Source organism: Phalacrocorax carbo, chromosome 3, assembly GCF_963921805.1.
Source record: "Phalacrocorax carbo chromosome 3, bPhaCar2.1, whole genome shotgun sequence".
Taxonomy (NCBI): Eukaryota; Metazoa; Chordata; class Aves; order Suliformes; family Phalacrocoracidae; genus Phalacrocorax; species Phalacrocorax carbo.
Genome location: NC_087515.1, coordinates 123,927,737 through 123,998,858, shown reverse-complemented (window position 1 = coordinate 123,998,858; position 71,122 = coordinate 123,927,737). Strand labels below are relative to the sequence as shown.

General features: G+C 43.3%; 2 protein-coding genes across 2 annotated transcripts; both read left to right on the top strand.

Moving 5' to 3' along the window:
- The first annotated feature begins 14,234 nt into the window (after nucleotides 1-14,234).
- LOC104040901 (zinc finger protein 91) lies at nucleotides 14,235-21,012 on the top strand. The gene is made up of 3 exons (XM_064448214.1): nucleotides 14,235-14,380; nucleotides 14,620-15,246; nucleotides 16,111-21,012. Exons 1-3 carry the CDS (start codon nucleotides 14,326-14,328, stop codon nucleotides 18,765-18,767), a joined length of 3,339 nt encoding a protein of 1,112 aa, XP_064304284.1. The 5' UTR covers nucleotides 14,235-14,325; the 3' UTR covers nucleotides 18,768-21,012.
- Nucleotides 21,013-24,405: 3,393 nt separating this feature from the next.
- CDC5L (cell division cycle 5 like) lies at nucleotides 24,406-60,163 on the top strand. The gene is made up of 16 exons (XM_064448213.1): nucleotides 24,406-24,576; nucleotides 26,833-26,936; nucleotides 27,841-28,002; nucleotides 28,814-28,941; nucleotides 29,890-29,989; nucleotides 30,250-30,468; nucleotides 32,004-32,148; nucleotides 32,273-32,461; nucleotides 34,014-34,162; nucleotides 36,408-36,570; nucleotides 38,295-38,459; nucleotides 40,094-40,174; nucleotides 40,532-40,777; nucleotides 43,580-43,777; nucleotides 57,688-57,900; nucleotides 59,658-60,163. Exons 1-16 carry the CDS (start codon nucleotides 24,532-24,534, stop codon nucleotides 59,760-59,762), a joined length of 2,412 nt encoding a protein of 803 aa, XP_064304283.1. The 5' UTR covers nucleotides 24,406-24,531; the 3' UTR covers nucleotides 59,763-60,163.
- The last annotated feature ends 10,959 nt before the right edge of the window (nucleotides 60,164-71,122 follow it).

Genomic DNA, 71,122 nt, shown 5'->3' with positions numbered 1-71,122 from the left:
AGGAACTTGTTGTTACTCATGTTCAGCCAGCTGAATTGAGCCTGCAGTCAATGTTATCAATGCAGTCTGGAGAGAGATTAGCTGACCAAACATAGCAGGTAGATTGCGTTGCTTAAATAAAATGTCGAGCCATTTGAGATACCCCAATTTATCTTGCCTGGTCTGCAGATGCTTCTCCAGAAGGGGTCATTTTCCTATCATATCTGTCATATCTGCCAGCCCACACAGATGTGTCACATGCCCTACGGCACCTCAAATGCTTAGGCAACTGAACCATATCTGTAGTGGCTGATCAGCTTAATTACCCCCTAGGGTCTACTGCCTATAACGGGAGCTTAGACATCTGCTGCACCTGTAGGCACATGTGGTGCAGGTCTCTTCAGCTGTAGCTCAATCTCATTTTAAAGACTTGAGTCAGTTCATAGATGGACTTCCAGCACTGTTTTAAATGCTCTGTGATATGGGAGATATCCTCGCGGGGCTCACCAATATGACACAGCTAGGATACCTGCTCCTTCTAGACCATCAGTAGCAGAACCAGTAAGGTACCTTATGGCTTCTCAATCACCCCAAGGCATCTACCTGGGTGCAGGTAATTGGGCTGAGCCTCACGTCTTAATTATAACCTGAACTCCAGTGACAAAGCCGATGATTGCTTCTTTTCTGTCCAACACATATTTCAGTCTGACACGCTCCACTGAATAAAACTTCACACAGATGGTAAATCATTAAATTCCTTCCATTAAGAAAATATACTTTTCTTCAGCTGTGGGTTACCCAGCAACTGACAATTTGGCAGCGATACACTTACTTTTATGATTAACCTTGCGAATCTATAGGCACTTGCTTCCCTAAACAGCTGACCTTTTCCTACAATATTATTTTTGACAAGTAATGGCTCATTACTCTCTGTTAAACTGTCAGTATTTTAATGTTCAGTTTTCAAATGATTATCGAAGGCAGAGGCACCAATATCCTATATTAAGATTTCCTCATGCTTTCCACAATAAAGCCTTGCTATGATGGAACTTTGAAGCTGAAATTACCTTTGCTACATTTGTTTCACATTGGTATTTTTTCAGAAAGGTTCAATTAAAATATTCAGTCATTTCCAAGACCAATGTTAAAAAATATTTTGTGTATGTAAAATAATAAAAAAAATTGTGATCAGTCATACGCTATTGCTGAAAAGCTCTAGCACTTCTGTGCTTTGAAGCAGGAACTTGAAATTGAACCACACATGTAACCCTGGGGACAACGCCATGTCTTTGGTTGTTTTCATTATGTTCTCCCAAACGCGACACAGCTCTGAGCCCCTGGAAAAATAAGTTTATACATGCTCAGGAGAGACTTAGTTTGACAGCTATATTGTCCAGTGTGCTGGCATTGAGCTCCTTCTAGCACAGCTCCTTTTCCCACCATCCCTTGGATCATCAGGCACATCCACCCTGGGGTCACCAGGGCTGAGCAAGGCCTTCCCTGTAAAGATTTCTCCAAGGAGCTGCAGGCCACCAAAGTGCTGGTCAGTGATACAGAGAGCAGAAGGAATTGCTGGAGCCCCTACCATGTAAAGAAAGGTGCAAACTGAGTCAAATAAAATTTCTGAAAAATAAGGGTAAGACGGGGTGAAAAAGTTTAGGAGAGAAAGAACAGTGAAAGAGAGCAGAAAGAAAGATGGGCATCTGGGGAATGCAAAAAGAAAACTGGCAGGTAGGAAAAAGGGACAGAAAACTGTAAAAGAATAGAAGTAAGAGCAGAGAGAAGAGCAGGTTCTGCAATGTTTCTTGCAGAACAATGGAAAGAGATGAAGGGGACGGTTTATGCATTTTAGCATGTATTTCAGACACAGGACCTCCAGGACCCCCTCCCTTCTAGGGAAACAACTGCAATGAGGACTGCATGAGAGAAATATGTGGTATCACCTCTTGTTCCTCTCTCAAACTGCAACAAACAACACAAGCCAGAATTTTTGGCTAATTGTTCAGATCAAAACAGGAAACAAAATCTGGTTTTCAGTATGTTACTAGATCTTTCTGCACACCTTCAAGAACAGCAACGTCTGTATCAGACTGCTCTCTACGTGTGACTTTATAAAAAGCAATCCTTTGATTCTGGAGGCTCAGACTGGTGTGCTTGCTGGCAGAGATCCTCTGTCTTTCACATCAGAAAGGAACAAGAGAACTGCAAGGAGAGAGAAAGAGCAAATTCAGTAGAATGGACCACGCTCAATTTACCAGAGAAAAGGCTGTGTATTTCCAGGTTTTCCTAAGTTCCACCTTGGGTATATTTGCCTCCTGATTTAGGAAAATGCTGTGTATGGCAATAAATCAAACTCTGTTTCCAATTACCAAGAGCTGCAAACACATAATACCACTGCACTGTGGACATGGGAAGAGCTATGGGTGTCATCTCCCTGGACTTCTGTAAGGCCTTTCACACAGTCCCCCACAGCATCCTTCTCTCTGCACTGGGGAGATACTGATTTGTTGGGTAGACTGTTCAGTGGATAAGGAACTGGCTGGATGGTCGCGTCCAGGGAGTAGTGGTCAATGGCTCGATGTCCAGATGGAGACCAGTGATGAGTGGTGTCCCCCAGGGGTCCATACTGGGACCGGTACTGTTCAGTATTTTCATCAATGACATAGTGGGATCAAGTGCACCCTCAGCAAGCCTGCAGATGACACCAACCTGAGCAGTGCAGTTGGCACACCAGAAGGATGGGACATCATCCAGATAGACCTGGACAGGCTGGAGAGGTGGGCCTGTGAGAAACTCATGATGTGCAATAAGGCCAAGTGCAAGCCCCTGCACCTGGGTCAGGGCAACCCCCGGGATCAATACAGGCTGGGGGATGGAGGGATGGGGAGCAGCCCTGAGGACAAGAACTTGGGGGTACTGGGGGATGAAAAGCTGGACAGGAGCTGACAATGTGTGCTCACAGCCCAGAAGCCAACCGTGCCCTGGGCTGCATCCCCAGCAGCGTGGGCAGCCGGGCGAGGGAGGGGGTCTGCCCCTCTGCTCCGCTCTGGGGACACCCCCCTGCAGTGCTGCGTCCAGCTCTGGGGTCCTCAGCACAGGACAGACAGGGGGCTGTTGGAGCAGGGCCAGAGGGGGCCACCAAAATGCTCCGAGGCCTGGATCCCCTCTCCTAAGAAGACAGGCTGAGAGAGTTGGGGTTGTTCAGCCTGGAGAAGAGAAGGCTGCGGGGAGACCTTATTGTGGCCTTTCAGTACCTAAATGGGGACTATAGGAAAGATGGGGGCAACCTCTTTAGCAAGGCCTGTTGTGACAGGATAAGGGGTGATGGTTTTAAACTAAAGGATGGCAGATTTAGACTGGATATAAGGAAAATATTTTTACAATGAGGGTGGTGAAACCCTGGCCCAGGTTGCCCAGAGAGATGGTCGATGCCCCATCCCTGGAAACATTCAAGGTCAGGCTGGACGGGGCTCTGAGCAACCTGATCTGGTTGAAGATGTCCCTGCTCACTGCAGAGGGGTTGGACTAGATGGCCTCTAAAGGTCCCTTCCAGCCTAAACCATTCTATGATTCTATGATTCAATTTAAGCAATGTGAAGAACTTGAAGCACTTCGCAAACAATAGTGATCTACACAAACCTGCACAAAAGTCAGGAGTGAAAATCAAACTTCCTGGCTCCACTGCCCTAACCATAACACTTGATTTCTTCCCTAGTCATACAGTTTCAACAAGTTCAAGGTGAACTTAATGACAAGGTGATCAGCTTGGGGCAGAAAGTATTGAAAAGAAGAGTGTGCTGGGGACTTTGTGTGACTCTCTCAATCCCTAGCTGCAGCTCTCTGTGGGCCTTTGGTGTTAGAAGGTTCTGTCGTGAAGTGTTGCTCAGCTCGTTGTCAATGACTAGCTCCTCACGGATGTGTTTTCTTCTCTTCCCTCTGGAATAGACTTCAGTGAAGGCATTTGAAAAAATAAAAAATGGCAGTGGCAGTGTGAAAAAGATAAAAACAACAACCCAGCAGGCTTTACAATAAAAGAAGCCATTTAGTTACTATGTCTTGGTTTGTTATTGCAAAATCCTGGCTTTTAAAAATCTATCAGTCATTGTAGCTCACAGTCCTAAGACAGCTGATAGTGTGCTGACCTAGAGAGATTTTTCCTTTCTTTACATTAGCTGATAGATTAATGATTCAATTCCCAAGTCATCCAGCCTGTTTCCATGCTTTTCCAGCTAGATTTCTATTCAGCCACCACCTTTTGTGCTCTAATTTCCAGGCCATAACTGCTTTTACATTATTTTCCTAGGAACAATTCTCTGACTCTCCCTGGTCTAAAAGTGACATTGTATTTTGTCCTTGGGGTTTCAGGCTTTTTGCTCAATGAAGATATTTCCAGCTTGATTTTTTGCTACCTGCCAAACTCCCAAAGGTTTAAATTAAATTTATAGGAGCCGTGGATGTCTACGGCAAGAGGGCAATCTGAAAGCACCTACAGATGACCATATTTCTCTTGAGGTGTTAAACAACACATTGTAATGCCTAGTAAAGGACTCATATTGCCATCTGCCAGGGTTTACAAATTACAGGTTCTGCTGGTATCTGTGTGAGTAATAATGACACACAGCCACTAATAGCAACGGAATCAGGAGCATGAAATACGAAGTGGCATGTGCAACTGCTGCAATAATAGTATTTATACAGCAGCAGCACTTAGAGGCTGTAATCAGACTGTGCTCCACTAAGCACGGTACTATGCAAACTGAAACGCAGGCAGACGGCCACATGTACTCCACCTCATTTTACTCTTTTAGCCGAAGCTTGCATAGTAGGAGTGTAATTTCCGTAGGTTCTTCCATAGTCAGGAAAGACACACTCTAAAAGGTGATTCACTTTAGCTGATCTCTAGTAGGGTACATCACCTCTGCTTTCACTGCACGGCAATGGTTTTCAACCTTCTTCAGCTTGCAGAACCCTTAATGGTCCCTCTTGGAGGTACAGAGCCCTGTCTGGCAAACTGATATAAGAACTTACAAAATTACTGTTACAGGCACTTCCAACGTAGATCACTAGATTCAGGAGGATAAAAAACCACTGCTCTAGAAACTAGACTGTACTCTCAAGTTATGCATTTCATGTCAATACTTTATGTTAGCTGAGATAAATGTGGGCCACCATTCTGGCCCCAGAGATGTCAAAAATCCACACTTCAAATGATTACATTTTACTGGGGACGCTTGAGTTTCTCATAGTGTCTAATGTTTTCCATATTGTTTTTCAAAATTTCTTATCTTCCACAAATACAAGATACATATTTGACTGTTAATAAGAGCAGACAAAACTTCAGTACAAATCAATGTCTGATTTTCATATTGCAGATAAAAGCTGTAGGCTGCTGGGATGTTTTCTGTTGAAGTACATTTTTCAAAAATCATAATATTTCATAAAAAATCACAGATTAATAAAACTGTTTAGGTTGGAAAAGACCTTTAAGATCATCAGGTCCAACCGTAAACCTGTCACTGCCAAGTTCACCACTAAACCAGGTCCCTAAGCACCACATCTACACATCTTTTAAATACCTCCAGGGATGGTGACTCCACCACCTCTCTGGGCAGCCTCTTCCAATGCCTGACACCATTTTGGTAAAGAAATTTTTCCTAATATCCAATCTAAACCTTGCCTGGCAGGACTTCAGGCCATTCTCTCTCATCCTATCACTAGTAACTTGGGAGAAGAGACCAACACCCACCTCGCTACAACCTCCTTTCAGGCAGCTGCAGAGAGCAAGAAAGGCTCCCCTCAGCCCCCTCTTCTCCAGGCTAAACCCCCCCAGCTCCCTCAGCCGCCCCCCAGCACACTTGTGCTCCAGACCCTGCCCCAGCCCCGCTGCCCTTCTCTGGACACGCTCCAGCCCCTCAAGGCCCTTCTTGTCCCGAGGGGCCCAAACCTGAGCCCAGCACTCGAGGTGGGGCCTCCCCAGGGCCGAGCACAGGGGCCCCATCCCTGCCCGGCCCCTGCTGGCCACACCAGGGCTGACACAAGCCCGGGGGCTGGTGGCCTCCTTGGCCACCCGGGCACTGCTGGCTCATGCCCAGCCGGCTGTCAGCCAGCACCCCCAGGGCCTTCTCCGCCGGGCACTTCCCAGCCCCTCTGCCCCAGGCCTGGGGCGTTGCCTGGGGTTGGTGTGACCCAAGGGCAGGACCCGGCCCTGGGCCTTGTTACACCTCATACAGCTGGCCTCAGCCCATCCATCCAGCCTGTCCAGGTCCCTCTGCAGAGCCTTCCTGCCCTCGAGCAGATCGACACTCCCACCCAGCTTGGTGTCATCTGCAAACTTACTGAGGGTGCACTTGATCCCCTCATCCAGATCAGCAATAAGGATATTAAACACAACTGGCCCCAATACTGAGCCCTGTGGGACACTGCTCATGACAAGTTGCCAACTGGATTTAGCTCTGATCACCACAACTCTCTGGGCTCAGCCATCCAGTCAGTTTGTTATCCAGTGAAGAGTACACCCATCCAAGCCATGAGCAGCCAGTTTGTCCAGAAGAATGCTGTGGAAAGTGGTGTCAAAGGCTTTGCTAAGTCTATGTAGACAACATCAACAGCAGGTCACCTTGTCATAGAAGGAGATCAGATGAATCAAACAGAATCTGCATAAGCCCATGCTGACTGGGCCTGGCTGTCCTGAACATGCCACGTGATGGCACTCAAGAAGAACCACTCCATAACCTTCCCCGGCACCGAGGTCAGACTGACAGGCCTGTACTTTCCCGGATCCTCTTTCCGGCCCTTCTTGTAGATGGGTGTCACATTTGCTAACCTTCAGTCAACCTGGACATCCCCAGTTAGCTGGGACAGCTGATAAATGATGGAAAGTGGTTTGGTGAGCACTTCTGTCAGCTCCCTCAGTGCCCCTGGGTGGGTCCCATCTGGCTCCATACACCTGTGTGTGTCTAAGTGGTGTAGCAGGTCACTAACCTTTTCCTTTTGGATTGTGGGGGCTTCATTCTGCTCCCCATCCCTGTCTTCCAGCTCAGGGGGCTGGGTACCCTGAGAACAACTGGTCTTACTATTAAAGACTGAGGCAAAGAAGGTGTTAAGTACCTCAGCCTTTTCCTCATCTTTGGTCACTATATTTCCTCCCCCATCCAACACAGGCTAGAGATTCTCCTTAGCCCTCCTTTTGCTGCTAATATATTTATAGAAGTGTTTTTTATTGTCTTTTACAGCAGTGGCCAGATTAAGTTCTAGTTGGGCTTTGGTCCTTCTAAATTTCTCCCTGAGTAACCCCATGACATCCTTGTAGTCCTCCTGAGTTGCCTGCCCCGTCTTCTAAAGGTCAAAAGCTCTCAATTTTTTCCTGAGTGCCAGCATAAGCTCTCTGTTCAGCCAGACTGATCTTCTTCCCCGCCAGCTCATCTTTCGGAACAAAGCAATGGTCTGCTCCTGCATCTTGAAGATTTCCTTCCTGAAGAATGCCCAGCCTTCCTGGACTCCTTTGCCCATCAGGACTGCCTCCCAAGGGACTCTGTCAACCAGTCTCCTGATCAGGCCAAAGTCTGCCCTCTGGAAGTCCACGGTAGCCATGCTGCTGACCCCCTCCTTACTTCTCCAAGAATCAAAAACTCTTGTCATTTATAGCTTTGTAAAGTTTGTGCAAAGTTTTGTAGGTTTTTTTGTGGGGGAGATATTTTTCAAATAAGAATGTTTAAAAGTTTATGCTTTAAAAGAGGAAAGAATGGAAACAGATATTGAAGTCCTTCCATTGAGAATATGAAAGCAACTAAAACATTCCCAGTTAAGTTGTTCTTATCCTCATTTTCTGCATCTTCTCAGATGCAGACTCAGGTTACAAGAAACAGCAGCTGTCTGAGTTGTGACATCCTTTTCATCTGTTAAACCCTGCACTTTTAAAATGCAAATTTGGAACTAGCTCATGTTAAAAAAAGATTCAGCAAATGGCTGAGACACAAATCACTACAAGAAATCAGCATATACACCACTGGGAATTCAGACATGACTCGCAGCCAAAATGAAATCCTATTCACAAAGGATTTCTTGTAGTTTAGTCTCTTTAAAACAGCTGGGGTTTGTGCATTTTGAAAGTCGGCTATGAACTGGGAGTAACAAATGTGTGGGATATTAACTTTCCATTAGCTTTGATAATTACAACCGAGATTATATATTTTTCCTCCTTAATTTTACTTGAAATTCAGCTATTCTCTTCCCCCCTTTCCACAGGAGGTGTTCTGGACCAGCTGAACAGGAACAGGACTATTTGTGATCTCTCGTATATTTTCGGGACCTTTCATTGCAGACCCTTTCTCAGCACAGCCACGGAGAAAGCCTGTGGCCGCAGAGCCCTCTTGTGGAGAATCAGCCGCTTCTGGCGGGAGGAGACTTTTTGGGTTGGTTTGGTGTTTTGGTTTTTTGGGTTGGTTTTTTTTTTGCATAGAAGGAACAAGAAGGAGGACGTCCTAAGGATTTCTGTGGCAGGAAAAATCTAGGCAAGGCATCCTGCTCACCCCAGGATCTGCTTCTCCCAGCTTGGAGTATCAACAAGTCTTCTTACCCTTAAAGCTGAAACACAGAAGCCAATATTCCCCTCATCTTTGCCTAATCTAATACTCCCAATTAGGAGGGTTTTGACAATCCTCCCACCAAGAGGTTTTACCACTTCTATTTGAAAATATAACTATGCCATCTGCATTTCACAAACCGAACCAATGTTTCTACCTAAAAGGCAGAAGAAAGACCAGTATTTCAGTTATTCATTCTAACTGTCCTGGAGTTTCATGTTATCTTCTGTTAAAAGGGGGCTGCAATGCTGCATTTAGGAAAAGCCACCTTATTTTAAAAATAAAGGCTTCCAGAGTAAATGCTACCAGCGTACTTGTACGTACAGAAAAATTACTCCGCCTGGTATGCACCTGGGTAGCATTCATGGAAGGCAGAAAAAAGTCCAGTAGACAGAAGCAGGCACATAATTGGCTCTGGATGGTACCGCTTTTCTCTGTCCTCTTTCAGATTTCCAGCTGTAACATTTCTGTGCATACAAAACAAATATTTGCAAATGATGACTGGTTACATGCCAAAGCTAGCATGGATTTGGTTGAATTTTAACTGGATAGAGAAGGTCACACCTTGTCCTTGCCTTTATCTATGCATGATTTGATCAGTCCTAATAAAACAATGCTGCATGTTAAACATGTTACATTTTTATTTAAATACAACCCAAAGCAATACTGAAGTGACCTACATACAAAACACCTGCCTGTTGATACAAAAAACCAAATACATAGGTGCATCTGCATTTATGTCAGGAAGCAAGGCGCTGATGTTAAGACCTGTAATTAGGTCCTCACATGTTTTTTTTATGGGGGGAACAAAAAAGACAGGGAATTAGAAGAAATCCCTCTATCGGAATGGCTAAACATGGAGGCACCATTAAGATGCAGAGCCTGTAAAATGAGAACTGGAAATCCTCCAGCAGTGTAGGACTTGGGATCACAGCCTGAGGGTGGTGATAAAATACTGTCAGGTCACTGTGCAGCCTGGCTGCTCCCGCAGGACCAGGGCATTGAGAGCCAAGGGGATCCCTGGGCTGGCAGGACAACAACTGGCTGGATGGCTGAGCCCAGAGAGTTGTGGTGATCAGAGCTAAATCCAGTTGGCAACTTGTCATGAGCAGTGTCCCACAGGGCTCAGTATTGGGGCCAGTTGTGTTTAATATCCTTATTGCTGATCTGGATGAGGGGATCAAGTGCACCCTCAGTAAGTTTGCAGATGACACCGAGCTGGATGGGAGTGTCGATCTGCTCGAGGGCAGGGAGGCTCTGCAGAGGGACCTGGACAGGCTGGATGGATGGGCCAAGGCCAGCTGTATGAGGTGTAACAAGGCCCAGGGCCGGGTCCTGCCCTTGGGTCACACCAACCCCAGGCAACGCCGCAGGCCTGGGGCAGAGGGGCTGGGAAGTGCCCGGCGGAGAAGGCCCTGGGGGTGCTGGCTGACAGCCGGCTGGGCATGAGCCAGCAGTGCCCGGGTGGCCAAGGAGGCCACCGGCCCCCGGGCTTGTGTCAGCACTGGTGTGGCCAGCAGGGGCCGGGCAGGGATGGGGCCCCTGTGCTTGGCCCTGGGGAGGCCCCACCTCGAATGCTGGGCTCAGGTTTGGGCCCCTCGGGACAAGAAGGGCCTTGAGGGGCTGGAGCGTGTCCAGAGAAGGGCAGCGGGGCTGGGGCAGGGTCTGGAGCACAAGTGTGCTGGGGGGCGGCTGAGGGGGCTGGGGGGGTTTAGCCTGGAGAAGGGGAGGCTGAGGGGAGCCCTTCTTGCTCTCTGCAGCTGCCTGAAAGGAGGCTGTGGTGAGGGGGGGATTGGTCTCTTCTCCCAGGTCAGTAGCGATAGAATGAGAGGAAACAGCTTCAAGCTGCGCCATGGGAGGTTTAGATTGGATATTAGGAAAAATTTTTTTACCGAAATGGTGTCAGGCATTGGAAGAGGCTGCCCAGAGAGGTGGTGGAGTCACCATCCCTGGGGCTGTTCACAAAACATGTAGGTGTGGACTTCAGGGCATGGTTTAGGAGGCCTGGGGGTATTTGGTTAACAGTTGCACTTGATGATCGCAGAGGTCTTTTCCAACCTTAACGATTCTATGATTCTATGATAAGGACCCTGCCAGCCAGGGTCTCTCCCTCTACCCCAGCGGGGCAGCAGGGCAGGCCTGGGGTTGGCTGCCTGGATCAATGAAGAGCCTAGATCCCCAAACAGTGATGGGACAGGTCCGAGGTCAGGTTGGGAACACAAGTCAGGAAGTCACGGTCAGGGTCAAGCCCCATGAGAATAACCAGGGTCAGGCACAGCTCAGTGATAGATGGGCAAGTCCATGGTGCTGCAGCCAGGCCAGGCAGCCAGCCCACAGTAGGGGTCAGGGTCCATATTTGTGGGTCCATGGCCAGGCAGAGTCAGCACTGCAATGCTGCAGGGATAGAGCTCAGGCAGGAGCAAGCCTAATCATTGAGATCTACTTTTTCAGAAAAAGAAATAATAATTACTTAAAGTTGTTTTACACACACTTAGTTTCCCCCATTTTCCTGGTGGTGTGCTCACGTTTCCCCTGCTCCTCCTAAGACAGGTAATTTCATTCTAGGGTTATAGGGGGTGTTCCAGCAGACTGTCCTTTGCCCAGATGAAAGCTCCCTGCATATCTAAATTTGTGTGAGTTAAGTTTGGGAATATTTAACTTTTCTAGAGATATTACACCCATATTTACATAAATTTTAAACCTTTAACCAAGTATTAAAGAAAAAAAAAAAGGACTGGGAATCTGAACCAGACCTAGATCAAGCCCTGTCAGTTTTGAAAAGCAAGTTAGCATAGGTACTTTCATGATGATTTTCTGATCCAGCATAACCATTTTGTTTGCAGTTTGCAACCAGTAGAGATGTAGGGAGCCATGTTATCACAACATGCCCTCACTAATATTGAAAACAGTTCACTTGGTATGAAAAACTGTGTGGTGTCAATATGGACCTTAGAAGACTAGTCTTGTATCATAGAGGACAGTCCAATTAGAGTTCAGGTTAAACTTAGGCCCTTGAAGGACACTGTGTCAGGAAAAGTACCAAATAATCATGTTTCCAGGCTATGGCACACAAGGTGGATATTTGCCTTAATGAACTGGGGAATTGCCGTGAATGTAGGACAGATTCATCACTCACAGTTTCTGTCACTCACAGCTTACGGACTGTTAAGTACGGGGGGTGGACATGAATGTCCATTTCTGCAGGAAGAAGAAACCAGCAACATCAACATCATGTTCTTCCCAGTGAAGGACCTGAGGATGACAATTCAGATGTTATCCTCTTCACAGTCAAACACCTCTGACTTTAATACCCAGAGAAACAATGAAAGGGTGAGCATTACACCAAGAAAAAGGGATAGAAACTAAGCGCATATTTAGTTGCATTACTATTATTGAGGTTTCTTCTCCACAGAAGTATTCTAAGTGCAATCTTATTCTTTTTTTCCTAATAATTAGATCTAGACTAATAATAATTCTTGAATTAGACTGTTGAGATATCAGTTGTGCTAATAATAAATTCTTGGCTTGATATATACACATAAGGTGTGCTGCTTCTTTGCCCATAAACAAGACTTTAAGCACACCACCAGCTATTGCAATGATCCATACTACGTGTATTTACATACATATATAGTATGCACGGATATATATATGTACGTATACCCCTTCCATTAGCAGAATCCCATCGTGATCAGGCAGTGAGGAGGAACAGGATCAGGCCATCTGTACCATTCCTATTTGTGTGAGTGCTTTGTGTTTTCTGCCCAAGCTTATCTGTGTGGCTGACTGCATATGTATATGTATATTTAGATAGGTACATACACATATTTGTGTACTAGGTGTACGAAAACATGAGTGCCTTTTGGGATGACATGCTCAGCCGTGTTACTGGCTGGATCAGGGAGGATGGAGCTGCAGCAGCCTCCCATGTAGTGGACTGCTGGATTCAGCAAACCCCAGCACTTTTCTCTCAGGCCTTTGCATGAGCAATTCACTGCATAGTTACCTTGTTATAAGGGACTGCGAGTTTTTGGTAGCACACCAGAGCTCATCAGACCGCTTGAGAACAATCTCTTCAGGGCAAATATGACCAAAGTTACTCTAATTACTGGTTTACTTTTTATTTCAGTTTACCTTCCTTCGCTGCCTTTTCTCTCAACAGCCCCAGAGCATGGATAATCGAGCAGTAAGCAAAAAAGGAACAAATCCTCCTATCACTCTGTGAGATGGCCACCAGCACCTGCACTGGCTCTGGCTGGGATGGAGTTAACTTTCCTCAAAGCAGCTTGCAAGGTGCTGTGTTTTAGATTTGTAACTAAATTGTGTGTTAATAACACACATGAAAGTCATATGGTATGGAATGACCCTGTCGGTCATTTGATCAAACTCCTTTGCAGAGCTGGGGTTGGCTGTCCCGGCTGTGCCCCCTCCCAACCTCCTGCCCACTCCATGGGGAGCAAAGAGAGGAACAGTGAACGCCTTAGTGTGGTGCAAACACTGTTGAAACAAAATATTGGTGCATTATCAACGCTGTTTTGGTCACAAATAAAAAACACCGCACCATACTGGCTGCTATGAAGAAAATTATGGCAACCAGACCCAGTACAAAAATTTACTTCACTTTTCACAAAAGCCTTTGGGCCTAATGACAAAATTACTTTGTTTTTTTCCTCTGTTTATACACTGAGTTGGCAGGGACATGGCACAAAGGAGCAAGTAGGATGAGGGGAAATGGCCTCAAGCTGTGCCAGGTGAGGTTTAGATTGGATATTAGGAAAAATGTCTTCACTGACAGAGTGGTCAGGCACTGGCACAGGCTGCCCAGAATGGTGGGGAAGCCACCATCCCTGGAGGTGTTCAAAAAACGTGTAACTGTGGCACTTCAGGGCATATTTTAGGAGGCCTGGGGGTGTTGGGTTGATGGCAGTTGGACTTGATACTAGAGGTCTTTTCCAACCTTAATGATTCTATGATTCTAAGTAACAGTGGGGCAAAGCAGTCTTTAAGCCTGGAGAATTTATTCGCTAATCAGAAAACCCCTCCTTCTGTGTGTCCTTCAGGAAAGCAGTATGCTGATTTCTGAGCTCAGACCCTCACCAACACCCTCTGAAGTTCACTCCGGAAGCCATCTCTGAGGGATGGCCCACGGTATCTATGGAAACGGCAGCCTGGGTGAGCCGGAGACCTCGCAGCTCCCCACCCTCACCCGGCAAACACGTCCTCAGACCTGCCCTGCAAACGCCTCTCCCCTCCCCTGCGGGCTCTCAGACCTCCCCCTCCCGAGAAGCAGGATCCAAGGGAACACGGCTTTCCACTACCAAACCACCAAAGCACCCCTCGTATTTCGGCGTGATGGAGTAACGCTCGGGGGCACCGAGAGGTCCGAGCCCTCCACCGCCTGCTTCACAGGCTACCTTAACTTTTTGTTTTGCTTAAAATGGGAATAGGTTTTGCGGAGCTTTAAAAAATCCCTCCCTGCCCACGGCTGGGGTGCTTTGGTCCAGGCAACGGGTAGAAAACGCGTTTAAAACTGATTTTTAAACCGCTTAAACCACAAGCGTTCGGGCAGGCGGACACCCCGCCCCTCCTCAGGCCCCGTCCCCCTGACGCACCCTCCAATCAGGAGCCGCGCACACTTGAAAACCGCGCGCGGGCGCGCCAGGAAGCGCCGTTCCCCTGCTCTTCCTGCGCACGCGCGGTGCGGTTTGGGGGAGACGGTCTGATTGCAGTGCGCAGCCGGGGCGGGTACAGGCCGCGCCGGGAGATGTCGGCGGGGCAGGGGGGGCCGGTGCCTGAGCCTGAGCCGGAGGCCGATGGTGGTAAGTGCCCGTTTCCCTGGTAGGGACCCGGTGGGGTTCGGACAGGGCTGGGGCAGAGGGGCGCGAGGCACCGGGGAAGGGGAGAGGCCGCTCCCCCGCCATGCCGCGGGTGGCCGGGGTGGTGGCCTGGGTGTGCGCATGCGCACTGGTCGACGCGCGGGCACAGCGGCGGGAGGGCGGGCTCCGATCGCTTCGGGTATTTCGGGAATTGTATTCATATTGTCCCTTTCTGTCCTCAGAGTCGCACGTCTTTGAAATTGTTCTCCCAGTCACCGTCTTTGTGCTGAGCGATGATGACTTTCTCCAAGATGACGCGGAGGAGCCGGTGGCGTCCTTTCCAGAGCTGGAGGATGAGTGGAAGCATAACTTAAACAACAGCGTTTTCCTAAAAAGCGATGTGATGCCTTCAAGTGACAGTAACAGTTTGAGCATTTGGGAAGAAAACAGCGCTCCAAATGAGGATAATAGTTTGAAATGCTATGGAGAAGAATTGGCTGCCGAGAGTGTGTGTAACAGATCAAAATCAACATCTTTAAGTGATCAATGTGATGCAGGCACAGATAAATATAGTCAAAATGGTGTGTTGCCTACATCGTCTTGCAAAACAGAGCTTACGGAGATAAACGAAACCAGCGACAGAAAAGAACGTGATGGTGATGATGGCCTTCAGAAGATGCCTCCTCCCCTCTCCTCTGCTGGCAATGAAGGTAGAGATGACATTGTCAAGACAAGCAGTCAGTTGGCATTGGCAGTGATATCTGAATGTGAAGAGAAGCTCGTCAGAACTGCAAGTCTTGGTTCTGATGGCAGTCGAGAGAAACAACCAGAAATTCACACGGAGATGGAGACAGTTGTTGAAATGGAAGGTAACTTGTTGATAAGACTAGTGCAAGAGTTTAAGAAACCTGGTAAATTTCAACTTTTTGAAATAGGTAGGAAAGTATATAGGAAGAATGGCAAAGGCGTTTATTTTAGAGTAAGCATTTCCGCATTGATTAATATATGCAGCAGAAAAAGAATATTGGCTTGAGTGTGCTCTCTTCTTCCGCAGACTCCTGTGAAAAATAGTGAAATTACAATCATTTGGTACTGTTTCATTCTGCTGCAGTTTGCAAAAGGGTGGCCTTTCATTAGGGAAAAGGATCTGAAAAAAAATTTAGGTTAAAGGGGTTTTTTTATCCCAGTTAGAGATATTAGGGAGAAAAAACCAACAGGTAGTAACTCTCATCGATGTAAGCAGAGACTGGGAGAGGCATAATTTAGGTTTAAACTCTACCATCCCTTACATCAAATGGAATTCCTTCAGGAAGAAAGTCATACAGAAGTACTAAGAGTACTTTGTAACAGATAAGACACCAGAAGGAGCATCGTACTTCTGAGAACAGAGCTCTAGCAAAGTTTGGTGACAGTACTTTCCTAGGAATTCTGGCATAAAGCTGTTCCATTAAAAACTGTAGGGGGTGTAGTGTTGTCTGTGAAATTCAGAGCTTTGAGTGAAAAGAGGAAGTGGCAAGAAGGAGGCTCCTAATTAGGGTTTCTTCTCTTAAAATATTATTTGAATATTGGGGGAGAGACACGAGGGAGGCATTAGGGAAGAAGTGGAGGTAGGAAAATATTAAGGAAGCAAAAGGGGTGAAGAGTAAGCAAGTCACTAGGTAATTTGGGGGTATTACTACCAATTAATCATGAACATTGGTGAATGTCATGCATGTGACTTTATCCCCCTGTAGATCCTGATTCTTCAAAGAATGGAGATAATGAATCTACTAACAGAAAAAGAAGCGAATGTGAACATGAAACTCTGAGTTCTCGTTTGGAATATGGCCTGAAAGAAGAACTGAAACTTACCTATAATTGTTCTGCTCCATTTCATAATGGATGTTCTCCTACTTCAGAAGAATTGCTAAAAGATCTAGGGAAACTGGAGTCAAATGCTTCCACTTCCGCTGAATCAAATACTACTGGAGAGCATATTTATAAGACATTAACACCATTTCCTAGAAAAAGACATCAGCAACAAAAAGTTGCTTCTTCTCTTGCAAGCCCAAAAGAATTCCAAAGCCAGCAAGACAATTTAGCATGGCTAAGTAATAATGTGACCTTCATACCTCTTTCTAAAGCATCTTGTTCTATAAATAAGCCTGAAAGATTGAATTTTAAGTGCAGGTTTTGTAGTTCTTTATATAAATACAGTGCGCATCTAAAGAAACATCTTTATTCAGCTCATAAAGATAAGAAAATACATAAATGCTGCTTTTGTAAAAGAACCTTCTTCTTTTTTGTCAACCTTAAGAATCACCTTAAACTTCATAATAAAATGACTAGGTTGCAAAAGGCAAGAAAAAACAGAATAAATGCGAGAAAAGCTAGTCAGAGAAAATCTGAAGAAAGGAAATTTGAGACCAAGAAAAGAGAAAGTAAATATGAGAAATTTTTCATCAAAATTGAAAGGGACTTTACACCTCTGGGTGTGCCAGTTAGTTTTTCCTGCAAAATTTGTTTCTTTACTTCATCAAATCCGAGGATTTTTATTCATCACATGAAAGGACATAAAGCGAAACCACCTTACCAGTGTCCTCAATGTGAATATTCCTGCATTAGCTTATCCTATCTGTTAAATCACATGTACTGGCATGCTGGATATAAGCTGTACCAGTGCAGGTTTTGCACCTTTTTCTCATTATATTTTGCAAGCATGGTAAGGCATAGCTACATACACACAGGGGCTAAACCATATTCCTCCGAGTTCTGCCAGTCAGCATTCACAAGCACCACTGGGTTAGAGAGACACGGAAGATTACATGTGGGCAAAGAACCATGCCAAGGGCAGCAATGCGACTTTGTAAGTGGAAGGAAGAGAACTCGAAGACCTTTAAAGAATTATACATGTGATGAGTGTAACATAGTGTTTTACACTAGAGGGCATCTCAGCTTTCATAAGAAATTTCATGAACAGTTTAAGGCTCCTGCTAATGGATATATGAATCAGAGCAATGAATATCATAAAGACAAAATATGCAAAGTTGACAGTGTCTCCCAGGATCATGTTTCTCTGTCTCCTGGTAAAGAAAATGATTGTCTCAGTGGGGGAATGCTGGCTCCAGAAGTAGACTTTGAGTGGGCAGGTGATGTGCAGGACAATAAGAAAATGTGCTCTGGAAAGAAAATCCCTGAAAACAGCCATGGAAGCAGCAGCTTACCATTTATTGGGAATAGATCAGAAGTTCCTCTGAATTCATACAAAATGGATGCAGTCCTTTGCAAAGAGCAACCTCTATTCAACTCCAAGACCTCTCATTCACAAGTTCAAGATGATGATGCATATCATAAATTTGTGGAAAAATTAAAGGATACGTGGCCGTCCAGTTTGTCTACATTCAAAATGTACAAGTGCCAACGCTGCAATTATGCTACTGCTGTCCATAGTGACTTTAAGCTGCACCTAAAAATACATACAGATGAAAGACTGTTTGTGTGTAAAGAATGCAATAAGGCATTTCAAACATCAAGCCATTTGAAGAAACACAGCCTTGTTCACATTAAGAATGAATACGAGTTTGGCCATTGCCTCTATGTAGATAGCCGCTTAGAAGATCTTGAATTGCAACATGAAATGCATGTAGGCATGTGTCCAGAGAGAGAATTTCGTTCCTCGGAAGGTTCAAACAGCATCCATTCCTTGCTTGGTTCGGAATTCTGTGGAGTACAGCCAGATGTCCAGAGAGGCAGAGAAGATGATTTGCTAGAACAAAGTCAGCCACAATTCTATCAGTGTGCAGAGTGTGAGTACACTACTTATATTTTAAGTAACCTTGAACTGCATGTAAGAACTCACACAGGTGAGAAACCCTACAGCTGCAGTGTTTGTCAGAAGAAGTTTCGTACTTCCAGTCACCTGAAAAGACACAGAGTCACACATTTTAATATGGAGCATCTCAAGTGTAGGAACTGTGACTATTCAACAAACAAATGGCTGTCCTTGAAACAGCATCTGGCTTCACACTCGTGTGGGGAAAGCTTATCTACTGGCTGTCTCTATGAACAAAAGCAGCTACCTGTCAAAACATACACGTGTGAAGAGTGTGGCTATTGCACAGCCCACAACGGAAACTTGAAGCTACACCTGAGAATTCATACGGGGGAGAAGCCCTTCAAGTGCAGTCAGTGTGCTCTTGCTTTCCGCACATCTAGCCACCTGAAGCGCCACTTACTGACCCATTTAAAATTGCGCTGCAGAAGGTGTAAATTTTCTACGGTAGATAAACTTGCTTTCCAAAAGCATGTAAAAACACATGCAAAAAAGTACAAGTGTGGAACGTGTAATGTGATGCTGCCTACCAAAAAACTTCTGGAAAAGCATAAGCGGCAACATAAGCTTGGAGTATAAGCTTGGGAATTGCAAGTTGGCACTCGATTCTGGAGGTGGTTACGTGTCCTGAATTTGCTCATTGTTTTATATTCCCCTGCTGTCCCCAGAATGATGGCTGGTAATGGATGCAGCTAGCGTTTTGATCCAGAGAGTGAGACTCAGGGGTAATGGCTTGCTCCAGGTTCTTCTGAGGGCTTCAGTTCTGGCACAGCTGGGGCTAAAGAAGATCTTGGAGGCATTTTTTCATGCCCGAGTAATTTCTTAATACCATGAGGTCAGTTATGATTTGGCCAATATTCATCAGTTTAAACAGTTACTCTGTGCCACTTATTTTCTTGTAAAAAAAGTTAATTAAAAAAAAATCTCATGTCTAAATGAAAGAATGCTTAAAGGGAGGGAAGGAAGTGCACGTTATATTGTGTAGTAATAACTCTTCATTTAAAAATTGTCAGTGTGTTTGGATGCTTAATGCTACCTCCCATCTGCTAAAAGTTGCATTCCGTACTCCCAGGTTCTCTTGCAATACTTGCAAGGAAGAAAAATAGTATCTCACCAAATTACAGAAATAAGATTGATGTCATCACAGGATAATTGTGAAAATGTGTTCTGTATGTGTGTGTCTATAAAAGGTTTATTAGGCAGTTATCTTACTGGTACGTGGGGTAATTCTTTGAGCAGTCTGACAGAAATGGTAATGTCCTTAATCGGATACTTTATGATACTGAGAATCCTTAAGTTAATCTTCAATTTTAAGCAAATGTCTAATGTTAATCTAGTATGAAATTCTTTATCTTTTCTCAGGCTGGTAGTTACTGTGTTCTTTGTTTCTTAAAACAGACAATATTATGCTTTCAAAGAACTTCTGTTAATTTAACCACTTGCTGGTATGTCGCAAATACTACTTTAGTTAAATAAAAACCTTAGCAGTATCTTGAACTGTAAACTTTATTTTGTTAAAGAGCTTTACTGTGTGTCTAAAATACCATGTATAAGGGCCACTTGTGCCAAACGGCAGCTGTTACCTGGTATGGTGAAGACAGATGGATCGTTCCTCCACTTTGTATTCAAATCTAGACAAATCTTTGCTTGTTTTACAGAGATATACAGAATGACTGAAACACAGAATGGCAGGGCTTGGAAGGGACCTCTGGAGATCATCTTGTCCAACCCCCTACTTGAGCAGGCACACCCAGAGCAGGGGGCACAGGAACGCGTCCAGGCAGGTGCAGAAACTCATACGTGGACATCACTGACTGTAGTATGTTCAGTGGTCTCGATAACAGCGGTGTTACCCTCCTGTGTGGGGAAAGACTAACTGTCCCCTAACGTTACAGTTCAGCCCATGAGACAGCAGAGTAAAGCTATAGCTTAATTTAGAGAATGTAAACATGAAACTAGCATTTTTTACTGTTCTCTAATGTATGCTTTTCTTCATAAATATAATATTTTGCAGAGGCTCTCTGGTAGTATAGGAGATGGGCTTGAAATGGTTGCCCAGAGAGGTGGTGAAGTCTCCCTCTTTGCAGATACTCTGGACGTGGTCCTGGCCAACCAGCTCTGCGTGGCCCTGCATGAGCAGGGCTTTGGACCAGATGGCCTACAGAGGTCCCGCAGCCGTTCTGTGATTTGGAACTCAATTTTCCAAGAGTGATTGAAACTCATGAATAGATATATGTATATGCCAGATCAGCAAAGGTCTTTAAAGTGATCTAGTTCTTTGTAGTCGCAGTAAAATCAGACAAGTAAATATGTCTGACTGTGAACCCTGGTAGTTACAGATGTTTTTACTACAAGCTGGGAAGTTGCCATCTGGGAATCAGTGATTCAAATCATAGAATAATTGAGCTAACACCCGACACAGTTGTGAAAAAGAAGAACACACTGTTATACAAGCATGGATAAATTTTTACCTGCATTACTGTACAATTCTGATCATTTATTTTAAGAAAAAACTCAAAAGAACCAGTACAAAGAGGAAACGAAACTGGTGAAGACAATTGTAAGCCTAAAGATCAGATCAGATTAAGAAAGCTACATCTGAGAATAGTTGTTTAAAAGTATGGTGTACAATGATGAAGAAGGGAGCCCAATTTAAGGGGAAAAATTCATTGACAGAAATTGTAAAAGGAGTTTGTAAGAAGCATAAGTTTTTATTTTAGTTGTAAGTAAGAACAGAAGACATTTTCAGATGGAGCTTGATGAGTTTGTAGAAATAATTATTCTGGGTTGTTGCCTCTAATAAAAAATAAAGTGTTTCATGACTTAGGAGGCTTTCCTCTGTTCTTTATGCAATGCACTGCGCTTTTGGGGATTGGAAGTGATTCTCAGTCTGACAAGTCAGAGAAATTTAAATGTAAAGACACACTCATTTTAAAATAAAGACACAGGCTATTCTCAGTATTACTGTTTTTGCTAGCTAAAAGTAATTTTTTATTTTTGCAGAGATTTAACAAAAATCAAAGCCTTTCCTAGACCATACTACAAAGTTTTCTATCTCAACCAAAAAAGTTTGCTTAACTTTCTTTATGAACACATCTTGAATTAGGACAAAGCAGTAGAACGTAATAGAAATCACACTGATGACAAGTAGCTTGAGCAAATAGGTGTCATTTTATCTGCTATGCATCTACTAAATAAGTGAACAAAAGTTAACCACAGGGTGAAGTAAGTTAATCACAGAATGGTGGGGGTTGGAAGGGACCTCTGGAGATCACCCCGTCCCACCCCCTGCTTGAGCAGGCACCCCCAGAGCAGGGGCACAGGACCGTGTCCAGCTGAGGTTTGCATGTCTCCAGGGAAGGGACTCCACAGCCTCTCTGGGCAGCCCGTGCCCCTGCTCTGGCACCTGCACAGGGAAGGGGTTTTTCCTCATATTGAGGTGGAACTTCCCATGTTCCAACTTATGCCCATTGCCCCTTGGCCTGGTGTTGGGCGCCACTGAAAAGAGCCCGGCCCCACTGTCCTCATGCCCACCCTTTAGGTGTTAACAAGCATTGATGAGATCCCCCTCAGTCTTCTCTTGTCCAGGCTGAACAAACCCAGGTCTCTCAGCCTTTCTTCATAAGGGAGATGCTCCAGCCCCTGATCATCTTGGTAGCTCTCTGCTGGACTTGCTCCAGCAGTTCCCTGTCCTTCTTAAACGGCGGAGCCCAAAACTGGACACGGTACTCCAGATGTGGCTTCACTAGGGCAGAGCACAGGGGGAGGATAACCTTCCTCAACCTGCTGGCCACGCTATTTTTAATGCACCCCAGGACACCGTTGGCCTCCTTGGCCCCAAGGGCCTGGTGCTGGCTCAGGGTCACCTCGCTGCCCCCCAGCACCCCCAGGGCCTCTCAGCAGAGCCGCTCTCCAGCAGGTCCCCCCCAGCCTGTGCTGGTGCGGGGGGTTGTTCCTCCCCAGGGGCAGGATCTTGCACTTGCTCTTGCTGAATTCCCTGAGGTTCCCCTGGGCCCAGCTCTCCGGCCTGTCCAGCTCTCGCTGGATGGCAGCACAGCCTTCTGGTGTATCAGCCGCTCCTCCCACCTTGGTATCGTCAGCAAACTTGCTGAGGTTACGCTCTGTCCCTTCACCCAGGTCATTGATTAATATATTAAACAGGACAGGACCCAGCACAGACCCCTGGGGAACACCGCTAGTGACAGGCCTCTATCCAGACTCTGCTCCATTGATCACAAAATTAATGTAGGTGAATAAGGCCATACTGCAATAGGGTTAACCACCAAGCAGATTCATCTACAACACAAGGAAGGAGATACAACATTTTCTTTGTTTCACTTAGAAAAGGTAAGAAGTGTGGAAGGTCCAGCAGTTGTTTTGAAATAGCAGAAATAGCTGCTAATTCAATGCCAAGAAATAGATTAGGGTGAGAAATGCAATGGCAGCTCAGTGCATTGTTACCCAGTTGGGAATTTCAGAGCCCCAGGTAACATTTGCATCTCAGAAACGATGGTGAAAGAGGCATTGTAACAGCGACTTATTGCAGCTGCTCTTGCAAACACTGGTAGCTATAATCCAGTAATGAAGCTCCTCCATGGCCTTCTTGATAAATTCCATTTTTGCTGTGGGACAACGGATGACACAGGTGAGACTTCAGCTGTGAGAAATACTATTAATTAAATCTTGTAGGTGTGAATGTAAGTACAAACTGTGGATTATCTGGTCTCTTTCAACTACTAACAGTTTAATGCAAAAATCATGATGGGTGACCCCTCCTTAAACTCACTGGACTCAGTGCCAGAAAAAAGGAGAAGACAGCTGTCTCTGCCTGGTGCTCCACTTGGAGGGCTTAGCCATGTCTGAAATCCTTGCGAGGCCTGTCCTGGCAGGCAGCAAGGTGCAGAGATCTCTGAGTGCTGCTAGGGAGCCTAAAATGTATGATTTAATAGGTGTTAAAATCCATATGTTACTATATGCTACTTGTTCAATTTTCATTTGGGCTACAGTGCACCCATGTAAATGCATGGTTTTTTGCAAGTTACAGAAACATACTGAAAATGTAACATTGGTGAAATTTGTTTTTCTTCTGCTGTCCCCTTCATAGAATCACAGAATCATTAAGGTTCGAAAAGACCTCTATGATCATCAGGTCCAACCGTCTACCCAACACCCCCAGGCCTCCTAAACCATGCCCTGAAGTGCCACATCTACACGTCTTTTAAATACCCCCAGGGATGGTGACTCCACCACCTCTCTGGGCAGCCTGTTCCAGTCCCTGACCACTCTTGCAGTAAAGAAATTTTTCCTAATATCCAATCTAAACCTCCCCTGATGTAGCTGAAGGCTGTTTCCTCTTGTTCTATCATGAGTAACTTGGGAGAAGAGACCAGCCCGCCCTCATAAAACCTCCTCTCAGGCAGCTGCAGAGAGCGAGGTCTCCCCTCAGCCTCCTCTTCTCCAGGCTAAACCTAAACCCCAGCTCCCTATCACACCTGCTCTCCAGGCCCTTCTTCAGCTCTGCTGCCCTTCCCTGGACACGCTCCAGCCCCTCAATGTCCTTCTTGTTCTGAGGGGCCCAAAACTGAACCCAGGCAGAGTGAATCCAGCCCCTCTGCCCCAGGCCTGGAGCGTTGCCTGGGGTTGGTGTGACCCAAGTGTGGGACCCAGCACTTGGCCTTGTTACACCTCATACAGCTGGCCTCGGCCCATCGATCCAGCCTGTCCAGGTCCCTCTGCAGAGCCTTCCTACCCTCGAGCAGATCGACACTCCCACCCACCTTGGTGTCACCTGCAAACTTACTGAGGGCGCACTCGATCCCCTCATCCAGATCAGCAATGAGGATATTAAACACAACTGGCCCCAATCCTGAGCCCTGGGAACCCTGCTCGTGACCAGCCGGCAGCTGGATTTAACTCGGCTCACTACAGCTCTCTGGGTTCGGCCGCCCAGACGGTGTTTGTGTCCGTTGGGGAATTTGACAGAACTAAATAAACAGCGCCTGCGTTACGTCAGCGCCGCGCGGGCCGCTCCGCCCTGCGCACCTCCAGCCGCCAGGTGGCGCCAGCGCAAAGCGCCTTCCAAGAGGTCCGGCTCGCGGGAGCGCAGCGCGGCCGAGCCCGCGCCTGCGCAGAGCGGTCAGCCCACACCCCCCCCCCCCCCCCGTTGCCCCCGCCCCTCCCGCCGCGGCCCGTACCGTGTCCCCTGTGCGCCTGCGCAGAGCGCGCGCCTGCAGCGCGGAGGGCGCCTGCGTAGGGGCTCGGCCGGCCTCGCTGAGGCGAGCGGCGTTTCGTTCCTTTCACCCCGTTATTCTCTGCAGGACTTCGAGCCCCCATTACCGCCAAGATGCCGCGGATTATGATAAAAGGCGGCGTGTGGCGGAACACCGAGGTAGGACTGCGAGAGCTTTAATCCCACACCCCCCAGGCCCGGGGCCTCAGCGGCTGAGGGGGCGGGGGGGCGCCTTGCTCTAGTACGCAGGCGCGGTGGGGGTGGTGGTGCGCATGCGCAGCGGCCTCGTGTCGTGGGGTGCCTTGAGACAGTGGGAGGGGTGGGGAAGGCGGGGACCTTCTTGGGCCTTCTGTTGTGTTTGGTGGGGTGGGGGGTGCGGCGGCGGGTTAGGCATCTGCAGGCACTGTGGCCATGGGGGGCTGGATTCCTCAGCAGCCTGCACCTTCCTCCTCGCCCCCTGTCCTGGCGGGCAGAGGTCAAATCGGTGTTATCTGGCCTGAAGGCTGCGCCTTGGCGAGGATGGGGTGTTCAGCTGTGCGTTTGTCCTGTCCCTGCCCCCTGGAGGAGCCGTCCCCAAAGCAGCCGGAGTGGGTGTGTGGGCCGTGTTGTTCTCGGAGATGTCCCTGTTGTAGACTGGAGTGTGTCTTCTACTGCATAGGCAGGGTTCTCTAGAGGTATGAGGGAGCTGGAATCTCTTGCCTTTGAAGACCTTTCCAAATGCAGGAATGGTGAAGATGGGTATGGGCTCTTCATACACTGAAATGCTTTTGTACACAGACATTCACGTGCCATTTGAAAAAGAGCACAAAACCCCCACCCTCCTCTCCCGTTTTCACCATCACATGCTTTCAGAACAGCAAGTGATCATGGAAAGGAAAATATCACAAGAAATCAAGGATGTCAATTTTATTAGATGGCATGTTTAAAGGAAAAGCAGGTACTTGAAACTGTTAAATCCAGAAGTCTACCACTGTATACTGTGACCACTGGGCATGTACATAGTTCCAAAAAGCAGTGAGAAAAATTAATGGAAGATAAACGTAATGTGTGCTGGGAAATGTACTGGAGGTGCTTTTAACCCCTGTCACATATCAGCTGTGTGCCAGGAGGCAGCTGAATTGGAGGTCAGGAGAGGATAGGAAGAACCACTGTGCGCTTACCCAGTTCTTATGGCCTTCCATAATTTTGGTGATTGTTAAGAGAAACAGCAGTAGATCATTTTTTCACCCATTTTTGTGTACCAGGGCGAAATAGCTCTCTTTAGTGCTATTTTTTTATTAACATTTTGTTTATACACACAACATTAAAACTATAGAAAGTGGAACCAGTTGATATCAGGTCATTAGGAAAATGACCCATTACTTCCAAAAAAGCCTGCTAATGTCATCGGTATGGCTACTGTATGCCATATAAAACTAAGTAAATTTTAAAAATCAAGCAAGGGTTTATTTTTTAATAGAAATTTAATGACTTGTTTCCTGTAGCAGCTCGAGCTGGAGCTTGTCATCAGCTTACAGGTAAAGCTGCCATGTGCTGAGAGATGCCTGTGCTGGACGGAGTGTCTGTCCTTGATGACTGGCACAGTGTAGCTGGACAGATTCTGGACACAACTACAAGTACTTATTGGATACAGAAGGGGAACATCTCTGGTTGACAAGGCTGCAAGAATAGCTTAGATGCATTTAAAATACCATTTTCTGACCTTTGAGGAAACCAAAAATAATGAACCCATTTAGCCGGGGGAGGGGAGAGAGGGCTGATGGGTGGATTGACAGACAAATGATAGAACTTCTAGCTTTTGATCAAATCTCAGTGCACACTTTGATGTATATGAAATACCTCACTCCCAAGCTGAATCCATTACATTCTCCCCCCACCCCTACAGTTCATAAGCTTTTTGTGGTACTTGTTTTTTTAACAGCATATTCCTTTGATAGGTAAATATTCCAGTTGCATTAAAATATGAGAAACAGACAAAAAAGGATAATTTTTGGTATTATCTAAAATAAGCCACGAGAGGTATCTGTCAAGTTTATTTTATTTTTCCAAATGTTGTGTCATTACCAAACAAACACTTCCCTAAGTCTTTATTGCTGACCTTCAAGGAAGACTTTCAGAACCTTTAAACACTGTACGTTAAAGAGCAGTGACAGTAATTGTTTGGGAGGTTCTGTCTGGCCTGTGAAATAGGCCATAATAATCATCACTTACCTTTTTTCATTTAATCTGTATTGATTTCATTGGTCTTTGAAATACAAATCCTCATTCATCTTGAGAATAAAATGTGCAAAAGGAGCAGCAGTGCTGTGCTGTTTCCACTGGGTCAGCCCGTTAGATGAAATCTGCCATGTACTCCTCTGCTTGAGCTTAAACTTTCTCTCTTGTGATCTGTAACAGTTTCTTTTTTTCTTTAAGGATGAAATTCTGAAGGCGGCTGTGATGAAATATGGCAAAAACCAGTGGTCTCGTATTGCTTCTTTATTACATAGAAAATCAGCAAAGCAGTGCAAAGCCAGATGGTAAGAAAGAAATGCCATGTCAGGGAATATGAGATTCATAATTAGTGGGAATCTAGAAGTTACCACAGATTAATTTATGTCACAGAGAAACAATAGTTTTAAGATTGTTTGATTTCTGCTATTGTGTGTATTTTGAATTCCTGTTGCTTGAAAGTAAATTAACAAGAGTAGCCAAATGTTCTCTTTGCCAGTGGCTGCAGTGCCAGCAAATGCAAGATCACATAAAATTGCGTACATTTTTTTCCATATTTACACATTTTTAATCAAAGAGAGTATTTCCAATGAAGTAAAATGGTAAGATACTAATCTCCCTTATAGATAGCTTCCTAATTTTTCATAATGAGAGTTTGACTCGAGGATAAATGTTTAGAAATTGTACTGTGGCATTTCAGTTTATATAAAAAACCCAGAAGCTTAAAACTAATGCAAATGCATGTAATATGAATCTGTTTCAGAGTCAGACTTAGTTTCTCAAGTACTGAACTGTACATATTTATTAGAATACTTCTGTGTAAAGGTAACAGTACTGGCACAATTTAAGATTAGTAAGATAACCGTTGAAGGATCCAGACTGAACAAATCTACCATAAATGGTAACTTTGGTGGTGATTTTTGCTTTTCTTTTTCTGGATTAATTCTCTGACTCCTTATTTTGCCAGTATAGAGAAGGGGAAAGGAAGAAGATGCAGTATCTGCATGAGAAGTGGTGGATAAATAATACTTTTTAAAGCTCTAATAAAAATACTCTGGAGTAATATCCTTTTGTACAGAAAATAACTTTTGTGAAATTTGCATGACAAGATTTTGAAACCATATTGTGATAGTTTGGGTAAATACTGCTCTGAGTTAAGACAAATCGGGATAGCTTGGCTCTGTTGTCCTTATTTTTTTCACTTTTTAACAGGTATGAATGGCTAGACCCAAGCATCAAAAAGACAGAGTGGTCACGGGAAGAAGAGGAGAAGCTGTTGCACCTGGCCAAGCTAATGCCAACCCAGTGGAGAACCATTGCCCCGATCATTGGGAGAACTGCTGCACAGTGTTTGGAACACTATGAATTTCTGCTGTGAGTTACTGTTTTGCTAGCGGTGCATACCAGGAGAATCTGCAGAGTTTCTTGTATCGGTGTGTCATTCCTTTATCCTACAGTGCTGAAGTATGGTGGTTTCAAATTGACCAAGCCCTTTTGTAAGCAAGTCCTTGAGGACTGTTTGTTTTCAGTCGATATGTCTGGCTTGAAAGAAGCAGCTCCTGAAACCTGGGAGAGCAGGCTAGAATAGAGCGAGCTGTGTGTTTTCTTGCTTCTGGTTGTTCTGGCTAGAGGAATGTCAAGATTAATGCATTTTGTGGGCTTCTGTTTCAGGTTTATTTGGGTATTTTTTGACTGATTGATAAGCACGAGAGAGTGTGTGAGAGAAAAGAAAGACATAAATCATGTGTTGTCATGTGTCATCTCTGTATGCTACAGAGGGTTTCTTTAGGCCATGAGAAGAGAAGGAAGTGCTGTTTTCCCTTGTGAGCTTTCTTCATTCTGGTGTAATTAGTTGAGTATAAAAGCATAATGGGAAACTCTTGATTGTTAGTTTTGTCACACTGCTTGAATTCTTGTCCTTGCTGTTAAGGATTACCCGAGGACAGTTCTCTACTATTAGCGTTGTCAGTATAGTGTTTTTATATAATATTTTTTATTGTTTTAATATAATACTGTGTTGGCTTCTTTTGTCTAACTTAAGATCACAAAACTGTACCATGCTCATGAATCTTTTCTGCAGTAGTTGTGTAACAGGTTTGTGTATGGTATGTAGTATAAGGTTACTTTTTTAATCAGTCTTTGGGGACAAAGAGCCAGGTGTGACGTACATACAATGTGTTTTTAGGGACAAAGCTGCTCAGAGAGACAATGAAGAAGAAACTGCTGACGATCCTCGGAAACTTAAACCGGGAGAAATTGATCCAAATCCAGAAACCAAACCAGCCAGGCCCGATCCTATTGACATGGATGAAGGTAAAATAGGAATTTGTTTACCATTTTTGACAGAAATCTGTTCTCTGTGGTTTTGCTTTTCACACAGCCTCTGTACCCTGTGTTTCTTTTGTCTTTTTTTCTTCTCTCTCCAGATCATTTTTTTTCTTACAGGCTTTGTCTTATTTCTGTGTCTGACCAGTCAGCTATATTTTTCCAGTTTTCTTTTCCTTTTCTTGGTCTGTTTCCTGCCTTCTCATTTGTCTTTGTCATCTCTTGCCATGACGGACTGTTCCTTGCTTTGACAGCTGCTCTGCTTGTTTATATTCTTACTTCTGCATCTTCATCTTTTTCCATCAGCTCATACCTCCCAGATGAATCCCTGCTGAAGCACAGGAGGACTATACGGTGCTTTTCATTGCACATAGCAATGTTAGGAACTAAAAAATGTACATTGCCAAAATTCCATGAGTGGACCAATGGTGTTTTTGAACAGTCTTGGGTTCACAAATACGACACTCTTGGGTCTGGATGTAAATGAAATGAACAAATTCTCTAATGCAGTACTCTAAGGTGAAGACGTAAATGAAATTAAAATTTCATTGGTGTGGTCACGTTGCCTCTTTCTGTAGAAATTTTGATGATGCTGTAGAAATCAGTTGAATTATTTTCAACATCAGATGGTTTTTTCTTCAAGTCTTAGTTTGGCCAATCATCGATCATCTGGCCAGTGATTTGGAAAATGTAGTGAGCTGAATCATTTTCATCATTAGGCATTTTTTTTTCTTAAAGTCTTCATTTCATCTGGCCAAAGATTTAGAAAACATATTGGCACAACTTGGAGCAAACTAGTTTAGCGCTCATGCAGAACCTTTGGAAAACACTGATTCATTCAGCTTTTAAAGATTGCTTCTGATCTTAGTGTCACTTTTTCCCTTACTCCCATCTTCAAGTGCAAACTCATAGCTGTATTTATCTGAACTATTGTAGATGAACTTGAAATGCTGTCTGAGGCTAGAGCTCGTCTGGCTAATACACAGGGAAAGAAGGCCAAAAGAAAAGCAAGAGAGAAGCAGCTGGAAGAAGCTAGGTAAGCTGAGGTGTAGTTTCATATACTGGGACTGCTTTTGTTGACTGGAGCATTTAAAATGCATATAAAGTCAGGCACAGCCTTAAGTCATTGCAGAATCAGACTTTTTGATAGCTGTTTGTGACAAGAGCTTCATTCTCATTGTGAAAGTCTGTGCAGCCCTATCTCAGGGCAACCAATTAAAGTAGTACCAGATCTTAGGCTACAGGAGCCACCTATAGGTATGCACTTTAAATCACATAGTGCTACTCCTTCTTTAGACGGCTTGCTGCTCTCCAGAAGAGAAGAGAACTTCGGGCTGCTGGAATTGAAATCCAGAAAAAGAGAAAAAAGAAGAGGGGTGTTGATTATAATGCAGAAATTCCTTTTGAAAAGAAGCCTGCCCCTGGTTTTTATGATACGTCAGAGGAAAACTACCAGTCCCTGGATGCAGATTTTAGGAAGCTACGTCAGCAAGACCTGGATGGAGAATTAAGATCGTAAGTGTGTGTTATACTAAGGAGGGAACAGTGTATTTGAAAAACTCCAAAGTATAGATAAGTGTTAAGTCCTGGAAATGTCTGAAATATTATGTGGATAGGAGTTATATTTTCTGTGGTACAGGTGCAGCTTGCTTCTGCCTTTTAAGTCTCCTGTATTTTTAATCTTTCTAAAAGGTCTAGTCGACCTTTTTTCATGAGAATAAACTTGCTCATGCACGTTCTTGCTGTTGAAATTGAAATGTTAAGATTTTTGAGGTTCATTTTCTTTTAGCAGTAGATTTGCTTGTGTATTTGCAGACCTTGCTCCAAGTAATAACTTTATCAAGATTGCTTACAGGATTAGATCTTATTTGGTGTGCTATTACTTTTGATGGAATTGTTCTTAAGTAGAATCTCCTTAAATGCTTAATTTCTCTCCCTCCCCCCAAAAACCCCCAAAACATGCAGCTGAGAAATTAAATGCCATCTTCATCATGAGCAGTATGGTACATATTTAATGATACAATCGCATTTCTTACTACTTCTGCCAATTGCTTTTTACTGAGAGAGTAGGTCCAGTGCTACATATGATTTGGTTTATTAGCTTAGCTTGCGATCTAATTGATTCTTTCTGTATGGCTGTTAATTCAGAGGGTCTGGCAGGAGCTTCAGACTAAAGCTTATGTTTTCACAGCCAGAATCCATTGCTGTTTGAAGAAAATACAATTTTTATTAAATACTGAAGAGAAATTGGTTCCCATATCCCACAGAAAATGTTCGTCTTCCCTTAGCAACTGCTGGAGAAAAGGGACTGTTCATGTCCTCTGATTCTTGCTATATAAATTCTTGAACTGACATTTTTTTCTTGCTCCTATGACCCTGTTGACTGTGGCTGAAGCAACCACCTGTTGCCTAATTCCATAATTTAGAAGCTTTATACTACCCTGTTGTAAATTCTGCTGCAAGATCTGCAGACCATATCCCCCAGTTGAGGGAACTGGGGTTGTTTAGCCTGGAGGAGGCTGAGGGGAGACCTTATCGCTCTCTACAACTACCTGAAAGGAGGCTGTAGCGAGGTGGGGGTTGGTGTCTTCTCCCAGGTTACTAGTGATAGGACGAGAGGAATCGGCTTCAGGCTGCGTCAGGTGAGGTTTAGATTGGATACTAGGGAAAATTTCATGACTGAAAGGGTGGTCAGGCACTGGAAGGGACTGCCCAGATTGGTGATGGAGTCACCATCCCTGGGGGAATTTAAAAGACGTGTAGATGTGGCACTTCCGGGCATGGTTTAGGAGGCCTGGCGGTGGTGGGTTGATGGTTGGACTTGATCATCGTAGAGGTCTTTTCCAACCTTAATGATTCTGTGATTCTACTCTATGATTCTAATGATTTAACTTCTGCACCACAAGGTGGTTTCACTCCTCCTGCAACATGTATTTTTTTTAGCAGATCCAACTTCTGATTAGGGTACAGGCTTTTTGCTCTTTGTTTGTTTGTTTTACTTGGTAGCTGTTCTGTGTGTTCTAAAATAATTCTGTTATCCATAATGGCAGTGAAAGGGAGGGAAGAGAGCGCAAAAAAGACAAACAACATATGAAACGAAAAAAGGAGTCAGACTTGCCTTCAGCTATTCTACAGACCAGTGGAGTGTCAGAATTTACCAAAAAAAGAAGTAAACTAGTGCTTCCAGCTCCTCAGGTAAGCTGTTCATTGACCAATAAACAACTTATAAGGCCAATGCCAATCAGTAATTCCTGTTTTATCAAGTGGGTCTTGTGGATGTATTTTATCTTAATATGCCTTGGAATTTTCTCTTTTAAAGATATCTGATACAGAACTTGAAGAAGTTGTAAAAGTAGGCCAAGCGAGTGAGATTGCACGCCAGACTGCTGAGGAATCTGGAATTACAAACTCAGCTTCCAGCACCCTTCTGTCTGAATATAATGTGACCAACAACAGCATAGCTCTAAGGACTCCCAAAACACCGGCAGCACAGGACAGGATCCTGCAGGTACAGTACAAATGTACAGAATGGGCTTTTAGTTTTAGTGCAGTCGTCAACTGAATAGAAGGTACCACAGAAATGTTCCTTAGATTATGTGCCATACTGGGGTTTGAAGTGACACATGATCTTGAGGATACACCAAAAGGCATAGAACCAGATGCTGTTCTGTCTGATCAGTTGTCATGACACTTCAAAACACCATGATACTTTTATTTTTTTGTATTGCATGAAACTTTCAGCATTACCCATTCTCCTGGTGTTTTATATAGTTTCTCCTTGTCTTGGGTACCTCTCAGCATTGAAGATGTATGTGGTGTTTTTGTCCTTAAAAGAATGTCTCTTATGTTGTTTCCTACTTAGTTTTGCTGTTCAGCTTTTATTTCAGTTAACAAGAAGTAACTAACTGCAACAGCGCACTAATATTTTCCTAGCACTTTATTGGCTTAAAACCACTTAAGACAAAGATAGTCAAACACCTACCTCTGCAAACCTCTGAATTTGTGTTGTACTGATTGAGAGTTGCGTGTTGATAATAAGCTGTATTTCAACAGGTTTTGTTTCATGATAGGAGAAAAGAGAAGGTTACTGACTCTGCAGATTATGACAGGAAGTTGGAACAGGGGAAGTTCGACCTCGATATGAGGAAAAACCCCTTCCCTGTGCGGGTGCCAGAGCAGGGGCACAGGCTGCCCAGGGAGGCTGTGGAGTCCCTTCCCTGGAGACATGCAAACCTCAGCTGGACGCGGTCCTGTGCCCCTGCTCTGGGTGTGCCTGCTCACGCAGGGGGTGGGACGGGGTGATCTCCAGAGGTCCCTTCCAACCCCCCCCATTCTGGGATTCTGTGACCTAAGTCTCTGTGCAGTATTTGCAGGAACAGTCATGTTCACCTTCAGATAAAGTACTCTGACATCAGATATGTCTCAGTATTATGCATATACACAGTTCTGTAGGCGGATCGGTAGTCTTCCGTGAAAATAATTGCTATATGCAGTAGTTTCATCATCTCAGCTCATTTTCAGTGTGTTCTAATTCTTCATTGTAAAGGAAAGATAAAAAATAGGGGGGTATTCATAAAAGCCCCAGTTGAGTCATGGACCAAAAACCTGAATAGCGACCTGTCTCTTGTGGAGCATTCTCCCTGAAGTGGAGTTTGGAGAAACTTCATTGATGTTGGATTTCAGAGTGCAAGTGCCCTGTTCCCGCTGAAAATCAGGATCCTTAGGATGACCTGACTATTCAGTCACTAACAAATCTTGCAGATTTATGGAGTCTGGCAGACTGAAGGAATCTGAAACATTAAGTAAGCCTCTAATTTCTGCAGTTCCAATTTAGAATATATTTTGCAGGAAATGAAGATTAAAATCCCTTTCAGTGGAACAGTAGGGTTTGTAAATACCAGTGTATGGCAGTTAAGAAGTGTTAAACGTTTTCCACAAACTGATTGATATTCAAAGAACTCTTCAGCTGTTCTTACTGCTAATGAATCTGTTAAACATGTATAGTAGAGTGTGACTCTGAAAGTCTTAGTGATGTACTGCATGTGTTGTCTGTTATACAGGAAGCACAGAATTTGATGGCTCTCACAAACGTGGATACCCCCCTGAAAGGAGGTCTTAACACTCCCTTGCATGAAAGTGACTTTTCGGGGGTAACACCACAGAAGCAGGTTGTTCAGACTCCAAACACTGTGCTTTCCACGCCCTTCAGGTAAAGTCGACTCTTTTTCTAGTGGGTGTTTGGCTGGGCGCGTGTCTGGTGGAGGGAGCGGACTGCAGTGTGTGAGACAGTAGGTTATAATCAGTGCTTCAAACCAAATTTTAATTCACTTTTATTTCAAGCCCTTGTACAACTTTCTCCTTCTCCGTGTCTTTCACAAGCGCAGCCACATCATCTTCATCTGTATTTGTACAGTATATAGCTCACTGGAGTTTTGGTCCAAAATGAGGTCTTCTGTGGTCTAGAGCAATATAAATTATACTGAAGTAACATAGGAATATAAATAGTAAGATGGAGCGTCGTTCTGTATGTGAATCCTAGCCTTTCCAAAGTACTACCTCTGAGTCGAAGGTGTGGGAGGTCCCTTACCCAAACCCACACTGAATTTTTGAAAAGCTGGAGTAAATATTTTATAAGCCATATATATCCAAAATAAAATATTTCTTGTATTGCCAATCTAAATAGTATGGAATTGCTGGTTTAACTCTTACGGTGGGTCCTGAATAAATATATTTCCCACAAATGCCAAATACCATACAGCTAAAAAATATTACACTTGGTACATTTTGTCTGTCAATTTTTTCAGCTTAGGTTCTAATTTTACTTGTATCATGCTAGTAGGAAAAGTGGAGAATGAAGTAAAAAGGACCTTTATGGCAGCTTTTCAAAAGCAGCTTTATTTTGTTGTTTAAAAGCTGTGTGCAAAAGCCCTGCTCTTTTAATTGGATCTACGTAAATGAATCCTTTTCTGGAGATCTGTTGGCGTCAGCGCGGTGCAGAATGAAGGTAGAGTTTGGCCTGGAGTGATCTGGCTGTTCATTTGGGTTATTTTGTATTAAAAAAAGTAAAGATATTATAATTTTGTTGTTTGTTTGGGGTGGTTTTTTAGTTTCTGAAGTTCAGATTTGCACATGTAAATATGATGCCTGTGTGTCAACTTGGCTTGCTTGCAAAAGTGCTCTATCAGTGTCAAAATCCAGGACCTTGAGCAGAGAGACAAAAACCCCATTAAATGGTTAAAAATAAAGGGAAGCCAAAATTTTTAAGGAGGTGGAGTAGTGAAGCAGAGCCATTATCTTACTAATTAGGCTAAAAGAGCAAATGTTTAAGTACTCCTTTTTTCCTATGATGGTATGAAATTTGTAATACTTGATGTAAGGTTTTTATGGAAGTTGTTGCCTTGCATTAGATTTTTTGTGTTGTTTTAGTATCACTTGCCTCCCACAGACGTACCCAGTAAATAAGGCACTGTTGTATCCTTTACAAGAGGACCAGTAGTGTGTGACAGGCCATACATACAGCTGTGTTTGTCCACTATTATGGCATCTTACTGGCACTACAGAATTACAGTAGTTAGTAGCGGAAACGATGTATTAAATTATCTTGTCCAGTCTGCTTCTGCTGGGGTTATTCTCTACAGCACGCATACTTGTCACTGCTGTCGGAAAATATTTACGTAAGTGTAGATGAGTACCGTAATGTAGGCTTTTTTCTAAGAGTTCTTCGCCTTCCTGAACTTTTTGAGACATTTAACAGCGTCTTATCAGTTTATTATCATCATTATGTGAAACCTCATTAAAAGTTGGCAACAGGAAACTTGTGACTATGTCTAAGACAATGTCTGCATGCCTTTCATGTAGCAGGTTATTGGGACAGAGAAAAATATTTCTTCCCACTCTAGAGGAGAAGCAACTGAGGCCCACAAAATCTAAGACTTATTCCATCTTGCCTAACCATAGGTGTTTAAAAGTACTGAAGGAGTAATTACATTACAATAATTAGTCAGTGAAAGCAAAGAGGCATCTTCAGAGTGATTCATTCAGCTGTAAGATGGGACAGCTGTTAAGCCAGATGAATTTAGAGTGACTTGCTGCAGGTGGTAGGGAAATCAGAGGTTGCAATTAAATCCTGATTACTGTATTCCAGAATAGTGCCTGGTGAGTAGATAGCCTCTTCTCTCAAAAGTAACTGTGGGATTTTGTGTTGATGTAGTATCTGAAACTTCTCTTAACACAATGACATGCCTAGATTTCCGCTTGACAGGTACTTGGTTACACCTTGGAAAGTTTAAACGGATTTTTTTTTTGATTCTTCTAACTGCATATTAGGGTTTCACTGCCCCCCCCCCCCCCCCCCCGAAAAAAAAATCTAGATTTAATTTATTAACAGCATTCAGACTTTTGCAAGGAGAGCTCTTTGGGGAAAACAATAAATTACTGTATCCCTCTTCCTCTAGAACACCTTCTCATGGACCAGAAGGCTTAACTCCTCGTGGAGGACTAACTCCTAAACCTGTGGTTGGTACAACTCCTGGTAGAACTCCACTGCGTGATAAATTGAACATCAACCCAGAAGAAGGAATGGCCGATTACAGTGACCCATCTTACGCAAAACAAATGGTAAGAAGCACTTAAGAAGTGGATATCAGTGCTCTATTATTTTCAGGATTTTTAATTCTCATCTCCTGATCAGAATTTAATTTGATAGCAAGTGTTACTTTCTACCACTTGTCTACAGGTCTGTACTCATCACCTGATAAAATCAAATCTTCATCCGAAAGAACAGAAATCTTGCCACTTAGAATGGCTTTCGGTGTGCTCAGTAAAAGCACCCTAAAGCTATTTGTCAAAGAAGACATAGTTAAGTTTCAGTCCTACTTATATCTTTGAAGCTGAGCAGGAAATGTATCTCAAGGAAAGATTCATTTTTCTTGCAATACTATGCAGCCCTCAAATCCCTCATCATCTTGGCTTCCCGATTTACCTCCAGGACCTTTTCATCAGCCTGTCCCGTTGACAACATTGAGCTAAAGGAGTTTGATTTTTGCCATTAGGAGCACTTGGTTTTGAGATGTCCAGTAACCTGAGTCCCATCCAGATTCTTTCATCACCTTTGGCAACAGATGTTTCCATTCTTGGAGATTCAGCCAGATGTACCCTGCCCATTAGATATGGTATAAAAGGGCATATACCTAATAGGTAGCACCTTGGGAACTCCTTTTATGTGGCTGATTCTGCAGCCTTAACTGTGGCTTTAGGTATCTCCCACCAGAGCTATTGACATTTTTCTTTTGGGGCTAGCTAAGGATATCTACTTAAAGTTTTGGGCATGTTGTTCTTGCAAAAATAACTCTTCAAGTTCAAAATTTCAGATTTTCCCCTTAGCTTGAAAGACAAGGTTTATTTCATGTCCTTATACTTCCTTTGGTTCTGTCTTTAGCCTTTTTACAGTAAAAAGGCTTTTTGCTGCTAAAAGGAAAACTGGGGCTTCAGTTTCCTGATGGACTCCACTTGTTTCCAGATCTGGTGCTGTTTGTCTCATTTTTGTACTGTGCCACAATCCCAAGATTTGTGAGCAGCTGCAAGGAAAAAAGTTCCAGTTAGGCATGCAAATACCCTTGTGTCCGTTGTCAGCCTAGACCCATTTTCACATATTTCCAGTTTCTTGAAAGGTGTTTATGTGAATCTCCACTGTTGTACTGAAGCTACTGGGAGGCGAAGGTGCCATGCTGTTGTTCTACTTGAGTGTTTCAGCCTGTTTGAAGATTTCATTAGCTATCTTTAAGAAAGCTGTGTGTTGCTTTTTCAGCAACAGAGAGTTTCTGTGCTTTATAATCCATAAACTCTGGGGTGGTGGTCTGTAGGCCAGCCTGGATTAATAACATACCCCTTTTGGCAGACTTCAAATATTTTGTTTCTGTTTGCTTTCATAGAATGTCCTGAGTTGGAAGGGACCCTCAAGGATCATCAAGTCCATCTCCTGTTCCTTGCACAGGACAACCCCAAATTCACATCATGTGTCTGAAGGCGTTGTCCAAGTGCTTCTTGAATAGCGTCAGGCTTGGTGCTCTGATGCCTCCCTGGGGAGCCTGTTCCAGGGCTCCACCACCCTCTGGGGGAGGAACCTTTTCCTAATACCCAACCTAAATCTCCCCTAGCACATCCTCCCGCCATTCCCTCAGGTCCCTTCCTGCCATTCCGTTGGGCTTTGTAGCAGACTAAAATTGCCAGATGATATCAGTTGTGTATTGCTTACGTCTGCTAGCGTAGATTAATGGAATTTGATTGTATTGCACTGTAGTGCATGAATTCAGAAGCATTACATCTTACTGTTGTTTCAACAGGAGAGGGAGTCTCGTGAACACCTGCGCCTTGGACTCATGGCCCTTCCTGCTCCAAAGAACGACTTTGAGATTGTTTTACCTGAAAATGCAGAAAAAGAACTTGAGGAGAACGAAGTAGATGAAACCTTTGTAGAAGATACTGCTGATATAGATGCCCGCAAGCAGGTAGGTGTGTGTGATGCGGGTAGTGCCTGTTGTTTAAAATAAGATATCTTCCTTGTATGGTTCGCATAGTTTCACACGTGTTTAGTGGAAGTGGTACAGCTTCTACGGAATAACAAAGTAAAATGTACCTGTTGTCTGTGCTGCCATCAGACAATACACACGCGGTGGCTAAGCCAGGTTTCTCTCTGAATCCTTTTCTTAATTTGTTAATGTTATGTATCGCACGTCATTTTCTACAATGAAGTCTCTAAGAGTGTGTATGACCTACCTCCTGCGTTTGTCCCCCAAAGGATAAAAATATAATTAAAATCACTTTTCTGCAGAGGCATGTGTTCGATTTTTAAGTACATGAGAATTGTGCCTTTTTTTTTTTTTCCAGTTTCATGTTATTCTCTCACAGTTAAAGTTACTGTTTGTGAAATGTGAGACAGGTATATACGAATTCAGGAAGGCTGGTTGCACACAGATAGAAATCTGCCATGTGGTGAATTGGTCCCTTTTGTATGACTTGTACCACAGGATTACACAGGCACCCAGGTTGTGAATGGGTCTCTGGGTGTTTTTTTTTTCTTTTGTTTCAGAATCTAGGAAGGCTGGACAAAGTGCTAGATTAAATTCTGCTGGTTTAATTACTGGCTAGTACAGCTTTTTGAGACACTTCGAATTTTTCTGTTTGTAAGAACAGTGTATTTTCCATTTATTGCTTATCCTAATTTGTGTGATGCAAATCTGCTTTTGTTATATACCTTCAAGTGGTTTTTGAGTTCAGAGAGGTTTTTGCCAACGCCTGTGCTTTGACAAGTGAACAAAATATTTTTAAAAAATCCTGTGCTCTGCTATCTTCTAACATGATAAGGATTTCCCAGAATTTGATTCCTACCATGTGCCATTTGGGAAGGAACATGTTATATACATTTAGAGGCATGTCTCATGCATATACACACACACATAAAAGGTCTGCATAAATACCGATAATCTGTGTATGTAGAACAGGGAAAAGAATTTGAGTTGTAGTATCATACAAGAGAAAAGCATCCTGCCTTTCAAATGAAGGTGTGACGTGGCTGGGGTTAGAACATGGAAGATCTTGGTCATCATTCCTGAAGTTTTAGACAACACTGCCTTTTCATATTATTTATTGCGTGAAAGTGGAATGTGAGGAGAAATCTCATGTTTTTATACTTTCACAAGTATTGTTTTAGTGAAGTAGTTACTTTATGTCATAGAAGAGTACAAATAGTCCTGGCTGTAAATTTAAGGGTCTGTCTTTTCCTAGTGGATTTCCTGTCTGGTGAGTTAGAGCAGATGCCAAACTTGATGTGGAGAAATTTGTAAAAAGCAGTCTGCTGGGGTTGAAGCTGAAGGAGAATTTGATGGCTGGAAATGACTTTTTAGGATATTTCTCCTCTTAAGTTAGTCTGCTGTGCTCTTCCCATTTACTTTAAAGGCAGTAAATTATTATGTCATCAGGTAGAGTGTGACCTGCTATTTGGCTCTGGCTTCATAACATGAAGTCTTTATACTTTAAGGAAATCTTTGCTGCAGTAATCAATCAGTTTCTATATCGCATACATTTGTAGAAGGCATCTGACTGTATTGCAGTAGCTGGAGTAACACTTAGCTTCTTTGTCTAGGCTCTCCGAGATGCAGAGCGTGCGAAGGAACTGAAGAGAATGCACAAAGCTGTTCAGAAGAATCTGCCACGGCCCTCAGAAGTAAGTGGAAACAAAATTCACTTTTATGGAAGAAAGTAGAAATAAATGTGTTAACCATTGTAAGAGGAAATACAGTCTAGGTAGATCCTGAGAGAACGGAACCTTTATTTGAGTATGCTGATTTCAACATTACAGGAAACTTCCACAACAAAATTGTTATGAGTAATTTCATATGCACAAATGAAAGCACAGTTGGGTGTTCGGATTGCTGTGTGTCACACCACATGGGATATTGGCACCTGTTCTGCATGGTTTAGCTGATACATAAAATTCATGCTCAGGGGGAGGTCTGTGAATTTAACGTGGTCTTTGCTGTGTATGGTGTTTATGAACTCTTATTTTTTCATCCCTGGGCAGGTTAATGAAACAATACTGAGACCCCTAAATGTGGAACCACCTCTAACAGACTTGCAGAAAAGCGAAGAGCTAATAAAGAAAGAGATGATTACCATGCTTCATTTTGATCTTTTACACCACCCATTTGGAGAACAGCCTAGTGGTAAGAAGGGAAAAGGCCCAGGATTTGGAAGCAACAATGCAGAACATATGGCTTACTTGGAACAAAATCCTTATGAGAAGTTCTCCAAAGAGGATCTCAAGAAGGTGAGAATTGTGTGGCCTAATGACCAGTGACCTAGTGTCTCCTTTTGTTGTAGTCCTATAACCTTGCGAAAAAAGGTGGAGTCAAGCCTGCACAGAACTTAGTTGAGAGGTCTCCAGAGGGTTGTATGAGGAGCTGTAAGGGTAATTTGTTGTAGTCCTATAACCTTGCGAAAAAAGGTGGAGTCAAGCCTGCACAGAACTTAGTTGAGAGGTCTCCAGAGGGTTGTATGAGGAGCTGTAAGGATAATTTAAGTGCACATTCTCTTCTCTGGAAGCTAATATTAATCTAGGCACTCAGGAGAATGATGAGAATGCTGTATTTGTCCAGAGATACTGTCTTTTAGATACAATTTTGAATGTGTTGTGATTGCTTCTCATTTTCAGTAAGGGTAGGACCTATAATACCCCGACAGTTAACAAATTCTACTTTGCTGTTTCTGAAAATTGATGTTAAATCATTGATTCTTTAACTAGCTGCGAGGTCCACCTTTTGCTGCCTGTGTAGCTTGCTAATCCATAATTATAAGCTTTTTTTTTCCAGAGCAGTGCAGACTAAATACGACAGTGGTAGCCAGTTTATAAATTCAAGCAGCAAATCAAGTTGTTTAATTGTGCTTGTCAAGCTTGATCTTGTACTAGCTGTGCTAGCGCAGACCCTGCTGGGCTATGGTAGCTGATCTTACAGCATATCTGGTTAAAAAGCGCTGAATAGGCAGAATAGGTTGTTGCTGGATGAAATGAGTAGGCTGTCTGGGCACTCTGTCCTGTTTTGCATTGTAATCCCAAGTTAAATAGCAGTCCTGTACCAAGGGTTCTGGTTCGGGTTGTTAGCTTATTTAAGCAGCTACAGATGTTGCCTTTTGCTGCCAAGTGACAGGCAGTTCAGACACACAGTGCTGTGGTTAGCTCTTTCAAAGAGTTTCACCTGTGAAGCTGTGCCAGTAACCTTTGACCAAATGCTTACAGGAATAAAACTGAGTGAAAAGGACAAAATCACGTGCCACCAAGTCATCTGTTTTGTGCAGACTCCTGCTATCTGAAGCTTGCGTTTTGACAATAGCTGTGTGTATCTCTACCCCTAAGTCCCATATTACTTTAAAGTGACTCTAAAGATATACAAGCAGATTTTAAATCTGTCTCCTTGACCATATCTGACCAATGAATCAAGAGCCTAAAATGAGAAGCACTGAACAGTATGTACTTCCAATTTGCTGTTAAATGAAAAATTATACTTGAAGATTTCTGAGCAGAAGTTAAAGATGGAAAATACAGTTAGATCATGAATTTCCCTGCCCTGCCAGTGTCAGATTGTTCCCTTAGGAACACTCTCTGAGTGCTTTCTCTGGTTGTTTTGAAGTGCAAGGAGAATTGGGTTTTGTATCACTTCCCTTAGAGACTATTACACAGTCCAGTAGTTTTTGTCTGGAAACTTTCTTCAGAGTCCCTGGAAATTTTGTCTCCTAACTCGTGGGCAGAAGTTTTTTTGCATCCTTGCTCCTGCTTGCTCTCTAACATTCAGCCTAATATTCCCTCTGTCTAAAAATCAAATTCAAGCCAGGAAGTTTTCCTATCTCTGTGTTCTCATCTGGGGCTTGTTTATTTTGCTTTGTTTCTTCACTTGCTTTTAGAACATCTTCCTACTAAAATCCCTTCATAAAATGCTTCTTTCTTTTCCTGATGTGTAGTGGTCTTCTGGGAAGGATTAGCAGTGGTGCTAAGCACAGTGTGCTGAGCTCTTAAAGCTGTGGAACTGTTTTGGTGCCACAACTAAATAGCCTTGAGTAGTTCCTCACAGTGTACGAGTAGAGGTTAATTGAAAGTGAACTTTAAAAAGATTTAGCTTTCTTAGGTGTGGTTAGAGTACTCTTATCTGTCTTGACCATCGAGGACAAGTAACTAATTTTCCTGTCCCCGATATCCCTGGAATAATCTAATCTGGTGATATCTGAATTAATTCCTGGGAAATATGCTGTAATAAAGCCTACATCTGCTTGTAGTGAAATATCTACTGCTGATACGGAAATTCGTGATGCACATATAAATCCTGTTGAAAGGGACAACATGCACTTGTAACCAGTGAAGTCCAGATCAGCAAAGATGTTTTAGTTTTTTATTTACAAATAAAATTGGAAGGACCTGGGTGCCTGGGTAGGTCTGTGGGTCAGGTTCTATGTCAGAAATATTAAGAATTTTGAGAACAACATGAACCTTTTCAGTTCACTGTAATTTACTTTGTGAACTAAACTGGAAACAGCAGAATGCTCATATCTCACTAGTAGTCCTCTACCAACAGAATGTGTGTTAGTTAAAGTCAGAATAGTATTTCCTGCAATGGAGCTGATGCAGTTCACCCGTTAGTTAATACTGAGTCGACTTTCCAGGTTGTGTGGAGAAGGGCAAGCAAAAGGAAATGAAAAGTGATACTTGTTTCATAGAACAGCTGCTTCTGTCTGTACAGTTCTCTCTCCCCTCAAGGTCCTTGCTTTTATCTCTTTTCTTTTGCAGCAAGATGAAGTATCTAACTGTGCCACAGCTTTCATTAGCTACAGCAGAGTGATGTCAGGTTTGGCCAAATTATATAAAATGAGGGGTATTTGCACCGTGAGTAGCCTTCTAGCCTGGGTTTCATTTATAATCCACAGCATCTGTGTTGGATTTCATAGTTAGCTTAACCTGATGGTGAGGTTTAAGTATGAAGAGAGAAACTGCCCCTGTGAATTGCACACTGAAGGATTGAAAACGAGGAATTTTCTTGTATTGTGTGTATTGTAACTGCAATTTATTTCTCATCACTTCCAATAGGCACAGGATCTACTGGCACAAGAGATGGAAGTGGTAAAGCAAGGAATGGGGCATGGAGAGCTCTCAAGTGAAGCTTATAACCAGGTGTGGGAAGAATGCTACAGCCAAGTTTTATACCTGCCTGGACAGAGCCGCTACACAAGAGCTAACTTGGCCAGCAAAAAAGACAGGATAGAGTCACTTGAAAAGAGGCTTGAGGTCAGTGTCACTTCTTTCAGCTTTTTGCACCAGCTGTTTTTTTTCTCCCTGTGTGTTTTGTTTCTTTTTTCCAGGTAAGAGTTACAGGTTACTTTATAAATCATTTAGGTCTTTTGGTGGGATTCCTTTGAAAAGGTTGTTGAGGAATTCTAGGGAGTTCATAGATCTTCTTAAGGTGTTTAAATCACCTTCTTTTATCCTCCTCCTTTTCTTAAAATATCCCTAGAGTATTCCCACACACAGTTTCTCTTTGCACTACTAACTGTAACACTGCTCATCTCACCCACTTCATTCTCAACTGGAGAGAAGGTCAGGTTCTGCCCTCTCTCAATTCCATGTGGATTTTTTGCTGTTTCGTTAATCTCCGCTGTTAGTAGATCAGATACTTGATCTTTCTGTTTTTGCACTTTGTCCCTGATAGTGGCCAGTATGAGATACTTCAGAGAAGGATGCTTAAAAACATCTCTGTCCCCAAACTCCTCTCAAGTTCTCTTTCCAACTTAAGATTTGGTTTCTGATTGACTATTACATATGTCAGGGTCCAGATAGTCCTGAATTCTTGCCAGACTGGTGTCCTCTACCAATTCCAGTGATTAACTCCAAAAAAGAGAACAGTGGATGCTTATGATCCCGTTCTACTTCATCAGGAAATAGTAGGATTCCTTATGAGTGCATTTTAAACTAATTTTGAGTTTGCTGTTGTGTGTTTGCATAACTGGTATTTTCTGCATGTACAAAATGCCAGAAGTCAGGTAGCAATGTCTGACCGATGTGTCCGTGTGCTGTTCGAGTACTATGGCAGGGCACTGGTACTAAAGGACCAAAGCACTGACACTACATCTTTTTGTGCTGAGTTGTAGAGTACAGCATTCTCCAGGGTCAACATGCATGCATCGGTTTATTCAAAATGCAACGGTCACAGGCCTTAGCTCAGCCTGGGTGTGGCTGAGGGAGGTGTGTGCAGAGAGGCAATTATCGGAGGTATGGTGCACTAAGTAGAAGAAATCAGTTCAAACCCCCTTTGACACTGATTTCCCTTGCCCTGTCCCCTCTCTAGAGTTTCACCCAAACACTCCATGCAAAACACAAAAATATACAGCTTCTATAATAAAAGGTAATCTGGTCTTAAACTCTTTCTTCCCACAGAACATGTGTTTGTTCAGACTTGCAGTAAGTTATTAACTGTTTTCCAAAATACCATTTTAGCCTAAAAGTCTCTCTAAATTATGCAGGCATGAGATTATTTTTTTCCATGGTAAAAGGAAACTTTAAAAAAAAGTTCTGTATTTAACATCAACATAGCTACTGTTGCTAGAAGTAAACCTCCTCAAACAGCTACTACCACAGAAATAACAAGAGAGAGAGGCCAGAAAGACTGAATTTTCACTTGATTCATACACATGAAATACAGCGTGAATGTGTGTTTTGTAAAGTCTGTCAGTCAAGAATGTCGTCCAGGTGTAGACTCCCGCAGTTGCTAGTCAACCACTTGGGCCAGGAGCGGTTCACCTGCACGTAGCCCAGCATTTAGTAATGCTAATAACTTAGCTTTAGTGCCAAAGCAGCTGCCGTGCTGCCGCTCACCCAGCAGAGAGCACCATTGCCCTGCCCAACGCTGGCCGCCGGGTGATGCGCTCTGACATGCTCTGCTCCGCTCTGCTTTCACAAAAACGGTATCTGAGCACAGCAGCAGCCGGCTTGCATGGCAGGAGGGGCTGCGCTGGCAGCACGCCAGCGATCTGAGGGCTGTACCTAATTTGTGTACAAATGCTTTTGAAATTTAAATATCTTACACCCCAAACTACATTAGAAGTGCATTATTGAAGTTGCAAAGTCAAACAGTCAAAAGTTAGGGAATGCACAAACAGCCTTACTCTGGCAGCCTTAATTTGCCTATGCATATGCATTATGAGGCAGTCTTTAATTTCATGATTACAGACTGGTTTTTCCACAGACTCATTTACTGCACAGGGTGGATGGTACTTGCTTAATGAGTAGCTATTGAATATTTTGTTTTCTCTTTATTGTTCGGTGTGTGGCCCTGTGCCTTTATGCTGTGCACTGTTTCTGCAGTCCAAATTGGTTACTTCTGTGTGGGCTTTCTTGTGCTGTTGATTTCTGTTCATCTCCCAGTATTTGAATGAGTAGTTGCTGGTGGTATGCTTGTTGAGCAAAGAAAGTAAGGTCAAGTAATCCATTCCTCAAGCTGCTGTTGGGTTTGTTTGTTCTGTATGTGCTCATTGCTCTGTAGGCACAAGACAGTCACCCAGGAAGCAAAATACAAATCAGAGGTCTTGCTAAGAAAGAAAATTGGGTTTCATCTGCTACCAGCATTGCATGGGACTCTGTGGAAGGCAGTTATCAAAATCTAGCTAGCTGTGTCTATGATAAGTTCTGTGGTCATGAGACTCCATGCCTCGCTGATGTAGCTACAGCTCCTCAGATTAGCTGGGAGCTTGGAGCGCTGCTAGATAAGCCTAATTGCTTGGTGTGCTTACAGTTAAGTAAGAGAGTGAGTCTGTGTGTGTGTGTTCAAAATACCACACACCCCAATTTAGTCAGGCATCCAGGGCCAGGAGAGCCTGCTGTGCCCCACAGCTGCAGGTGCAGTGAAAGTAGTGCACTGCCTTTCACAGCTCAACGTTTGCTGAGTGCACGTGGACTCTCTGTAAAGTTAAATTTGACCTGAAAACCTCTCCCAAGTGTGTGTAAAATGCAGTTTAGTGCAGCTCTGTTGCCTGACCTATTTAAAAAGCCTTTCCTAAAAGTAAAGTATACATATACAGTTTTCCAAGTATAGGTCACCAGCTGAATAATTTCTTAAATAATAAAAGGTGTAGCAGTTCAATGAACAAACAAATGTACGATGAAAAAAGCACAGCAATTATTTTTTCCTAACCCATTCTCAGCAATGGCAAAACCCACCTTCATTTTAACGTTTTTCCAAGGAAAATTGTCTGAAAGCAATATCAGTTGTAATAGATATTTTAATGGGAAGTATCAGACAACCTTAATGAAAAGCAGGGATATTAGCTCAGCTTTCAATACCCCAAGATACTTGCTTGTACTCTTAACTTCCTTTGAGAGAAGAGTAGAAACTGTAAGACAGAGTTTGCCAGCAACAGAAACTGATGTTGGTCAGCTTTGGGGGCTGCTGCTTCCCCTTCATATTGCACTAAGATCATTAGGAAAAAAGAACATGAGTGTTTAGTGATACTTGCTGGAGACAGCTGCACATCGGGTAGTCACTGTCTAATACTGCTAGATGGGAGTGCTAACACCCTGCAGATCCTGTGCAAAACAGCCAGCTATGTCTAGTGCTGTCTTCATTGCTTGGAGATTACGGGGTGGGTTGATGGCATGGACAAATGGTCGTCTTTCTCTAACTGGCCTGTTTTCACTGCCTGAGTGATTTGGTGGTGGCAGCCTTGTATATGTTGACATGACATTTATCTTTCTGCAGTTGATAGCGATATCACAAACAGATTTGCACTGTTATTGATGGATTTGAGGAGGCCAAGTGGAGCAGTTGCAGAGAGCTTCCGTTTGGCTTGGTATCCTGTCCAGGCAGTACCAGCAGTAATGCACAACTCGGCAATAGTTTTAGTATTAGAATGCACTGCTGTGTATTACTAATACTACCCACCTCTTTATTTTGAGGGCTTTGGACTCTTTGAATGTGTTACTTAAGGGGGCTTAAGAGCGTTACAAGACCAGTATGTGAACTTTCTTGCATTACAGATGGGGAGTTTCAGGTCCATGCGAGTGAATCCTTGTGACCTCACTCTATGACTATGGTACACCTTAGATTTGCTTGAATCCTGGTGGAATTTTCTGATCTTTCCCGTAGCTTCTGGAAGTCTAGTGTATTTGTTCAAGGCTGAGCTATGCTGCAGAGCCAGTAATTTCAGAAATGGGAGTTTTCTGATGCTCACAGTTCCACAGTGCTTTAGTTCACTACAATACCTTGTAGTGCCTTCTCTTGCAAGCAATATATTTATAAAGAAAAGCATTCCTACCTAAGGTGCATGTTAAACTAGGAACCTTCTCAGGTGAAATGAGATAGTAAAGGCATCTGTTTACCAAGCTAGTTGCTTCCCTTCATAGTTTGTAGTGTAGAAACTTCCTGCTGGCATTACTTTTGCTTTGAAGATGTTTCGTAATGTTGGCTTGCAGCATACAAATATTTCTATTAAGACTGTGGTAGTTAATGTCATCATTTCAGTTGATTGCTAAATTATAAAAAAACACAATTGAAAGTGTACAGGGGAGGAAGCTCTAGTTACACTGTATATGCAAAGCATAGTACATTATCTGGTTTTTGCAGTATCCAAGATACACCAAGATGGTAGTTTACCAGACCAAAGTGTCCATTTTTGCTTTGATTGCAGCCCAAGTCATCTGAATGAATTTACATTGAAAACCAGTTGCTTAGCTGGAGTTTGATGGGCTGCCTTTTACTCTTGGCTGCAAGGTGTATCACTTACTAGTTTATTGGAGATTGTATTTTAATTTTCTCTCTGGTTTACATGCTTCTAAAGCTTGCAGTTTCTTATGGATTTTCAGGTGTTCTGTTACTGAGAAAACACCTGGAGAAAATAAGAGAATATATAAGACCAGGGATAGAGAAATTACTCATAAAAGTAAAATATGATGGAATCCCTGAGTATTCTGCTTTTATGGTCGCGTATATTCATTTGTACTACTGTGTTGCCATTGTGAAATACAGGTTTGTTTGGGGTTTTTTTTGCTGTTGTGTTTTTGGTTTTGGTTGTTTGTGTTTTTTTAAATAAGGTCTGTTGGAAATGTAGTTGGGATCAGAGGATCACATTTGAGGACTGTCGGTGTTGCCTGTCAGGCTGCTCAGAATCTGATAGAGCTGACTTTATGCAAGACCACTGTTGCAGTGTCTGATCTCTGCTTAACGTACAGATGATCATCAGAGTACATGTACTTAGCGTGGCAGTTTTGGAGGATATCTACTTCTCCTTGGCAATACGAATTGTATTTACCTGTGGGAGAAAACACTTTTACTGTTTACCAGAATAGTTCAAACACAGTTTGCCCTATAGCTAGAATGCTCTAACATTTTAGCTGGTGCCAAAAAGGGTCAGTGCTACTTATTTTTCTCCAGCCGTCCCCTGCCATTACCTCTGACCTTGTACCAGAGTTCTTATGACTCTGTGGTAATCTGAATCAGTTCATTGAATTGGCAGGAGAAAAGTTATTTTTAGATTAAGCAGCAGACCCCTTTCCACAGTAGCCAGATATTAGATCAGCTTTGCTGTAACACATCACGTCTTTGCTTGCAAAATTTTGGAATATTTGTGAGATCCACAATGAAGGTAACCCATAACCTATAATGAGGAAAGCAATAAATAAAAGGTTTTGTATTGCTAAGGAGAACTTATGTCTACAGTAAGAAAAAATACCCTGCCAGGGAAGATAAAAGGATTTAGCCAGAAATCTTGTGTTTTCTTTCTAGTGGGGTGAGTATTCATTGCGTATTTTTGAGCAAGTCCCATGAGTTCTGATTCGATACACCTTATTTTAGCCTCCTAACTAAAACAGAACTGCAATTGCCTTAGGCTCCCTTTGGTTTTGGTAGAGAGACAAGGCACCTCCTGAGAGCAGCTTGGCCCATTTAAGAGTTGAATTTCCCTCTCGAGTTTCCTGTTTTTCTCTTTTTATTACAGAGGCACCTAGAGCACCGCAGATCAATGAAACAAAACTAGGTCTTAATGTCTCCCTTGGTTCCTCTGTCACTGGAACAGGAGTAATGTCTACCTAACGGGCCTCTCTGCAGTTCTGTTTGCGAAGCACTTGTAGACCTGTGACTGAAAATCACTACCTAAAACTGCTAAATCTTTAAGTGTACTTGTAAGGTGAATGATTAAGTCCTTGGTTTTCCCCACAAATTACATCTGCAGTTAGCAGCCACCACCCCCAAAACCTTCATCACCCTGAGCAGGAAGGAGGAAAGCAGATTTAGTTTTATGTAAATGTAACTGGACAACTTTTAAAACAATGATGTTTCCCAGACTGTCAGTTGAACAGCTTTGGGAAACAGAACTACACTTTGCTGTTAAACAGTTATTTTCAGAGGAAAATGCTGCTAGTTGATTTTATACCAGTTCTCTTGTTATTGACCTACTTTGGGACCTTTGGAAGGAAGCAGATGAATGCCAGGAAAAGGGTTCATCATATTCTTATTTCTGTGTTCTTGTCTATGAGTCTGAGATTTGTCTTCAAATTGGACTCTTCTGCTAGTCTTTCTTCTAAAGTCATAATTGGGGGCTGGGGATGGATATTTCTTTTTGTATAGAAGAAAGTCTTTTTCTGCATGTCCTCAGTCCAGGAGCTGCCAAAACATTGGAAATGAGCAACGAAAAAGTTCATTAAAAATAAGCTTAGACTGTGGAGCAGTTACTTTTTGTTTGGCCAGTTGCTCACAGTATGGTGGGAGGTTTTTTTCTTCCATGTCTAAAAGTATTGATTTCCTCTGTGGTGGTAGGTGAAATCAGATTTCACATTTGGAAATGTAGTTCATAGTGGGAACTTACGTATTTAGAAATAAAGTTCAGCCTCTGCAAAGCTCTTCATTGCAAAAGGCCTTTGCACACCATCACCGTTGAAAATTGTGTTTGGACAGAGAAAAGTATAAATTGATACGGACTTTTGCTGAAGCCACCTCGTCTGCAGACATGTTGCTCTTTAAAGCCTGTCCTAATGTGAAGCAGTGTCAGAACCTGCGAATGTTGGGCCAGTGTGAGTTGCTGCTCACAAAGTAACTTGCTTCATTTATACTTGTGTAATAGTAGCTGCTGGAATAAGAGGACTAGTGACTGCTGCAAGCTCATCATTGCACTTCTGCTATGCATTGAGAGGGAACCAGGCTGTCTGCTAAGTTGTTTATTGCACGAGCTTCCACACAGTTGTTAGCCTTTTCTCTGGAAGAGACCAGTCCAAGAACTCTGGGTTTGCAGGGATAGTTTTTGAAGGTAACTACACTGTGCTTGCTGCTGTATCCTCTTATCAGACAGAGCAGTAACCCCATGTTGCGTACAGCTAATCAGAGCTGTTAGCCTGAGGTAGTTGTTGCTGTCTGTGATCTTACTGTAATTTCCCACCCCACCCCCCACCCCCCCTCCTGGGAGAGGTAGAGAGTTTTCAGAAAAGCTTAGTAAAAATAAATTATTTGGTTTTCTTCTTAAACTGTGCTCTTCTAGACATGTTTCTACTGTGATTGTGATATGTGGGTATCTCTGATAATAGTGCTAGTCTTAGAAACAACTCCCAAATAAAAATATTGAAAATGAGCTTTAATGTCATTGTTGTAGATCAGCAGTGAGTGATCCAGTAACTTTCTGGATTATTCTAGATCTAGATAGTTGGATGCTGTGAACCTCTGTGGGAACATTTGCTCTTGATATACCCTGTACTGTCTTTATTTGGCAGTCCTACCATGTCCTACCATGACATCTGAAGGCAAGTCATTGCAATTTCTGAAACAGTTCACATGGAGATTGCTCTTGGGTTTAGTTTTGACTGTGAGTAGAGACAATAGCCTTCTGCAGATATCAGTAAGTCATAATGTTATATGATCTACACAACAAAGTACAATATAGGAGTTTGTGTTGAGGCTTCCCTATTAAATGGGGGAAAGGTAGCTTTATATTCCCATGGAAGCTTTGGTCTAGTTTAAGTTGTGAAGTTGCAGTTGCATACCAGCAGTGCCTTAATCTGAGGATCACCTATGACTGCATCTTTCCACAAAAAACTTTGTGTGATCCCAGTCAACTAGTTTTAAACCCTACTTTGTCACCTCTTGAAAATGTCACACTCTGTCCGCTCTTGGCTGCTCTGATACTGATCAGCATCTTTTCTTAATGATCCTTGTCAAGCCATGGAGTGGTTTCAGTTGGTCAGCCGAGCTAATGCTAGGGTTGATGTGAGTTTGATGGATTGAGCCCATGTTGTTCTACACTGGAAATGCAATTTTTTGTTTGATAGTAACCCCAAGCCTCAGTTTTCAGCGGAGTTGACTGTTACCTTTTACTAACTCAGAGGTAAGTGGCAGGCTATGCAGAGTTTTGCCTGGACAGACCGTAGACAGATGAAATGGTGTTTCAAGCCAAAAAAATTGAGAAATCTGTCTAAGAGCATGGAAGTGGCAAACTATTTTTAAGTAGAGCAATTAATGAATTTTTGTTTAAAATTGTCCTATTTTAGAGTGCACCATCAAGCTTCTAAAGGCAGATCCCCAAAACATGCACAGAGGATGCTCTGGTGTTACAGCCATCATTGTCCCTGGGGTGGTTTGAAATGCTGGTGAAACCTGCTCGGTGTAACCTGGCATGTTAGCGTGCATTGTCTCATTCCAGCTACTCTGGCTGACTGAGCCAAAATGAGGCAAGTTCACAAACCCTGCTATTTAAATTACATTAATCCAGCTGCTGCCAGCAGAATTGAGTATGGGAGGGCCGCTTGTGGGTCTGAGGTGAGGAAGGAAGTTATAGTAACGTTTGGAGAAATCCTATATAGGTTCCAAGAGCAACCTATTCAGCTAGCGTAGCTGAAGCTGGCAGAGGATTTCTCTGCACAAGCTAAGCAGTTTTATGATGGTATGTTGATTCTCCAAGGTCATGGAACAAGTAGGTTTACTTTTGACTATGGCTCTGGTAAGAACATGCAGCAGTTTTAATTCCATGTGTTGTATCCATCAGGCATGATTAAGAAGATCAATTAGAAGACAAGAGAGCTTAATGCTCTCTAGGGATTACCAGGAGCTCCACATTTAATGGAAGGAAAACAAAACAGTCAGTACATGGAAAAACAGCTCTTTGAACTGAGGAGGTGTCCTCAGTAGACTTAGTGAGATGAGGAATTGTGAAAATGTAGTTTTGAAGGCACCTGTGCCCTTCCTTCCTTAGGGTCAGTTTTTCTTAAATCTTTCCCAGTAGATGTTTGTTCTCATAAAGCAGCCTTTCCCTGTTCTTTGTTGTCCTCAGTTAAACCTTAAAACTAACCTCCTATCTAAAATTTCTTTGCCAAATTTAATTCCCTCTTCCTTTCTCGGTGGGCATAAAGGCAGACTAACTTTTTACAATGAACGTTGGGATATTAAAAACTTGTTGTTGTGCCTTTCTTCATTTTCTGGAGGGGGAAAAAAAACCCCGAAACACAAAAAACCACCCTGTTTTTCAGTCAGTCTCCCTTTTCGAGATCATGTTATATAAACCTCTGATTATGTCTGTTGCTCTATTTTGGTTTCTCTTCTCTGGATCTCTAGTGTAGTATTGAAAACTGAACACAACTCTGCTAGGCACAAGGGAAGGCTTTTACATAGGAGATTTGGGACGGGATGAGGCTCTCACACTTGCCCTAACATCATATATCATCCTCCCCCATGTCTCCCCATGCTGTTCTGGTTTTGCTATAGCTGGTACAAAAGTCAGCGGAACCAAAGCCAGCCAGGGAGCACTACAAAATAAATAACTAAGTGGAGAAATCTTTCAAATGCCTTTACATTTTCTGCTAGGTTCAGGGGGGAAATGGTTGTCAGATTTTACTGAAATCTATTTCTTAACTTTAAGCAAATAATGTAGGCTACTGTTTAAACACACCTCTTCATAACTGCTTGGAATTTTTAGCTTGGTATCTGAGCCTTAAAATTTTACGAAGCTTGAACTAAAATTATATGCAGTTGTTGGCATTAATGCAGTAGTCAGCAATTTTTAATAAATAGTATTTGTTACAAAAGCTGAGACCTTCCTTTGACCTTTTTGTAGTAGGTCCTAAAATCTTGTAGTTGGGAGGAAGGAGGAAAGGTGGTGAGTGTTCACATTTCTCTCTATAAGCAGAGAAGGAAGAAAGGGCCGTTATTTCTGGGTTTAGATACTTGGGAGGCTTTTTCTGGGGCCTCCCCTCCCCCCCATTTTTCTTTTACAGCAGTGAAGCCTCTGAGAACCCAAGGTAGACAAGGAACTGAGTAGAAAAGCAGGGGCCGAATAGCAGTATATAGCCTAAGGAGCTCTAGTAGTTAAACGTACTAATCTATATCCAGAGCAACTTGGAAGTATTAAGTCCAGTTCTCATTGTCTGAAAATTTCATGAGTCCTTAAGTAATCAGGCTTTGATACTATAATAAGCATTAGATTTGAACTGGCTGTGTTCTTTGTTGGAGAAAAAAAGTGCTTTATCTCATACACTGAAACAGTACACACTTAGGGTGGGACTGATCCACCTGACCTTAGGCAACAGTGTCAGAACAAGCAGCCTGTGCTCCCATCTTAGTGAAGAGCACTTCAGTGGCGTGCTTAGTCTCATTTTGAGGCCCCAGATCAGATGAGCCTTGCCCGAGATTTGCCGGTTTCTCTCCAGATTAGGGAAGGACCTCAGGTGACAAGCTCGGATGTTGACATCTAAAGCCAAGCAAAGTGAATCCCAGCTGAAGTCTGTAAAAATGTGTGACCAACCCAGTACTCCCACAGCTACTGGCGATACTCGGAGCGTGCCGATAATTCAGCACTTCTGATCACAATGCCTTGCTCAGGTCTCTTTTCTGTACAGTGGAGATAGTGCCTATATCTGCATTTCATGTCCTCAGGTACTCAGTGTTTAACATTTTATTAGAAAATTAGGTTGTTTGACAGGTCTTCACTCAGGACGACAGAATAGTGGAATATTTCTAAATGGTCTTTTTTAACCTGTCTCAAAAGTTAAATCTTGTTGAAGTTTCATTTCACACCAAGCATGCTCTACGTTGTCTGTAATGCTGTGAAACAACGTGGGACAACTGATCTTTGTTAGACCTCTGTTACAAAATTCTGTTTGCCTGTGCATCCATCTATTCCATGATCTCTAAATGTCAGTGGTTCTCAACACACGTTTTTCATCCAAGAAACAGTAATTGGAAAATAGTTCATTTACCGCACAGTTGTATTTGTTGTTGCAGTAATAGCATATTATTTACCAGTGAAGACATTTAAAGCTTTCATACTTTTCCATCAGAGTATCCTCACAAATCCCTAATCTATTTATTTAATTTTCTCTGGATTTATATAAATATTGAAAAAGAGGCGCCTTTCTGTATGCTTAAAGCACCTTGGGCATAGCTTAAGTCTACATTGCAAACAGAATCTGAAAAGCGTAGCAGTCTGCATCTCTCTCCCCAGGAGCAAACTAGACAGCTCAGAAAGTCACATTTCTCTTTCACTCACCCATTAACAGTTTGCTCCCTTGACCATTCACTGTTTATCCCTGCACCGCCTACTAAAACTGTTTTAAATGAGTGAATAAATTGTTAAGGAGTAGGGCATTTTACAGAAACGTGCAGCTGCGTAATAGAGTGTGCTTTAATAAAGCTGGACGTTTGAAAGATTGATGAAATGCACTTTGCAATAGCTTGGTGCATATGACTATGATGGCTGCACTAGTCCTGGTGGCTGGGGTTGCCTGGCTGACTCTGGTTAGATCTGTAACACACAGATCAGAAAGTAGTTCCTTCCCAATGGAGTTCAGTTTCATTGGTAAAAGATGATATCTTGGGTAATTGTAGGGTTCAGAGCAGTGAAAAGCCTCTGCTTTTTGCTTGATCAGTGGTAATTCCTTTGTATGTAAGAACATTCACCGGCAGAGCTTTGATTTTTAAAGAAACAAGGCAAGGATAGGTGATTTAGCCACTGTGGTTCCAAGTTAGGCTTTTATATTTTAACACTTGAGAAACTTACATGTTTTTCTTCATCTCTTGCACTAATGTATCTTTAACTGTGACAAAAATCAAGGTCTGAGAAGCCTGAGTCCTTTTTTGTTGAGTGTGGCGTCTTTCGCACAATGCTTTCTGAAAAAAAGATGTGGGTTTTGTTTATTTTTTGAAAGGAAGTAGCATTAAAAGAAAAACCCAACCAGGAACTTTATGTACCTATTTAGAGATGTGAAATGCGACACCTCTTCACAGTTTTGCTCAGCGGTATAGGCCTGTGTTGTTCGTTGGTTTGTGATTCAGTGTTAAAGATCTCTTTGATGCTGTCTATCATCAGGCTTTATAACTGCTGATGACTATTTCATGCTGTTACTGCTCATTTAATTTTGCCCCACTGAATACATGTATAAAAGTACGCAAAGGTTTCTGTTACCTTTGCTATTTTATAAATGTTATATAAAACATTTATAACATGTTAACGGGAATATTCCTGTTTATTTGCGTTGTGTCCTAGTTGGCAGAATTTTGTAATTTGTATCACTTGTCCATTTATGGATTATGCCTGGATTATGGTTTCAGAGGACTGACCTGGACAGCTTTGAGGGAACTAAGACTCCTAATCCAGGGCGCACCAGGTAGCACTTACCAGAATGATACGGGAAGGAGAGCTTCATGTCTAACACACCAATTGCTTTGTGGTTTTGATACCGCATTTTAATCTGATCACTTTGTCATATCTGTTGTGTACGCTATTGGATTGTAAATTCTGGGGGTTTGCTTCTGGCTTTTGCTACTGACCTCAGGCAGCTGATTCATTGTGCCATCCCAGTATTGGTCTGTTAGCTGAAGATAATCTTACTTTCTTGCTGTGAGATCCATAAGGGAAAAGCCCTGCACAAAAGCAGTGTTAGGAGGGGGGCCACGGGGGAGCTCCAGATTTTTGGTATGGTGCAGGAGGGACTAATGTTGCAACATAATAGAATGTAGTAAAGCTGAATGGGAGATCTTACAGATTTATTTTAAGGCAAAACCAGTTTCACTTATTTGCAGTCTGATACTCACGTGCTTACGGACGCTAAGACATGTAATCATGGAATGGTTTGGGTCGGAAGGGACCTTTAAAGATCTTCCAGTTCCAACCCCGCCTGCCATAGGCAGGGACATCTTTCACCAGATGAGGTTGCTCAAAGCCCCATCCAACCTGACTTTGAACACTGAATCAAATAATCTGTCCAGCATTCAGCTGCTGAGACATCTGAATCCAAGGGGTCGTTCTGAGATGCTTTATGTTGACACCAGGAATGAAGGGTCACCACCTGTTGAGTTCTCATCATGGCACCTGGCTTCCTCATTGGATGGTGACCATGGGGTTTTTTTTTTTTTGTTTTGGGAGGGTTTTTTTGGATTTGCCTTTCATACCTTTTAGAAACAGACAGTAGTTGGTGTGTCCATCCTGTCTCACCTCTGTGAGTTATCAGAATTTAGTCTTGGTCCTTTGTCTCCTGATGTGGCTGTCCTGAGAACATGCATCAGATAGGTGGTAGGATTTGGTTGCTGTTCTCATAGATCTGCTGTTCCTTGCAGTGCTTCCATGCCACAGCACTGCCATTCGTTTGCCAGTCAGACCAGTCTAAATGTTTTCATTACGGCTCTCTGTAACAGAGAGACGGATTCAGAGCTGCTTCAACGTTCCCGCTTGCCTTTTTACCTGATGGGATGTGATTTAGGTGAATGCTTTTGGGATAGGCAGAAGGATTGAAAGATGTAGCTGTTTCTGCATACTAAGAATATAATTCTGAAAAGGAGGTACATAATATCTTTATTTAGTTTTCCTTTACTAAGGCAAATCACAGAATCACTAACATCTCCTGTGTAAGTGGGATGTGGCATAGCAAGCTACCATAAGAGTCGTCTGCTTACTTAGCTCAGCGACTGCAACAATTCCTGTCTATAAAGCTGTACTTGTATAGCGTGTCGTCACCTCTGTTTTGGCTAGTGGACTTCACCCCTGGAATAATGTGTTTACTTTGTGAAGGTTTTCATCCAGCAATCTAAGTTGTTGTAAAATGTGCAGTATGGTTTGTTAATAGAAATCAAAGAACTCGATCAATTCTATACAGTTCCACAGATATATTTTTACAGGGGTTTTTTTTCTTGAATTTTGAGTTCTGGATAAATAAAACAATTCTTGGGTTCCTTCTGACAGATAAACAGAGGTCACATGACAACTGAAGCAAAGAGGGCTGCCAAGATGGAGAAGAAGCTGAAGATCTTGCTTGGTGGTTATCAGTCTCGAGCAATGGGCCTCATCAAACAATTGAATGATTTGTGGGACCAAATCGAACAGGCACATCTGGAGCTACGTACTTTTGAGGAACTGAAGAAACATGAAGATGCTGCAATCCCTCGGAGACTGGAGGTGAGATTCCTAAATGTAATACCTTAGGTCAAATACAAGCCTGTAGTGGAAAAGATGTTTTTACAGTGCGTGGGCTCTGAGGTTCACAGCCGGAGTTTGTATCAAGTTTTTAATGGTCTTTTTAAATTATATTTTTGGCTGTTACCAGTCTCCTCTGCTGTTCACTTCAATATCAAAGACTCTGTTATATATATATATTAGAAGCTGGGACTAATCTACTAGTGTGTTCTTTAACTTTGTTTTTATTTTATTTCCTTGTGTGGTTTATTTTATTAATCTTCTGCAAAGCATATCGGCAGAAGTTCCATATCTATCATAATTTGGCTTGTTTTGGTTTTAATTACTGTTAGAGTAGATCAGAAATTTGTGTAAAGCCTCCTACTTCCTCAAAAGCCAGTGGACCAAATGCCAGTATATACTACAGGAGATTCTCCTTTCTTTTCACATGTTGATTATATTACTCCCTGAAGCTAATGTTGTCAGGCTTACAGATGGCTGGACTTTTAGAAAGGCAGTACTGAAATAGGGTTATTGTACTGATTTAAACATGGCCCTCTGTTTCAGAAGCTGAGTGGTTGTTCTGTAATTATAGTTCTGAGCCATCCTCAGAGTTCAGGCCATTTGCCTGCCGTCCTTTTGCTGCCTAACAACGTGTGTGTGTATGATCTGGACCATTGCTCCTGTATAACACAACCTGCCTTTACCGGCCTCTAACAGGTTGGCATGGCTTTGAGGAGAAAGATACCTCTTTCTCTTAAGTAGCCGTAACTTCTGCCTGGAACTAGCAGAAACAGGTACACTGAGATACCTGAAAACACTGCCCTAGAGCCACTGTTCTTAGTTTAAGGATCTCCAGGATATTCTTCTCTACTTTATTCAGCTGACAAGGCAACCCTCGACAAAAACTCAGTCCTAGGCTTGAGCCAGGCTTGCCTTCTGAGAAATAAGTACTCATCTGAGCACAACTTTCCTTTTAATCTTTTTTTTCCAGAAGAGAGGGTTCCATTGAGTCTCAAATCTTCTCAACCACTTGCTGTAAAAAAGATAAAATGTATCAGTTCTTAAAACTGATTGTGTGAAGACAGTTTAGAGATGCTGGTAGATGTGTTTACAGACTCAGAAGTGATTAATTGATTTAGTGAAAGTTAACAGTAAAAGTGTATTAAATAGCTTGATAGCTACTAATAGCAGCTGGTTTTAGTAAATGGCACTTGACTCAGGGCTAATCCTCCGAATACATTTGCTGTCTGTTCTGATACAAGAGTGATGGGAGATCAAATGAACTAGCAGCTGGCAGTTTTAGAACAAACCATAGCTCTCCTTCACGCACTGTGTAGTTAGTGGAAGAAGGCCAGTGGAAGGCCTTGTGGCAGGACTCAGGGTTAATTAGGAAGTTTACCCAAAATGTTTTTGAATGAACTCATGGAAGAGGAATCCATGGATAACTGTTAAATACAATGCGCTGCTTGTGGCAAGTTTCCAATTTGAAATCTCTCCTTTTGAAGCATTTGATATTAAGTGCTGTCAAAACCAGGGTAAGACACCTGACATTTGAAGTAAGATAACTGTGATTCTTGATACTCTAAATCAGCTGCTGTACTTTACATTTATATTTAAAATAAGTAATTTTAGCAGTGGCCTGACTCAGTTCTGACCCCTTGCTCTGAAGGAGCTAGAATATAACCTTTGGTAAAGATCTTCATGGGTGTGACTACTGGAAACAGCTGACTGGTTGCTTAATTATGTTTTCCTTACAGTGTCTGAAGGAAGATGTGCAGCGGCAGCAGGAGAGAGAAAAGGAGCTCCAGCAGAGATTTGCTGACTTCATGTTGGATAAAGAGACTTTTCAAGCAAAGTATTAAAGCACAAAATTCTGTTCATCACTGATGTGACATTTTTAAAGTGTACAGATACTTCTCCAGCAGCTTTTGCCATCAATTGCAGAGATCACTGTAGTCTGCTGTTTGCATCTTGTCAAGTTTTGTTCCTTTAAAGGACTATTCCAGATGCTCTAGGTATGAATGGCTTTGGCCAGTATTAAAAATTGGATCGAAATGTCCAAAATTTTATTAAAAGAAAAAAAAAATCACTCTGGTATGATTTTAGTCGTGTCTTCATTTGCTAGGGTTATCACATTATTCCTAGTGTTTTATCAGTCTTAAGTCCTGTAAGATACCTGCCTGCAGAATAATGTGTCTGAATAAATCTGAAATGTTAAAAAATAATTAAGAAATAAAATGCCTGTCCTTTCACTTAAATTGAATCCACCCCTATCCCCGGACTCTTTTTTGTTTCTGGTACATTGTCTTTCTTCTCTTCCCCTGCTGCTGCTTTTATTTTCTAAGACTGTTAATTTGTAATAGGAAGGGCCTGGCAGGATAATTGTGGTCTGTGCACTACCATGTTCCTGATTCTTCACTGTGCACATGACTAAAAACTCCCATTTTTATCAAGATGTTCAAATGGTCATAGTGGCAGTAAGGATGACTTCACCATCCTGAATCAGGGTAGGTTTCAATTCTATAAAAGCTCCTGGCATCGCGTAACGGTTCCCACAGACGTCAGCAGAATAATGTACCCTTAAATTTTCTAAGTATTAATGCTTTTAAAATCGTCTGTGCGTAATGCGCGTTGGTGCCGTCTGGTTGCTGAACCTTTTTCTGCTGACTTCTGTACGGTGGGCTGAAGGACTTGGGTAACGTCAGAGTTCGGCCTTGGCCCAGGCCTTGTGGAAGGTGGTCACGGAGGCTATGTCCGTGTGTCTCGTGCATCCCCAGCACTGGAACTCAGTTGCCTGTTCAGTTTTTAGAATTGTCCTTTGCTCTGTTCTGGCTCTGACCAACCTCCAGGTCACAGTTTGTGAATTAGCATAGGCCAGGAGCTGGGAATGCTCAGTAAACAGCGGGGATGCGGCCAGCCCTCGTACCTTAACTGTATGTGCCTGTGCTGCGCCCTGAACATCGCTTAGTTTGCTGCTGCAGACGCGGAAACATCATCTCGCCAGGTCACCGTGGCACACCATCGTTCAGGGGTTTATGGAGTGCATCCTGAGCACGTAGTACTTTTGAGATCCTTGGTAGTATTTCCTGTTGCTCCCTGGGAGTTGGTTACTCAGCATGCTTCCTTGCCCAGAGCAGCCGTGGAGCAGGGTGGAGAGCAGCTCCCTATGTACGACTCCTTTCCTCTCACCACATCTCAACAGGTTTTCATTTTCTCTCTGCTTTGACCGTTCTGAAGCGTAAGGACAGGATTATGGAAAGGGGTGAATGCACTGTTTCCTGTGGATTGAGGTACTTTTTCTAAATCTCATCTAAAATCTTTCTCAGAGTACTGTTTAGTCAGACCACACTTGAGTTACGTGTTACTGTTTAAAATTCTGTCAGCTATCCCCAATGCTTTAATACATGCATTTGCCAGAGTCGGGCATCTCGTTAGAGGATTGCGTTCATGTTTTTATTTTTGTGGAGGTGTTCATCGCTTCTTCAGGGATCCATCTGATTCCCAGCTTTTACACTTCAGGTCTTTTGAGCAATTGTTTGTGGAGGTGCATAGGGGAAAAAAATAAACTGTTAGCAGCACAGGATTCTGCGATTAAATACATCCAGTTGCATGCATCCTGCAGTTCTGCTTGTACTTACCTGAATTCAAATGAGGACTTCGCTGTTTGCCATTTTACCTTGTTGCAGAAGGTCCCTTTGTTTAGGCGGTGGGAATATTCCTGGGGGACGCTGTCAGGGTTGTGGTCGTGTAGCTGTTTAAATGCCATCCACGGTGACCAATGGTAACCGGAGAGATTTTTTAAAGACAACCTGTCTGATTTCTAATGATCACTGGTGGGAGTAGGTACGCAGCCAGCCTTGGAATATCTTTCCATTTACTCACCAGGACACCATTCTTCTGAAGTATAAATGCAATTATAGACTACATACTTCTAGAAATGTGTTAAATATTTAACTAAACCAGAGCACATCTGGAAAGAAGTATTAAGCATCAGTCTTTTAGCATATGGGGTATTTTAGCTTGCATGGTTATACCCAAAACGAAAAATCATATAAATGCGTATCATGACAGTTCTTGTGGTTGTGTGGTAGCTGGAGATATTAACAGAAAACCCTTGTAGGTTTACCAATACCACAACTACAATTATTTCCTTTCTTTTTAGGGCTGCAGCGGAGCCTCTTTGATGTTTCCTGTGTTTTTGACAGCTTCGGAGCTAGACAGGTATTCAAACTGCCTTAAGAAATATTTTTAATAGCAAATTCAGAAGGACTGAAAAATCGCAAAAGAAACTTCTTTCTTGAAATGCATACCATTAATCCATTGTTAATTGTAGCAGATAGGTATCTGTAGCATGTAATGCAGCAGGTAAGAGGTTTTTGTATTTGAAAGGTACCTGCAGGAGGTTGGTTTGGTGTTTTCTCCCATTCAGTTTAAGACAACGCTTAAGCAAGTTCGCTGTTTTCCCCGTCTCTCGTCAGAGTTTTTGTCCTGAAGTTTCTGCTTATCTCAATAATGAAACAAAACAAATGAAATAAAGTTCCTTGCCTTACGTAAAGCTCAGTTGTACCCTGCTTTGGCTTTGTACCTGCCCTGAGCTGCCAGGAAGCCCTGCTGAGACTCTTTTGGTTCAGAAGGTACTCAAGGCCGTGTGGTGCTCAGAAAGAGTGCTGGAGGAGGGTCCTGAACAAGCCCTGCTGTAGTCACGACTCTAGAGACCAGAGGACAGAAAGTGCAAGGGTGATGTTAAGCTGGAGACTCCCTCTTCACCATCTTGTCTTTATCTTAAGTAGCTGCTACTGGAGCGTTGGGCCTTTATTTTGCAGACACAAAATATTGGCAGAGGTGCGACTATGGCACCACTCCTGCCTCCTTTTCCAGAAGTATTTCAGTGCCATGGGACAGTAACATTACTGGCGGATGCTTAAGGTGTCTGAGGTTGTTAGTCCTCGGTATCATTCACAGCCTCAGTGCCCACTCTAAGGCAGCCAGTCTTAGATCTGCTGAAATCACCCCTAAAACTTCACATGGGATGCTCTGTGCATGTGTCCGTTGGATCCAGAGGGATGTAAATGGAGCAGCAGAGCCTGGCTAACGATGTCCTGAGATTAAGGAATTCAGGTGGCTTAAACTGGAGCGCTTGGGAAATTTGTTCAACCAAAATTGGTTGCTGGTAGACATCAATGCTTCTAACAGCAGGTGGTGATGGAGCTTGGGCTTTCTAGGTCTCTTTCTTGGGCTTAGGCCCAGCTTATGTCCCAAGCAATGCTCCCTGAATCTCTTTCTAAAATGTTTTGTAATTGAGTACAGATGGTGGACACAAGAGTGACTGGCACACCTTGACACCAGATTCTTCTTTTAAACTTCTGAAACCAGCCACTAATTTTGTCTTTGTTTCCAAGAACAATAGTAAGTGTAACCACAAATAGTGCAAACTAGTTCACGATTAACTGCAGTGGGTAAACCATAACCTGACTGAGTGACAGAGGTGGGATGGGGGTTGTGTTGTGTGTGTTAACAATTATTTTGAGAATTATTTAATGTTCTCCCTGAGAAATTCCTTCATTTCCATTTAGCATACCAAGATATATCTGCAAGTCTTTAAAGAATTTCAGCTGATGATTTTCTTCCCTTTCTGGAATCAGACTTGGCACTTACATGTTGGATCAGTCCCGTAGCTGGAGCCTGCTTCAAAGTTCGTGGGGTTGATAAGACTGTCATTTACTTCAGTTGAGTTGGATTCAGGTACCTGGGAAAGTTAATAGGGCAGCAGTGTTAAATTATAACAGCTGAGTGTCTGATCCATACCTGGCGGATAACAAAACTCCAGCGTGAGCTGGAGTTACGGGAGATTTTCCTAAGGCACAGGAGGTTCCCTGTGAGACATCCACCAGAGCTGGAGCCAGCTCTTCAAAACATGGCAAATCTCCAGAGAGATAGCACTATTTTAACGTTGTAATTAGTCACTCTAGCCAGCAATGGCCAAGATAACGCTGGAGTTCTCTGGCTTCCTTAAGCAGAGGCTTACAGTGTCAACAGAAGGAGCATCTTGTCTTTGCCCATTGCTGCTCTTTCTGCTTTTGCACCCGTGTTTGCTGGTGCGAGCACTCCAGCGGCCCCATTTGGTTTAAAACGTACTGTTAATCCAGCTTGGTTGTCCAACCCCCTGCACAGACGTGAGCTGGGCCAACTTTCAAGGTAGGAGGTGCAAGGGAAGGTGGAAGTGGGGCAGAATTGCCCCGTCAGAGGCTGTCCCGCTTCATTGTCTGCTTAAAGCATCTGTGAAACATGGTCTGCGGTGCGCCAGGGTAAGTAGCTAACATGAAGCAGCTAGCCACAGTTAGGCACTCTAACCAGCAAAACCGGATCTGAGCCCCTGATGATAAACGCTGGAGATTCATTGCTTTTTGCAAACATGGCCTGAACATAGATTTCTAAATAAAATGCATCAGAAACCATGTCTGAACTTCTTGTTTTGGCTGCAAACTAGCTAGCAGTATCTTAAACTAGTGTGTGAACTTTGGCTTGCCTTTGATATCCCAGGACAGTGATGTTGCTGGAGATGACATTATTGTGGTCTGGACTTAATCTGCCTCACATTCATCTTGGGAATCCAGCTTGCAGTTATCTTCCATACTAGGGGTTCAAAGCAACACCTGTCTTCCAAGCAGGATTTAAAAGTGAAGTATCAAATAGCATTTCCCCCATTTTCTTAGTTGAGTGAAATGCGCGTTGAAAAATAGCCAGATACTCATCCAAAAGCAGAGTGTCCTTTTAACGGATTCCAGACGTGTACTTGGTGACTTTCTAGGAGTCCAGCTTGTACCTTTGCTTAGGAACAACAGCATACCTGCTTCTGCTGGTCTCGAAGACTTGCACTCAGATTAACTCACGCGGGAGTGAGATCAGACCCTGATTCAGAAAAGGACTTAAAAGATGTGCTTAACATACACGTAAGCCAACCCACCCCTATCCATACGATTGCCCCACCGCTTTATAAGTTCAACGTGGTCTCTAAGTGCTTTGTTCAATCAGGATCTTAATGACTTTGAATCAAAGCGGGGTAGCAGTGGATGAAAAGAGGAGCCTCACTTTCTGATTGCATGCAGGCACTGCTGGTAGGTAAGTCTCTCCTCTCCAGCTAACCTATGGCTCACTAATTTTTTGATGTATTTAAATGAGGTGGTTTTAACTAATTCCTGCTGCTTCAGGCATAACTGATCCACACAGTAGGTGCAAAGGTAAAGAAGTGGGTACAGTATCTCACAGCATCACTTCTGCTGCAGGTATGATTCCTCATAGTGGGTTTGATTGTTTGCCATTTGTTGGGCATTTTTTTTCTGGGTTTTCTTCATAATTTATTAAGAGATGCCTCAGTGTCAGGGTTAGAAAAATCTTGCTTCCAAGTCAAAGGTTTTCCGCATATCAGATTAGACAGGGTCTGCCTCATTAGATCACTTTCAGGTTTCCAAGTTACAACCATGGTTCTGATGTATTCGGATTCCTTAAAGATTCCTCAAAGGAAATGCAAGTACCTCTTTTAAGATCATTTATGTACATCGAAAGCATTTACGAATTGTGACACGAGGAAACACAGGCCATTTTATTATTTATTCAGTTCATATATCAGCTCTTTTGCCAAGTAAATGCTACAGGTAAATGTCTCATAGGAGCAGACAAATGTGTGCGTTAGGTTCCCCTCTTCTTCTCCCACTCCCTCCCCTCTCCCAAAAAAGAAATGTGGGGTCTATTTTGTGTAATTATCATGCCAGTAGCATTTTAAAGCGTGTTACGCAGCTTAGGTGAGATTGTGGCCCCAGTGAAACCAAGGGGAGATTTGGCTTCAATGAAGCTGAGATTTCCTTTCCTCTCCTCTCCTGTCTGTATTTGATGAGCCTTTCTGTCAGGAGAAGAAAGAGATCCTCTTTTGAAAAATAGTCATAGATGCTTAATAAAGCTGAACGAGCCAGCAAGGATTACGTTTTTAGCTCTATGGCCAGCAAAATCTATTCCAGAACTAATTCTGACTAAAAGGACTGAATCCATTGGTTGAACCTCAGACACAAAGGCACCCCTGGAGTAATTCAACTGTATGTTGTTTTTTGGGTTGGTTTTTTTTTTAAACTAATTATTGCACTGATCTTTATAATATCTGGCTCTTGTGTAAAGCTTTGATTTCAAAGCTGGCTGTCTCTTATCTGTTAATGTTCATAAATTATCTTAGGGCTTGGGCAGGATCATCGCTGTAGCTGGATCTTAGAAAAGAGTGAGTTTACTGGCCACATTAATTAATCTGCATGGCAGACCATAAAATGACTATAAATAGAAATTAAATTACTCTATAGACTGTGTCCCCCCACTTTTCTTTCTTAATTGAAACTCAACCAAATCAATCGCCAGCAGAACAGGCTTGCCCCTCCTTGGTCGGTGCTCTTACCAAAGCACTTTCAGGGCTTGGGAAGAGGTAGGGTCTTTCAGAACACAGATATTCATTAAGTCCTGAATTCTGAACCTAGAATCTCACCTCCCTTTTCCGGCTGGTTTATTCAAAGATATACTCCCTTCAGACCACGCAGCTTCTATGTCCTTAGCTTATCCTGGCTACAATAGTGACCTCAAAGATTTTCATTCCCTTTTTTCCTGGTGCTTCAATTGAAAAGAGACAATACTGGTTGTCTTGCTTTAAGTTTAGAGGAAAACTAGGTAAACATAGAGCAGTAAGTCCTCTGGCAAAACAGGAGGGAGTTCCTTCAATACTAATGTCCTCCAGCTCTTAGACATCAATGGATCCCATGTGCTTCAGAAATCACTCTTGACCAGGAGTGAAGGAGCTCTGAACACAGAACATACCCGGCCATGGCCAACTCGCTTATTTTTCATCACTGTTGATAAGCTGAACATGGCCTAAACACCCGAACTGCACCATCACCTGGTGACTTGGGAAATGGGAGAGGTGGGTTTGACAGGTCTCAGCTCTGTGGGCTAAATCGCAAAAGTATTGCTTTGTGGTGCATCTTCACGTGTCTAAACCCAGCCTTGAGCTTTCCGGTGTTACAGAAACCTACCTCATTACCATGTAATAACTCCATGGTTTTTCTTTTGGCCGTATGCACCTCTGACCAGCATCCTAACAGGATGGTCACACGTGCACCACCTGCAGCCTTGGCCAAGCTGAGGCCTGCAGGGTCACCAACTTGCATAGCTGTTAATGGAGAAGGGGCCCAGGTTACTGGGAGAGCAGAAGGAAAGCCTCATCCTCCCTGGCCGTGTCAGGGCTGAAGCACTCCTTTAGGGAGCCAGAGCAAAAATCTTGAAGATGTAACCTGGAGCAGAGCACAAACCCTGCTTTTCTCCAGGCCAGGAAAGCCCCAGCCCTGCACCCCTCAGAGCCTCGCTCCCTCACGCCCTTGGGGTGTTCTCATTCCATGTGTATTAAATGGATGGTCATTGCTTTAGAGGGCCCCGGCCAGTTTCTGTCCCTGTGCTAACATGTTTAGTCACACGTGTGTCCTTTCTGTATGACAAAGTGCCTTTCTGGAGGAGGTGCCAAACCTTCATATTGTCAGGAATTTTAAGGTCTGGACCTTTGGTGACACTTTTGCCAGTCCCAGAGATTGACCATCCAGCATCGCTATGTTGCCTGGAATGTGTCCAGATTTCAGTGAAGGCAGAATTGTTTGGCTCTGGCCTCCTCTAGACAGGAAGGTGGGAGCAGCTGTCCACCCTCTACCTCACAAAAGGATTGTACAGAAAGGAAAGGAGGCTCAAGAACTGTATTTTATGTACTTCAAGATTGCTATAGCACATCCTGTGGATTTTATTCTGTCATTCTTAATAATGGCAATTCTACCGAAGTCCAGGCAAAAAAAAAGGTCTTTGAACCTACTATCAACATAAAATATCCCACCTACTTCTAAATCACATTAAACTGGGGGTGAACTTAATTGTGGGGGCGAGGATAGAGTAGTGAATCCAATTTCCTAGCAGGTCCTATAATGTATTGTTAGCAGCAAAACAACCCCTCCAGCAGTGTATTTAACTTCCTTTTATTGCAAATGCCTTTTGGTTAACAGCAAGGATCTGTTTTAATTTTACAGTTACCCAGTGACCACAGGACGCAGATTGTGCATCACCAGAGAATGCACAAACGTCTGTCTGCCTTCCCTTGTTCCAGCAGTAATGAGTGATCGCAGGAGCACAGCCAAGCCGATGCGGCCACGCAAGGGCGGTTGTGACAGTAATTGAAGAAACTGCTGAATCAGCCAGAATAACAAGGGTTCACGGTGAAAGTCTGAGCCAGGCAGACACATGTCTTGGAAACACCAAGCAAAAGATAACCACAAATAAAGGCTTGGTCAGGAGGGGTCAAGACATGCCCATTGGTTGGGAGGCACCTGCCTACCTGCTGGGAAGTCCTCTTCAGCAGGACAGTGGCTTGCCAACCGTTTGGTACTGTAAGAGGCAGACTTTTCTAAAGGACTTCTAAAGGACTTCCTTGCCTTTGGATGCAGACACTGAGTGGTACCTCCAAAAGTCTTGAAGCATAAAAATGAATGTAGTCATGGCCACTTACGCTGTGCTGAACCCCAAATGGGGCTGGGTTATTCTGTACCTGGCCCCTCTGGGGACACTTTTGCTTGTGCAAATCATGGTGGTGTTTAGACTAGAAAGAAGCCTCCAGCCAGTTCTGGGCATGTCTGTGACAAAGAAATGAGGGTGCCTCAGTACTGCAGAGATCTTTTTGGGCCAAACTAGCTAAGTTCTCTGTAAGTCTCACAAGCACTTAGGTCTTCCTGTTGATCTCACTCAATGTACTTGGGCTATTTCTGGCGTCTTCAGGAACACAAATCCAGCACCTCTGTCCCATTGGTTTCAAGGAGAAGCAGACACCCAACAAGTCTGGGTGCTGCTGAGAAGAGCCCTTGGCTCGAAAGGACAAGTTGCCTTAGGAAACTGGCTGGAAACCTTTCAGACAGAGAAATTTGATCTGTAGTGGCCTGAGTATCCCAGACTGTATGACCAAAGCCAGGGAGAGTGCTTTAAGGAAGTTTGAACAGCTTCCTTCAGAGTTTGATGGTATTTGACATCCAACCAGACCAAGTTAGTAAGAGGTTGAGAAACAAAGCAAATGGTGAGAAAGCAGATGCCACAGACAGAGGTGCCCGCTGCATGGGCACAGCATATACAAGATCCATTTTTACTAAATTCACTGCAAGAAGCAGAGATTCCCCAAGCAGCCATTAGATCCTTCTTGCATTAATGATGTGGATGACACCAAGTTGCTATAACCCACCTTCCTGAAATCTTTAGCTCTTGTAGCCCTGCACATCTATTTAGCTTGTCAGAAGGGTCCTGTGCCTACTGCTGGTAGTGTCCAAAGGCAACCTTCAAACCCAGGCTCGGGTAACTGCTTCTGAAGACTGTCAGCAGTAAGGCTCAGCCTTTCCCCACCCGTCCTGTTGGTTTAGGGAGCAGAAGCCCAGGAACAGCTGCACAGCGGCTGAAAGCCTGTCACAGCCCACAGCTGGAAGCAGTTTTCTTGCAGAGGCTGAGCACAGCTTCCAAGCCCTGGGGTGGAAGGAGGATACTGCAGGGAAACAGGGCAAAGCAGAGGAAGGGAGGGAGACAAGGAGCAGTAATGAAGTGCACACATGCATATGTGTGAAGGAATGACCTGACACATAAGATGTGTGCCAGTGAAATTAACAAAAAAAAAGAAAACCCAAGTGTGTCCTGATGCTTTTCTGCTCATGTCACACATGCAGGGCTGACCTCAAATGCCTTCTGTCTGGCATCATCACACTCCCAGAGACGATGGGACTCAGGTGACATATTTGGTCTTTGGCCATCTCTGGCTCAAGTTCCTCAGCAGAGCGCTTGGCCTGATAAAAACCAAGTGGAGGGACAGCCTTAGCTGGAAGAGACTCATCCCCATAGCTCTCTGCTATGCCTGGGCCAGGAGCTGCCCGATTTTGCGCTGTAGCAACAAGGCAGTTGGCTCCTCTTCCCCCCTCCACAGACTAGGCAGACAGTAGCACTGCAAGGAAGAGGTATAGGAGACTCTGGTTGGGTCTGCCTTTGTTTATTATATCCAGTCACTGTTAAGTGAAAAATACCTGAGCAGTCCTTTGACCTGGGTGTAGAGTCCAGAGCTGCTCACTGAGGTTACAGGGTCCTCCTCCCCATGCACGGCCACATCTGTGCCAGGAAACTAGGGGCACGGCCATGGTGGCCTTATTAAATTGTCTCTGGCCCTGAGGAACCCTGAGGAAATCTTGGGAATTGATGGTGCAAAGGGAGCATCCCACCAGCTGCACAATACGGACCCCCAGGTCCAGTGTGCTGGTGACACATGGTCCTGTGCTGCATCCATAACTGCTTAATGGAAAGTAGGCAAGGAAGAGCTGCTCTCTCACCCAAAAAGTGACAAAGTGATGGGAGCCTTTTTTTTGGCTGAGCGTCCTACCCCATGGGTTGCAGAGCCGCATGACACATCCCACTGCCATCACTTCCAGCATGTACAGACACAAACCCGTCCTCCCTGAGCTAGCTGGTGCCTCCCTCACGAGGGAACAGCCATAAATGGTCTTTGACCATCTCAGCAGATGCTGGCACAGTCTCAGCGTTGTGCTGTCAGGTAAGATAGCACGATTAATTCATGACAGACACATCTCTCTTAAAAGATGGTCTTTTACTATAGCGAAACAGCTACAACTGTTAAAGCAAAGCACTGTGAATTATTTTCCTAACACGGCTTAAGGTTTTAGATTATTTCAAGCTCACATTTTAAAATGTTCCTTTCTTCTGCCAATATTATCAACCCATTTGCTTAGTGCCCGCTTTACCTGAGAGATGACTGATTTCTTCCTCCCTGCACTCAAATCTTCGTTCGTAAAATATTCCAAGATTTGGAGCTGATTAAGCAGGTTCCCCCTCTCCTGCAGGAGACAGGAGGAGAGATGAGGCTCACTTGTGCTACCAGTGCTGGTTTTTTGTAAACCCACCATTTGCCAAGAAGCCCCTTGGGGTTAAGCTGCGGGACCACCGTTGTGTCCTCCCTCCTTCTGTGTCAGCATGTGGAGGCTGTGGCAGGGGGATGCAGAGCCATCAGCTGCTGTTTCTGTGGTATTTCAGTGGGCAGCTCCAAGGCTGCGTGAAAGATGGTAACAGTCCCTGGGAGACTACAGTGACTTCTTGCCCATGCAAAGATGTTCATCTATAGCCA

Excerpts from the sequence above, each read along its gene's own strand:
- LOC104040901 (XM_064448214.1), top strand. The coding sequence starts at position 14,326 with ATGTCGGCGGGGCAGGGGGGGCCGGTGCCTGAGCCTGAGCCGGAGGCC. Across the intron at positions 14,381-14,619 it reads TGAGCCGGAGGCCGATGGTG|AGTCGCACGTCTTTGAAATT; the intron begins GTAAGTGCCCGT and ends TTCTGTCCTCAG. Across the intron at positions 15,247-16,110 it reads GACAGTTGTTGAAATGGAAG|ATCCTGATTCTTCAAAGAAT; the intron begins GTAACTTGTTGA and ends ATCCCCCTGTAG.
- CDC5L (XM_064448213.1), top strand. The coding sequence starts at position 24,532 with ATGCCGCGGATTATGATAAAAGGCGGCGTGTGGCGGAACACCGAG. Across the intron at positions 32,462-34,013 it reads CACAGGACAGGATCCTGCAG|GAAGCACAGAATTTGATGGC; the intron begins GTACAGTACAAA and ends TCTGTTATACAG. Across the intron at positions 57,901-59,657 it reads CAATCCCTCGGAGACTGGAG|TGTCTGAAGGAAGATGTGCA; the intron begins GTGAGATTCCTA and ends TTTTCCTTACAG.